This window comes from Euwallacea fornicatus, chromosome 6 (assembly GCF_040115645.1).
Source record: "Euwallacea fornicatus isolate EFF26 chromosome 6, ASM4011564v1, whole genome shotgun sequence".
In the NCBI taxonomy this organism is placed as follows: domain Eukaryota; kingdom Metazoa; phylum Arthropoda; class Insecta; order Coleoptera; family Curculionidae; genus Euwallacea; species Euwallacea fornicatus.
Genome location: NC_089546.1, coordinates 1 through 72089, shown reverse-complemented (window position 1 = coordinate 72089; position 72089 = coordinate 1). Strand labels below are relative to the sequence as shown.

Here is a 72089-nt window from a genome sequence, read left to right as displayed (position 1 = left end):
AGCCGTACAGATGTCCTGTCCCGAAACACAAAACGAGAAAAGAAATCTAATGGGGACATTCATATGCCGAATCCCACCAGGATGCCGCATAATGGTGAAATCCCAATCAGCTACCAATGAAATGAGGGTGATGAAGCTAACGTCGGAGACTGTGCTGCTTTCAGATGTAATAGCGGACGAAGCCACCCTATCTGTTCTGAATCTTAGCCTACACCTACCGAACTTAAAGCTCGACGATTTATACAAACTAAGAGAAAAGATTCTTCATATCAACCACCAACAACCTTTAACGTTCGGAAAAATAATCACATACCCAAGTTTATGGACAATACTTACAGTATCCGTCATAAGTAAAGCAACAAATAAAAATTATAGGTCCCTAGAAAATGGGCAGTCTTCTTAGAAATTATATACATGTCATATTATCCCAGAGGCCTACAGGCAGACGCTGTATCAGCAGCCTGGATCAAAGGGTGCCGCTTCGGCCATAAAACTGATAGCGGTGCGATAGAAGTACGAAAGACGATTAATTAGTTAGAAAACTTTTTCCGCGTGAGATCGACAGATTCGCTCGAACTTTCAACCTGTTACCATCACCGCAATAAAGCTCAACATCCAAGAATTTGAATCACTAAATCCCACCAACCAAAACCTACAACATCCATTATAGTAGAACATAACTTACATATATTTTGATTTTGCACTTGTAAATATACTAAATAATTTACAAAAAACTCAGTTGATTTTCCTTATCTGCCCGATAATTTTCTACATTCCTTTGAAGACATTCCAAAAGTAAAGCAACAAAATCGTATTTTCACTCTCTAATAGTGACAAGTGAATTTCTGAATCTGTATCCCGGTTATTTTTATTTAATTTAGCGGTACACAATGCCTTCTGGTCGCAGTTTGTCAGTAGATATCCGAAATTTGATTATTTCTAAGTGGCAGTCGGGAATGAAACAAATAACTATTGCAAACCAATTGCAACTGAATCGAAGCATTGTCTCTCGTACAATCAAACATTTTTCAAGTCGAGGAACTATTGTGAATAAACCAAAATCTGGACGGCCAAGAAAAACCAGCCAAAGATTGGACCAAAAAATTGAAAGTGCGTTCCGGGAAAATCCGTTTCGTTTTGCAATGGATATTTAAAAAAAGTTGGAGCTTGATGATGTTTCTGTTAATACTGTTCGAAGACGTCTAACAGAACGCAAACTATTTGGAAGAAAACCGGCCAAAAAACCATTTATTTCTGCGAAAAATAGACGACTCCGACTGAAATTCGCTGAAGAGCATATTAATTGGACAGTGGCAAAATGGAAAACTGCTTTTTTGTTTTGAAAGCAAGTTTAACTTGAATTCAAGTGATGGTATTTGCTGGGTACGTCGTCCTGTTAACAAGAAGTTTGATCCCAAATACACTCGTGGCACCATAAAACATGGAGGAGCAAATGTGATGGTGTGGGGATGTTTTTCGGGAACTGGAGTGGGTCCACTGATTAAAAATGATGGGATAATGGACCGATTTCAATATTTACGTATCATAAGAGACACAATGGTGCCATTCGCTGAAGAAAATTTGCCATTGTCGTGGGAATTTCAACACGACAACGACCCTAAGCACACTGCTAAGGTAATAAAACAATTTTTTGCAGACCGTAGTATTCATGTAATGAAATGGCCTGCCCAGAGCCCAGATTTAAACCCCATCGAGAAATATCTGGGAAATCATTGACCATAAAGTAAGACAGAAAAACCCATAAACATATCAAAATTCTGGCTAGCTCTTTGACGTCATTGTTTGAGTTTGGAATTCCATACCAGAATCAACCCTTATGACATTATTGGAATCTATGAGTCGTAGATGTGCTGAAGTGATAAAAAATAAAGGCTATGCTACAAAATATTAAATATAATCTAAATATAAATGCATTTAGTTATATGTTGCTCTACTTTTGAAACCTTTGTAAGAAATATTTTATAATTTAAACTAGAACTCTTACTTTTTTTTAATTTTGTTGATTATTATTATTTGTTAATAATATTCGTTCAACTTGGTAATAAAATTTTGAGAACCGTTTAACCTTTTTTAAGGATATCGATATAATTTAATTTGTTGCTTTACTTTTGACTGATACTGTATATACAGTCAGGGACAAAATTGTGGGTACGGCGCAAAAACAGAATTAAATTGTTTAAAAAGTAAAAAATGCACGTTATTTGGGATGAAGTAATTATGGTGGAGGAATTATTATGGACCGACAAAGAAGTTGTTTACTTTATTTCGCTATCCCAATTTGCCAATTTCACACAACTGATGAAACATCCAAATAATGCACGTGTGAGTGCGGTCTAAATTGTGGGTACGTTATCAGTTTATAGGCAAGCGTCGACGAATGCTGGTTTGAGACGGTAGTTGTAAGGTGTAATATTTATTTATTTACTTATCCCTTCATTTATCCAGTTATTTAGCAAAGACATGGTTCCGAGAAAAGAATTTAGTTTAGATATCAGACAAAGAGTTGTTGAAGACAGAGAAACTGGTCTAAGTTATGACGAAGTCGCGAAAAAATATGAAATATCGAAGAACGCAGTGGTCAGAATATGTAAAAAGTTTAAAGATACAAAAACACTTGAAAACAGACCAAGGCGTGGTAGAAAAAGGAAGACATCAGTAAGGGACGATATACGGATAGTACAAGAAATTAAAAAAAAAACCTGATCTGTCCGCGCGCGAAGTGCGGGAAACCGTTAATTTGAATGTATCACTTAAAACAATTCGAAGGAGAATTGTCGAAACGGAAAGAGGTAGCTTTTTGGCACGTAAGAAACCATTTATTAGCCAAAGAAACAAACAAAGAAGATTGCAATTTGCGCAAAAATATTTAGTAAAGCCAATGGCCTTCTGAAAGTCGGTAATTTGGACAGATGAAAGCAAATTTGAACTTTTTGGGCACAAAAAAAAGGAAAAGAGTATGGAGAAAAGCAGGCGAGGTATACAAAGAAGGCATGGTTCAAAGTACGGTGAAACATGGAGGAGGCAATATTTTAGTATGGGGATGTTTCAGTTATGGTGGCGTTGGTAATCTTGTAAAAATTGACGGCACGATGACAGGAGCCTCATGGGTAAACATCGTTGGAGATAATTTACAAGTTTCAGCGGAAAAAATGGGGTTTGGGGATTTCATTTTACAACAAGATAATGACCTCAAGCACACATCTAAAATTGCAAAAGAATATTTTGCAGAAGCAGAAATCCAATGTCTTGAGTGGCCTGCTCAAAGTCCGGATTTAAATCCAATAGAGAATTTGTGGTCATTACTCGATGAAAACAACACGAACAAACGTTGCAAACAAGATATCACTGTACAGGGTGTCCCATTTTCGTTGTAATCGTGGGATATCTCGGACATTAACAAAGATAAAGAGATGCGGTTTTCGCGAACCTGTGTCACTTTTTAGTGAAACTAATGATGACGTTAACAAAATTGACCCAGCTATCTTAGTTTTTGCACTACAGGGCGTTTTTGAAAATATTGTATTTTGGGACCCCCCCTATAGTTTGAATATGTGTTAAGTTATTGAAAATGTATAAACGGTGTCAGATAGAGATTTTTACTAAGAATCCAGTGGCATACTCAGATTTTATTTATAATTCTTAGTTTTCGAGATATGGACCAAACTTATGTTTTTTTTAATGGGACAACCTGTATATTTTTACTTATTTTGATTCCCCTAATTTTCCCCATTCCAAAGATGCTAAACTCGATATGGTTATTTCAAATAATAATGACAATAATTGACATTTTATTTGAACAAACCCTGTATAAAACAAAATAATTAGTGACAATTATAATTGTCAATAATTATATTAATAGTTAATATCTAATTAATAATATGAATTATAAAAGGGCTCAACGTATAATTTTATTTTTAGAACATGAATATATCACTAACACTAACAAATTTACCATTTTTCTTTAACTACGTAATAATGTAAATTAAAGCAAATGTTCAAACTGATTTCCGTTTTCATCTAAACATTTTTGACATAGTTTGGATATTCTGTTTAAGACGTTTAAAACTATTACCGGGTGTCTTTCTAAGTATTGGAAAGCTTCCTCAGTAGCAATGCGTAAACTAATCATATTTTCGTGTTGTCTTCGATAAATCCTGTTTTTTAAATATCCCCATAAAAATAAATCTAAAACTGAAAGATCAGGTGATCTGGGTGGCCAACGCACAGGTCCATGCATCCCTATCCATTTTTCAGGAAAGTATTCATCTAAAAATGCCTTTGTGCACCTTGAGTTGTGAGGCGGGGCTCCATCTTGCTGATAAAATATATCATGTCGTTGAGCTAAAGGGGTATCCTCTAACAACTTAGGTAATATGCCTTGTAATATTTCTACATATCGTGTTGCAGTCAGTGTTGTTTGAAAGATTTCATATTTGACCCTAGTTCCCAGTATGAAGCACGCTACACTAAATCCAAATTGTCCTTGCCGCTCTCGAGGTAGCATCACACGATTATTTATTATTTTAAAAATCAATTTCATCCTTATCACTACCAATTGCATCAAGAACTCGATGCAAGAGATTTTGCAAAACGCAGAGAATTTGCTGAATGGGGTGTAAACAAATACAATGAAAATAACAATTTTTTCAAAACGGTTTTGTTCACCGATGAGGCTACATTTCACAAAAATGGTATTATCAATCGTCACAATTTTCATTACTATGATAATGTAAATCCTCATCTAATAAGATCATTAGACAATCAGCATCGTTGGTCCCTCAATGTATGGGCGGGAATACTTGGAACACATTTAATTGGACCACATTTTTTCAATGAAAATCTGACGGGAATGGTGTATAGACATTTTTTAGAACATGAAATGCCAGATTTGTTGGAAACCATACCTTTAAACGTTTTTCGTTCCATATGGTTCCAACATGATGGAGCTCCTTCTCATTATAGTGGTATTGTGAGGACTTTCCTAAATCAACAGTATCCAAATAAATGGATTGGTCGAGGAGGAGCTGTATCTTGGCCCCCCAGGTCGCCCGATCTTACCCCACTAGATTTTTTTTTGTGGGGTTATGTCAAAAATATTGTTTATAGTACAACTCCAACAACAAGAGACAATATGAAAATCAGAATCCGCTATGTTTTTGACTCTATTAGAGCAAATAGAGATATTCTGGAAAATGTTTGTCATGGAAATGTTACTCGACTTCAAGCTTGCATTGATCAGAATGGAGGATATATTGAAAATTGTTTGTAATTAAGTGTTTATTAAAAGAAATTCTTTTATATTAAATAAAAATAGATAGTGCGGTTATTAATTTTGCTACCTTTTCTTAAATCTTATTTTTCGAAGAAAACCTGTACATTTAGGTATAGGAAAGTGTAACGATTTTTGATTAGTCATATGTTTATCTCTTATTTCGAGTAATAAAATATGGGGTGTTCTATTTAAATTAAGCAAGTTATTTCCTTTCAAAAAGAATGCAATTTTCATGTTATTTTTTGGACGCACTGTATGAGATATTTCAATTTTAATAATTCTGGCATAAAATACGTCTCATATCTAAGGTTTGGTATGAATTTCGATTTACTCCAGTTTAAATTTCCTTCAAAACAAAGTTTTTAAAATTGCATGATTTTTTTAAAAAAACTTAATTATTTCGAAATCCTTAAGATTTAGGACAAGTAAACCTTAATGAAACTTACATTTATTTTTCTCAAGAAATCTAAAACGATATTAATATATGGGGCGTCCTATTTAAAAAAACATAACTTTGATATTTTTCACTTATTTAGAACACCCTGTATAAAACGAAAACAATTTTAGAATGTACCCATAATCGAGTTCTATATAACGCAAAAAAAAGAAATTCAAAATATTACATTGTTTAGCCGTAATCTTCCGAGACCGCACTAAATGACCACCCTGTATATCTAGTGCTGGAATATTTAATATTCATAATACCAGACACTGCACACGTCAAAATAATCGTGTGATGCTACCTCGAGAGCGGCAAGGACAATTTGGATTTAGTGTAGCGTGCTTCATACTGGGAACTAGGGTCAAATATGAAATCTTTCAAACAACACTGACTGCAACACGATATGTAGAAATATTACAAGGCATATTACCTGAGTTGTTAGAGGATACCCCTTTAGCTCAACGACATGATATATTTTATCAGCAAGATGGAGCCCCGCCTCACAACTCAAGGTGCACAAAGGCGTTTTTAGATGAATACTTTCCTGAAAAATGGATAGGGACGCATGGACCTGTGCGTTGGCCACCCAGATCACCTGATCTTTCAGTTTTAGATTTCTTTTTATGGGGATATTTAAAAAACAGGATTTATCGAAGACAACACGAAAATATGATTAGTTTACGCATTGCTACTGAGGAAGCTTTCCAATACTTAGAAAGACACCCGGTAATAGTTTTAAACGCCTTAAACAGAATATCCAAACTATGTCAAAAATGTTTAGATGAAAACGGAAATCAGTTTGAACATTTGCTTTAATTTACATTATTACGCAGTTAAAGAAAAATGGTAAATTTGTTAGTGTTAGTGATATATTCATGTTCCAAAAATAAAATTATACGTTGAGCCCTTTTATAATTCATATTATTAATTAGATATTAACTATTAATGTAATTATTGACAATTATAATTGTCACTAATTATTTTGTTTTATACAGGGTTTGTTCAAATAAAATGTCAATTATTGTCATTATTATTTGAAATAACCATATCGAGTTTAGCATCTTTGGAATGGGGAAAATTAGGGGAATCAAAATAAGTAAAAATATACAGGTTGTCCCATTAAAAAAAACATAAGTTTGGTCCATATTTCGAAAACTAAGAATTATAAATAAAATGTGAGTATGCCACTGGATTCTTCGTAAAAATCTCTATCCGACACCGTTTATACATTTTCAATAACTTAACACATATTCAAACTATAGGGGGGGTCCCAAAATACAATATTTTCAAAAACGCCCTGTAGTGCAAAAACTAAGATAGCTGGATCAATTCTGTTAACGTCATCATTAGTTTCACTAAAAAGTGACACAGGTTCGCGAAAATCGCATCTCTTTATCTTTGTTAATGTCCGAGATATCCCACGATTACAACGAAAATGGGACACCCTGTACAACCAATTATTAGTAGCCTGGAACAACATCGACCAAATATTTATTGAAAAACTAATAGACAGTATTACCAGTCGGCTTCAAACTGTTGTGGATGCAAAAGGAGGATGGACCAAATATTAATTTTATTTAATTAATAAAGTTTTGTAACTTGCATATTAGAAATTAAACAATTAATTTACTGTACCCACAATTTTGCCCCTCCTATTCAGTCAATCTATAAAAAATTCTGTCCTGTAAAAGCAACTTGTGGCACTATATGTATATAGATATTTTATGCATTATAGTATTAGGTGTATACCTATGACTCCACGTTTTTATTTCTAGTTCCATTTTCTTTGAAAAAATATTTTTTTATTTAAGGAATTTAATTTCATTTTTTGCTCCGTATTACCAGCTTTCTATTTATATATAAGGTACGACCATAATACCTTTCCGGTTTTTTGAAAGATATCGTTTCGATAGCTATAGAAGATGTATGTGATGTCATATCGAGCAATATTATGTTGTGTTTGAAAGGTTATGTCATTAGCCAAAATACGACGCTCAGTTTGTTTAGTTTGGTTGAATAGTTCTCGAAATATAGCCATTCAAAAATGGAAGCAAACAACCGAGATATTCGTAGAATTTTGAAATTTTTTTTTCGTTCAACGCAAAAAGGCTGCACAAACGCACAAAGAGATCAATGATGTTATGGGAGATGGAACTGTATCACTTCGTACGGTGGAAGAATGGTTTAGACGATTTAAAGCAGGAAATTTCGACACCGACGACCATTACCACGGAGGAAGACCACTCACTACAAATGTCGACGGAATTCTTGAAAAAATTGCGGAAGATCGCCATATCTCAGTCAAAACGATGTCAGAAGAATTGAATGTACCACCCACAACGATCAAAAGACATTTGAAGGCCGCTGGATATACAAAAAAGTTGGATATTTGGGTGCCATATGAGTTATCGCGAAAAAACATTATAGACCGAATTTCCATCTGCGAATCGCTATTGAATCGGAACAAAATCGACCCTTTTCTGAAGCGTATGGTAACTGGCGATGAGAAATGGGTCTCGTACGACAATGTTAAGCGCAAAAAGTCGTGGTCGAAGCTTGGCGAAGCAGCCCAAACGGTGGCCAAGCCAGGATTAACGGCCAGGAAGGTTTTACTGTGTGTTTGGTGGGATTATCAAGGAATCATCCACTATGAGCTCCTCGAGTATGGCCAAACGCTCAATTCGGTACTGTATTGTCAGCAACTGGACCGCTTGAAACAAGTATTGGCTAAAAAGCGGCTTGCATTGATCAACAGAAGCAAAATCTTGTTCCATCAGGACAACGCAAGACCTCACACATCGCTTGCGACGTGGCAGAAGCTCCGGGAGCTTGGATGGGAGGTCCTGATGTATCCACTTTACAGTCCGGACCTGGCACCAAGTGATTACCACCTGTTCCTGTACATGGCGAATGCGTTTGGTGATAAAAAGTTGGCCTCCAGAGAGGTCTGCGAAGATTGGCTTTCCCAGTTTTTTGCCAATAGGGAAGTAGACTTCTACGAACGGGGTAAAATGAAGTTGGAATCTCGTTGGCAACAAGTTATCGAACAAAACGGCGCATATTTAACCTAAATCCGATGATTATAACTAATTTTATGAAGATTTGAATAAATAGCCTAAAACCGGAAGGGTATTATGGTCCTACCTAATATATGTACGTCAAGCGTATCTAAGGCCATGTCGAGAAATCGTTATTACAATATAAAAAAATTTATTCATTTTGCAGATAACTCAAATCTGAATAAAAATGATAAAATGTTTAAAATAAGACCTCTAACCCACTTTTTGTCCTGACAAACAATATACAAACAACACACTTAAACGACCGGAAAACCGCAAGTCTGTTTATGGACATCAATAAGGCTTTCGACAGTGTCTGGCACAACGGGCTTCTTTACAAACTGTACAAACTTCACACACCAAAATACTTACTAAATATTCTTAGAAACCTACTGGAGAACAGAAAACTGGAAGTACGAATTGACAACACCCTTTCTTTTTCCTTCTCCCCCGAGCAAGGACTTCCCCAGGGTTCGCCACTTTCCCCTTTTCTATACAATGTATACTGCCATGACATATACAACCACAACTTGCAAGACAAACACGCAATAAACGAAACAGCTTACATATTACAATACGCCGACGACACTGTACTCATTGCACATGATAAAACAACAAAAAAAACCGTGGAGAGACTACAGATTCTAATGGACAACACAATGACATGGTTCTACAAATGAAGACTGACACCAAACGCTACGAAGAACCAACTGCTACTCTCTAACCATAAAATTAAACACAACTCCCCAACATTACAGGCAGACAGACACACAGTAGAACCAACTGACGAAATTAAATACTTAGGGGTAACAATAGACAAAAAACTGAAATTCACCAAACACCTACGAAACATGAGGACAGAAATCACTCGACGAACAAAACATTTTCGAACACTGACATACAAAGATAGAGCCATAAGTATCAAAACGGCAACAAAAATATACAAATATACAGTGGTGGCCATAGAAATAGGACTACTACTGGTTCAATTTTAAATATGGAGAAAAGTTTGTTGAAAGTTATTCTATCTCGTTCGAAATAGGTTTCTAAATTTCTACAAGGTTGGTAATTATGTGTGTCAATAGAAACCAGGGGAATTACCTTATACTAGAATTGTACTTCCCCTGTTTCGTTCAAACAGTCAAAACTAAGGTGGTCATAATAATAGGACCAGTGTATTAAAAACTCGTAATTTTTTTATAAGGGGTACAAATAAGTTTCCGCCGTTTAACAAAGCATGGTCCCACCAGAAGGTTATGCTGAAATTGCTAGATGTAAATCTTACTATCGCAAGTTTGATCAACTAGTAACAACATAACCTAGAAGTATTAGTGGTTTCGTATCAGCATCACATTTTTTTTTCTTGCAAAAATGTCAAGTTTTGTGCCGAATAAGCGTCATTTGCGGGAACTTTTGATTTACTTCTTTAATTTGAAGAAATCTGCAGCTGAGGCGCATCGATTGCTTGTAGAAGCATATGGTGAGGCTGCTTTGAGTGAGAGAAGTTGTCGTGAGTGGTTTCACAAGTTTAAAAACGGTGAGTTTAACGTGGAAGACAAAGGACGCAGTGGAAGGCCGAAAACGTACGAAGATACGGAATTGGAAGTGTTATTGGAGGAAGATTCGTCTCAAACACAAAAAGAACTTGCACTTACATTAGAAGTGACGCAACAAGCAATTTCACATCGTTTAAAAATGTTGGGAATGATTCAAAAACAAGGGAATTGGGTTCCTTATGAACTGAAACCCAGAGACGTCGAACGCCGATTTTGCATGAGTGAAATGCTGCTTGCCAGGCATAAAACAAAGGGTTTTTTGCATCGTGTAGTCACTGGGGATGAAAAATGGATCCATTATGATAACCCAAAGAAGAAGAAATCATGGGGTCCACCTGGCCATGTTTCAATATCAGTAGCCAAATCAAATATTCATGGAAAAAAACTCATGTTGTGTATTTGGTGGGATCAACTTGGTGTTGTATATTATGAGTTGCTCAAATCGAACGAAACTATTACTGGAACTCTCTACCGAACACAATTAATGAGATTGAGCCGAGCACTCAAGGAAAAACGCGCTCATTACTACTCTAGACATGACAAGATTATTCTCCTACGTGATAATGCTCGTCCGCATGTTGCGGCACCGGTTAAAACCTATTTGGAAACACTTAATTGGGAAGTCCTACCCCACCCGCCATATTCACCAGACCTTGCCCCATCCGACTACCACTTGTTTCGATCAATGGCACACGGTCTGTCTGAGCAGCGCTTTACATCATATGAAGATACCAAAAATTGGGTCGATTCATGGATAGCTTCAAAAGATGAAGAGTTTTTTCGCCGTGGTATCCGAATGCTGCCAGAAAGATGGGAAAAAGTAGTGGCCGTTGATGGGCAATACTTTGAATAAAACGTAATATCCCGTTCTTTCACAATTAATTCCAATTTTTTTATAGAAAACGGCGGAAACTTATTTGTACCCCTAATAATAACTTTCATAATTCCTCATTCATTAGAATAGCAATTGATAATGTTTCGAAGTATTTTGATGCATTTTAATAATTAATATACAAACAGATGGGGCGTAAAAACCACTGTTCTTTAACTGAAAGAATTAGAATACAAACACTTAGAGATGAGGGCTATTCCCTGCGTCAAATTTCTCAAAAACTAGGAAGATCGAAAACGTTAATAATAAATGCTCTCAAACACGAAGAACAAGAAAATCGCGGTTGTAAGAGGAAAACAACCATTTTGACCGACCGCCGAATAAAGCGAGAATCCCAAAAAAACCCTTTTTTAAGTTCCAGAACTATCCGAAGACGATTGCAGGAAGTTCATTTACATGGCCGAGTGGCTCGAAAGGTACCGTTGTTATCAAAAACAAACAAATTAAAAAGAATAAAATGTGCGAAAAATCATCTTCGCTTTGAAAACGAAGATGATAACATAATATTGTGGAAAAATGTTCTCTTTTCGGATGAAACAAAAATTAATTTGTTTGGTTCGGATGGTCGACGGTACCTGAGGCGACCACCAAAACAGGAATTGCTTCCAAAACATATTCTAAAAACCCTTAAACATGGAGGTGGTAATATAAAATTATGGGGTTGCTTCTCTTGGTTCGGTGTTGGTCCTATTTATTGGATAAAAGGAATCCTGAATCAAGAGGAATACCTTAAAATAATGAAAAATGTTATGCTATCATATGCTTCGGAAGAAATGCCATTAATTTGGAAATATCAACAAGATAATGATCCGAAACATACGGCTAGGCGAGTGAAACAATTTTTTCAAAATAAAGCAATTTCTGTTGTGCCATGGCCTTCACAATCGCCGGATCTGAATCCCATCGAAAATCTTTGGGTACACCTTAAGGCTACTGTGAGGAGTCATCAGGTTAAAAATAAAGAAGAACTGTGGTGCGTAGTCCAACGGGAATGGGAAGCTATTTCTGTTGAACTCTGTCAGCGTTTAATAAGATCAATGCCTAAAAGATTAAAGGCAGTGATTGCCCAAAAGGGAGAAGCAACGAAATATTAAACATTAGGCCATATTCAATTGCTAATTTCGTTTTTTTTTTCCTTTTTTTTTTTTGATAATGTTTTACCGGTCCTATTTTTATGACCACATATTTATTTTGTTTTTATTGTTTTATTGAAGACTTTTTTTTTTCGTTAAATTATATTTTTGTACATTGTTTTCTTTATTATTAAATGTATTCTAGTTTTTTTTGTTCTAATTTTTTATCTTTTTACTGATAAAAATAAAAAGTTGAAATTTTTGAAGTGGTCCTATTTTTGTGGCCACCACTGTATATGCAGACCTCTATTAGATCACGGCCACGTACTGATGGCGAATGCAACAGAGGAAACAAAAAAATACATACAAACAACTGAACAAATGGCCTTAAGACTGATCACAAAAATAAGACATCCCGACAACCCCTTACATAACCCACCCACCCAAATGCTATACGAACGAACAAATAGGACGAAAATAACGGAAAGACTACTGCAACTTCGGAAAAAATGGAAGGACAAACCTCATAACTGGACAATACTCAACCCCCTCTGCTTGACATGGCAAACTAGACATTCCCGATTTCTTCATCCCTCCGAAACCCTACGCGTACATTACCAACAACCATGAACGGACTGCGGACGGACGACAAAGGCGAACGATCATTCCTCTCTCATCCTTATTAGACTTATGATAGCCTCGTGGTTTTTTTTTTGAAAAATTATACATGTCAATCGGGCAGAAAGGCCAAGGGGCCGATAGCCCATTCACCGGGTGAATAAAGATTGTTATTATTATTATTAACACCCCTATTGACTATGCTAAACAAAAATTTCCAACAATTCGGCATTTTTCTTTCACATCTCTATATCGGTGAAGCAATGGTGAAATACTTCGGACATCATTCCTCGAAGCAATTTATTAAGGGGAAGCCAGTAAGATTTGGCTACAAAGAGTGGATACTTTGTAGTTCTACGGGATATTACTACAATTTTGACGTTTATTGCGGTGCTAAAGCCTCCAACAACTCGAGAAATTAAAGGAAAAAATCCCTCCAATGCAGGCGAACTATGATAAAATATTAGAAACGCCTAGAACTCTATTCCAAGAGACTATCTCCAGAAAGTAGTGGAATCAATACCATCTAGATTAACCCTAGAAAACTGGACATTCGTAAAAGTTACGATGCTCCATTAATTTTTTTAAAGTTCGGGTATTCCCCGGTTCTGCTTCGCTATGCGCCGCTAGCTATTTGTCCCAATAGTAGTTATCTAGACGGTGGTGTGTGCATTTCTAATAGTTTTTAACGATTTATCACATATTTTTGAAGCCCGTCGTAAATTTCACGAATATCCAGTATATACGTTACTTTTCTTGAACATTATTTTGACATTGTACATTGAACAATTGGACTAGTGTTTACATTTTTGGGTGGTAAGCTACATTTTTGGTTCCTTAAAATTTTTAAATAATTATTTATATATTTTGTAAAGAACATGGCGCAAAAACCTCTGACTCAAAAAGAAATAGAGACTGAAATTCAGCGTATAATGGATGGTGAAGGGTGTGAATTTGATCCTTTGGAAGCCAGCGAAAGTGATGGGGGGGATGATAATATAGAATACGAATCAGAAAGTTCAGATGATGACCTTTTTACACCACAGCCTCGGGTCAACGCCAATCAGGCCAATATATTTGAAAATTCTTCAACTGCCAAACAACTATTAGAAGAAACTAGTAGCAAAGATATTGGTGAACAAGGTTTGTCAACTAAAGCAGGTCAGTTCAATTTACCTCAACATTGCCCATCTGCAAAAAGTACTGATTCGGAGAGGAATACGGAAAACAATCTTTTTTTACCTCGTTATATAATCAAACCCAAGATCAAATGTTTGAAAGGAAAAAATGGTCATAAATGGTCAGCGGAAATGCCTGCAAGACGTGGAAAAACTAAAGCGAGAAACATTATTCATTTTTTACCTGGTCCTAAAGGAGATGCCACAAATTGTTCAACTTTTGATGAATATTTCTTACATTTTTTTTCAAATGAAATATTAGATACCACACTTTTGCATACAAATGCCGAAATTACCAGACAGGCGCAAAAATATAAGAGCAATGCGAATGTATCCCAAACCACAAAAATTGAGATAAAAGCCCTTCTTGCAATTTTGATAAAGTCTGCAGCGAACAAAGATAATCATTTGTTTGCAAAATATATGTTTGATACCAAAATATCAGGAACATTTTACAGAGCCTGTATGAGCGGTGAGCGTTTTTCATTCCTAATAAATTGTCTTAGATTTGATGACAAAGAAACTAGACTGGAAAGAAAAAAAGCTGATTCATTTGCACCCATTCGTGAGATATGGGATATTTTCATTGCAAAGTGTAGAAACTCGTACATACCTTCTTCTTACCTAACTATTGACGAGCAGCTAGTTGGATTTCGCGGACGATGTCCGTTTAGGATGTATATTCCAAGTAAACCGTGCAAGTATGGCATCAAAATAATCATGGTGTGTGATTCTTCTTCAAAATATATGTTAGATGCCAGTCCCTATTTAGGAAAATCCACGAAAACAAACGGATTGCCATTGGCTACGTACTTTGTACAAGAGCTTACTAAATCTGTCCATGGTAGTAATAGGAACATTACCATGGATAATTGGTTTACATCTGTAAGTTTGGCTGACTGTTTATTGAAAGATCCATATAAACTTACGCTAATAGGGACTCTACGAAAAAACAAAACAGAAATTCCCAAAGAAATGTTGGATATTACGGACAGATATCCTAATACATCTATGTTTTGTCACGATCAAATGAAGACGATGGTATCGTATATGCCAAAAAGGAAAAAAATTGTTTTACTTTTATCCACTCTTCATGAAGGTGTTGAAATATCATCCATAGGAAAGCCTGCAATTATAATGAATTATAATGAAACAAAGGGTGGAGTAGACACATTCGACCAAATGTGTTCTAATATGATTTCTGGTCGCAAAACTCGAAGATGGCCGATGGTCATATTTTACGACATGATAAATATTGCATGCATAAATTCCTACATAATTTATTGCTCAAATTTAGTGAAACTAAACAAAAAGCCTTTGAGTAGATATCAATATATGATTGAACTAAGTCGTTGTCTCGCGGAAACATGGCTGAAAGAAAGACTAAATATCAAAACTTTGCGTAGTAATATTCGGCAAGATATTAATGATATTCTAAATATTTCTGTGGAAAATGAAACAACCGAGTATCAAAATAAGAAACGAAAAATTTGTTTCTACTGCCCCAGTAATAAAAGGCGTATGACCACTACATACTGTAACCAGTGCAAGGAAGCCATATGTGGGGAACATCGCGGAAATAATATATGTATTGCCTGTTCCAGAGTATGAAAATTTGCATGTGTAAAATCACTAACAAATCTATGTAAACATTTTTAGTAATATTGCCTATGTTCTTGTAATAAAACTTTTTCTAAATGTAGTTTTCTTAAAAGTCGTAAATTTTACGACACTCCAGTATTAACGTATGTTTATAATAGTCCAGTGTTCTAGGGTTAACAGCTGTAATAAAAAAAAACAAAGGATTCTCCACAAAATATTGACAATTTCAATTGTTATTGTGCATTTGTTTGCTATTTTTTGAATGTGTGCTTTTTGCTTGGCCAGCCAAAATTAATTCTTCTTTTTTTCAAAATGTAATGTTACTTATTTCAATTTTTTTTTTATGTTAATAAAGTTTTCAAGTTTTATATAATTCTATGCAAAACATTAATTTATAAAAAAACTGAAATTTGCTAAAACTTTGAAAAAACCAAGTGTGCTATTACCAAGACCACTACTGTATATGAGTACACCTACATATTTTCTTTAACTCTTTAAAAAATATATTTTTTTTTTATTTATAAGTGCTGAACATCCTTTGCATTATAAATACTAATTAAATGACAATTACTTTAAAAAAATGTTTTGGGCACAAATAGGTTAAATCAATTTTTTACTTCTAAAAATCAAGGCTTTTTCGAACGCGGAATTTTCCAACTTGTCAAAAGATGGCAAAAGGTCATCCACCAAGATAGCCACTACATCATTGATTAATATTTATTAATAATATAAGAATATTCATTTTGAAAAAACATAAAAAATACAACATTAATTATCGAACAACTCAATACATCGGTGTGTCAGCCTTTAGACCAAAGCATAATTAAAAATGTTAAATTCTTTTGTCGAGACTTAATTTTAAAATATGTTTTAACTAAAGTAGATGCTGCTTTATCTGCTTCAGAATTGGCTAAATCTATAAATATTCTGGAAGCTTTGTATTTTGTACATAGGGCTTGGAATAATGTGTCTCAAGCCACTATCAAAAACTGTTTTGCTAAATCTGAATTTAAGAAAAATTAAAGTTCTTTGCCTGCCTCTGAAGAAAAATATGAACAAGAATATTTCCTGCCTTTGACACATTTGGCGAGTCTCATAAAAAACTGCAAAGAAGTCTGTAGCACTGTGGGGCCATCAGAATACGTAAACATAAACGAAGCAATTTCTACAGAAGAACAATGCAACATTGATTACGAACTTTCAGAAGAGCGTGAGCAAGATATGCAAGAAAATGATGAGGAAGAAGTTATAATCACTGAAATTTCTTCAATAAAATCTTATAGTGAAGCCCTGAAAGTGATTGAAGACTTAAAAATATTTGCGCAGGACGATTTTGTGGCATTTCAAAAAGTTAAAAATTTTGAATCTTATTTTCAAAGTTGTTTACTGAAGGAAAAACAAAAAACAATGAAACAATCAAAGATTTTAGATTTTTTTAACTCTTAAGTAACCTGGTAAGCTAAATTCGAATTTTTTTTTTATTTAGGTTTTTAAAACCATAAAAAATATGCAGTATTATTTTTGATTTTCATTTCCACCCTTCCCACTAGCGGACAAAAAAGCTGGAACCAACAGTATCCGCTTATGAAAGATTTCACTGTATACAGTTATGGCAAAAAAATAAGAGCGTCATTTAAAAAATCTATTATAAGTAATAACATTTAAAATATTTATTCTAAAAATATACAACTCGTCTCAGAATGTTGTTGTTAACATCTACTATCTTATTTGCAATACTAGATTACAATACACTATCGGCCAAAAGTAAAAAAACAAATGCATTTTCCTTACAAATCCGAAATCAAATGGTACGAAATACTCTAAACGTTTTCAGTGGATTATTTTGTTGCTAAAGAATTTAGGATTGTATTTAAACAACCACCTGAGAAGTTTGTTATTTTTATGCGAATTTTTTGATATTGTCAGGAGGACAAAAGTAAAGAAACATTTTTTTATTATTTATAAAAATATGATATTCGAAGGACTTGAATCGCAAATTTATAGTAATTCAATAGTATTGAGTTAGTCAATATGCCGAAAGGTAAAAGTTTATCGGAAGAAGTTCGAAAATTAATAATTGAAAAATTTGAATCCGGGGAGAAACAAATAAACATCGCCAAGCAACTATGGTTAAATAGGTGCGTTGTTTCTAAAACTATTTCGTCATATCGCGAACGAAGAACCTTTAGAAATGTCCCGAAAAGTGGAAGGCCGCACAAAACTGATAAACAGACTGATAAGGTGATTAAGAGAATATCTACGAAGAATCCATTTTTGACGGCGCCACAAATAAAGCAAGAAATTCCGAACTTGAGTCTCTCGGTACGGTCTGTTAGACGAAGACTTAACGAACAAGGACTTTACGGGAGAAAATCAGCTAAGAAACCGTACATTTCGGCCAAAAGTAGAAGGTTTAGACTAGAATTTGCACGAGAACACCTGTCGTGGATCCCAACCCAGTGAAAAAATATCTTATTTTCGGACGAATCCAAATTTAATCTTCATAACTCAGATGGAATTCAATGGGTACGGCGTCCACAGCTCGAAAGGTTTCATCCAAAATACACCAGGGGCACCATTAAACATGGAGGCGGTGGAGTCATGTTTTGTGGTTATTTCTCTGGTCACGGGGTTGGTCCACTATGTGTTATTCATGGGATAATGGATCGATTTAAATATTTGGATATCTTACAAGAACAAATGTTTCCATTTGTCGAAGATAACATGTCATTAAGGTGGAGTTTCCAGCATGACAATGACCCCAAACATACCGCTAAAATAATTAAGGAGTGGTTTGTACGGGAAAAAGTCACTGTTATAAAGTGGCCTGCCCAAAGCCCCGATCTCAACCCTATTGAGAATATGTGGGATCATATTGACCGTCAAATTAGGGAGGATGATTATAGAGGATACAATTCAAAAGATGAGTTGATTGTTGCTGTAAGAAATGTATGGTGTAACATTCCCCAGCAATATATTGATAAATTGTTGGCTTCTATGCCAAAAAGATGTGCTGAAGTTATAAAACATAACGGTTACGCAACTCATTATTGATTGTTTTGTTAACTTTAATTTGAATAAAACTTATGTTTCTGTACTTTTGTCCGGCTTGAAATAATTTTTTTAATTTCATTTATTCCCGTACAGTTTTTTTTAAGATTTAGAGCGTACAAGGTTCAGTACTAAATTCTTAATCGGTTAAAATTTATTGAAAAGAAATTACTTGACTAGAAAATGTTTTACCAAATTTTCAAATGTTTCTTTACTTTTGGCCGATAATGTATATTACAAAACACAAAAAATTCAAGAATTTTATCGAAAATTCGAGTGGTCAAAAAAATAAGAGCGTTTAGGGATATTAGGATATTTGATGTAAATCATATCAGAAATACAAGTACAGTTACTCACAAAATTGACCGTACATACCGTAAAAGTTAATAAATCTGTTACAAATAAGTGTTTCTAATTTTTTTTTAATTGTTTTAACGAATATATATTTACAATAAACAGGTACGGAATGGAATATGCTACTAAGGAAATCACAAAGTACTTTCAGTTCACTAATAATAAGTAAGAAACAATAATCAGCCATAAATATAGACACAAAATTAACCGTACAAAACATGTGATTCATTTTTATAGCTTGTAAGAATTTACCAAAGCAAGTTTTTGCGCTCAATTCCATCGACGACTGATAAGTTTAGTCATATCTTATTCAGTTGCGTCTACTGCATTCATTTTGGCCGATATTGTAACTATGGCAAACAAAAGAACGGAAACTGATCTTACCACGCGTAAATTAGTAGTAAAACTTTATTCTACGGGAAGCACAATGAGAAAAATTGCTGAATTAATAGGCAAGACACATTCCACAGTGCAATGGATCATAAACAAGTATGGCTATGAGGGATTAATACAAAATAAGCCTGGAAGAGGACGGAAAAAAATATTGTCTGAAAAAGACGAAAGATTCATTTTACGTGAAATGAGGATTAATCCGAAGAAAAGTGTTCCAAAATTAACGAAAGAAGTGTCACAAAGAATAAACAAACCCGTGTCAATTGAAACAGTGCGGAGAGTTCTTAGAAAAAGTGGTTGCAACGGTAGAATAGCACGGAAGAAACCTTATATATCAAAAATTAATCGACAGAAGCGTCTTGAATTCGCAAAAAAATATGTTAATGAACCTGCTGATTTCTGGAATACCGTGATTTTCACTGACGAAACAAAATTAAACTTATTTGGATCAGATGGGAAGCAAATTGTTTGGCGAAAACCAAACACCGAGCTTCATAATAAACATCTTGTTAAAACAGTTAAGCATGGAGGAGGATCTTTAATGTTATGGGGTGCCATGGGAAGTAGTGGCACAGGGAACCTGCATGAAATTAAAGGAATAATGGATAAAAATGTTTATCTCAATATTTTAAAAACCAACTTGAGACCTGCCGAAAAATTGAACATGCCTAGACGTTTTTATTTTCAACAAGACAACGATCCCAAGCACACTGCTGGGATTGTAAAGCAATGGTTGATATATAATGTGCCAAAGTTATTGAATTCTCCGCCTCAAACGCCAGATCTCAACCCGATTGAGAATCTGTGGAGAATTTTAAAAAACGAGGTTCAAAATAACAACTGCAGTAATTTAAAAGAACTCAGAAAAGCTGTCTTTACTGCATGGCAAAATATTCCTGTAGATTTAACAACAAAATTGGTGCAATCTATGCCACATCGTTTGATGGCTGTAATTCAAGCTAAAGGGGGTGCTACAAAATATTAACTTTTTCAAATTTATTAAAATAAATTAGTAATATGTATACAGGGTGTCCCGAAATTAAAGCACCATATTTAAACAACGTAAATTAGGTCAAAAAATAACACCAAAACTTTAAATAAAACAATGTCGGAAAATGCTTCCTTAATGAGGTATGCCTCTTTAAAGACGTAACTCTGATGATGGTAATTTTGAAATATTTCCAAAACGGTGCAAGATAACTTTATGAAATTTGGTACGATTTTATACCTTATAAGCCTCAATTGACTGATGTGGCTGAATGGAAATTATTTCGTCAGAGGCGTGCTGCACGGGTAGTGTCGGGGTTAAAAAATGCTAGATTTTTTTTATGTGCCCCATTTTTTAGTTGCTGATGCAAAATTATGAAACCATATACGCTTCCAGAAAAAAAAGACACTCTTGGTTCACGATGCTAGGACGCTTCGTTTTCGAATAAAATGAATTTAAACATTACAATGCATGACAAATACAAATGATTTACTTTCTGTGAAAACTTAATAGTAGGCTACGAAATATTAAACAATGTTGACTGTCAATTTGATGTTTATATTTATTCTGTTGGGGAGTTTCTTTGTGTCATTATTAAGCTGTTAGTGAAAAATGGAGAAATTTTCAAGTAGGGAGCTTGCCGATATTCATTTTATTTATGGGTTCTGTAATGGTAATTCGCGAGCCGCCGTAGAAGAGTACAGAAGGAGGTACCCGAGAAGAAGAATACCTTTTCGATCTGTTTTTAGTCGAGTACATAGAAATTTAATCGAATGTGGTTCTTTTCAACGTTCTCGAGGCCAAGGAAGACCTACAGTAGATTACGATTTCGAGGATGTGCTTAATCGAATAGAAGAAAATCCTCAAATTTCTCTAAGAACGCTTGAAAACATTACAAACATACCAAAATCGATCGTAAATACAGTCGTTAAAATAACAACAGATAAACAGTTATTTCGAATATTAATTTTTAGATAGGAAGAATGACTCGGATGCAGGGATTGCATCCCTTTCACTATAAAAGGGTTCAAGACTTACGAGAGGAAGATTTTACAGTTAGGATGAATTTTTGCCAGTGGGTTTTGAATCACCAAAATGTTTTACATAATATCTTGTGGTCTGATGAGGCTAGTTTTACGAGAGACAAAGCATTTAACATCCATAACACACATTATTGGGAGTATGAAAATCCAAAAGTCGTAAGGAGAACACATTTTCAGCATAGGTTTTCTGTCAACATTTGGGCAGGTATCATAGGAAATAGATTAATAGGACCAGTTGTATTTCCAAACCGGTTAACAGCACAACACTATTTACATTTTCTTCAAAATGAGCTGGCAGGCCTATTAGAAGATATACCATTGCATACCCGATTGCAAATGTATTATCAACAAGATGGGGCACCAGCTCACTTTGGAAATAACGTGAAAAATTGGCTTGATGAAAAGTTTCCAGGCAGGTGGATAGGAAGAGGTAGTCCAATAACCTGGCCCCCTCGATCACCTGACCTTAATCCCCTGGATTATTTTTTTTGGGGCTTTATGTGTAGCATAATCTATGCCACAGAAATAAACACGAGGGAAGAACTGTTGGATAGAATCAACTTAGCTGCTAATCAAATAAAAGAAAATACGTTTCAAATTTCCCGTGCCTCCCAGAGCATAAAAAAACGATCTAGACTGTGTATCCAACAAAACGGAAACTTATTTGAAAACTTACTTTGAAAGTGCGTCATTTAAATTTCTTGTTCGTTTTTTATTATTGTTTAATCGTTTTGATGTGTTTAATAAAATATCGCTTTAAGCATCATTTGTATTTGTCATGCATTGTAATGTTTAAATTCATTTTATTCGAAAACGAAGCGTCCTAGCATCGTGAACCAAGAGTGTCTTTTTTTTCTGGAAGCGTATATGGTTTCATAATTTTGCATCAGCAACTAAAAAATGGGGCACATAAAAAAAATCTAGCATTTTTTAACCCCGACACTACCCGTGCAGCACGCCTCTGACGAAATAATTTCCATTCAGCCACATCAGTCAATTGAGGCTTATAAGGTATAAAATCGTACCAAATTTCATAAAGTTATCTTGCACCGTTTTGGAAATATTTCAAAATTACCATCATCAGAGTTACGTCTTTAAAGAGGCATACCTCATTAAGGAAGCATTTTCCGACATTGTTTTATTTAAAGTTTTGGTGTTATTTTTTGACCTAATTTACGTTGTTTAAATATGGTGCTTTAATTTCGGGACACCCTGTATATTTGTGTTTTGTACGGTCAATTTTGTGTCTTTATTTATGGTTGATTACTGTTTGTTTCTTATTATTAGTGAACTGAAAGTACTTTGTGATTTCCTTAGTAGCATTTTCCATTCCATACCTATTTATTGTAAATATATGTTCGTTAAAACAATTTAAAAAAATTAGAAACACTTATTTATAAGAGATTTATTAACTTTTACGGTATGTACGGTCAATTTTGTGAGTAACTGTATATTGGTCACTTAATGGTTTCGTGGGTAATTATACCGTAAACGGTTTTTACTCCGATCGTTATGAATTTTTAATATGTTATTCTAAAGGTCATTTTGAACAACTTTTCTAAAGGGACAAGGGCGCGCAAATGCCTCTTTCACACTTTTTTTTAGGTTGAACATTTTTCCAAATACAACTGTCTTACGGGATCGTGGAGCGAATAGGGGTACTGAGTGGGGTAAGGTAAGGTAAGATAAGGTAAGGTGAGGTAAGGTGAGGTAAGGTAAGGTAACACATTTCCATTTTTCATCCAAATAATCATTTTTGAATTTATCAATTCGACAACATTGCTTGATTCTCCCAGCATTCACGTCGTAACACATAAAAACATTTTGTTTCGATATTTGTTTTGATATTTTGGACTAGGTTGAAGGGAAAGATGGTTTGTAACGGTTGTGAATTATCGTTAAAAGATTTTATCGTAATGTTAAGTGATAGAAGGCAATTCGTGGATTTTTTAATAAATCATGGACTGTTAGTGAAATATAGGTATTGCAAAACTTGTAAAAATAGATTAGAAATTAACATAAATAGTTTATTGTTTACTTGTGGCCGAAAATACAAGAAAAGTAAAAAAGTTAAGAAGTGTGCCTTCAAAAATAATGCAAAAAGAGGAACGTGGTTTCAAATGTTGAAACTATCGTTGGAGAATATAATGTATTTCACTGTTTTGTGTTTACGATTAGGATTTCCTCGACAACAATTTATAATGAAAGAACTTAAATGCAATTCCAATACTGTTGTAAAGTGGTGATAATATTGCAGAGAAGTGCGTATTCAGTGGGTACTTAAAAATTCAGAAAAAATTGGTGGAGTTGGAACAATTATGGAAATAGATGAAGCAAAGTTTGGGAAGCGAAAATTCAATAGAGGACGCAAGATTCAAGGAAAATGTATCTTTGGTGGATTTGAGAGAGATACTAAGAGAGTTTTTCTAGTTCCAGTTGAAAATAGGACCTCACAAACTTTGCTTCAAATTATTAAAAAATGGATACATCCTGGAACCACTATTGTATCGGATTGTTGGACAGCATATGATGTTTTAAAAAATGAAGAATATCAGCACTTGCAAATTAATCACTCCCTTCAGTATGTTGATTATAATAATCCGCAAATTCACACTCAGAATGTAGAGCGTATATGGAGATATCCGTGGTGGAATTCCCAGATATGGAAGAAAAGAGCCCCATTTTGTTGGATATCTAGCAGAATTTTTGTTTAAACGGTGATTTCCTTTATTAAGCGACATTCATTATTTCTCTATTGAAATTGCAAAGTTACATCCACCTCAGTAAGGGAATTTATTTCATTTAGTTCAGGTTAGTTCGGATCACCTCAGTAAAGGAAATTAATTTCATTTAGTTTCAATTCTTATCAAGCAATATGTTTTTCATTTACTTATTTTGATCAGAATTTTTTTTTTTCAATTGCGATTGCAATTAAAATAAAATTGTAAAATTTTTGTGTATCTTTCTTGCGCAGGGGCCACGCTAGTATTTTAGTCGATTAAGTAAAGTGTCTTTCGGGATTCATGGAGTGAATTGGAGTACTGAGTGAGGTAATTATCAACAACGTTTCAGATCTTTAAAGCGATAACAAAATATTACATACCCATAGTGAAGCAGTTTACCCCACCCAGCACCCCTATTCGCTCCACGATCCCGTAAGACAGTTGTATTTGGAAAAATGTTCAACCTAAAAAAAAGTGTGAAAGAGGCATTTGCGCGCCCTTGTCCCTTTAGAAAAGTTGTTCAAAATGACCTTTAGAATGACATATTAAAAAACCAGAACGATCGTAGCGAAAACCGTTTACGGTACTGTTACCACACCAGTTAATATCCTGTTACAGAATTATTTACTCTGGTACGAGGGATTTATTTGTGTTATGATTGTAAACAAAACAGAAAAACCGAGAATAAAAGATGGCCGAAGATGCAATCCCTGGACCCGAATGTTTTAAGAATTCGTTAATTAAGATTCTTTGAAAATAAAAGACGCGGAGTATTTTATAGTGTGTAATATTGTGTAATATGGGTCGCAATCAACATTGCAGTAATGAAGAGCATCAGATAATTTTACAGTTGCGAGAACGAGGAAAAACTTACAAATTTATTTATGAAACTCTTAATAGATCTCCTTCTCTTGTGGCAAAAGTATTAAAAGAAAAAGATATGCAGTAAAAACCAGTGTCCCGAGGCCGGAAACGTAAATCTACAAGTAGGGAAAATGCTCGTTTAATACGTGAAGTGTCAAAAGATCTTTTTCTAACGTCTACAGGTGCCAAACAAAATTTCAACCTACCAATTAGTGCTAGAACTATTCGAAGACGAATGCAGCAGTTCGGTTATAGCGGTAGAATTGCGAGAAGTGTCCTATTTGAATAAAATACATCTTAAACGTCGCATTGAATTTACAAAAAATAATTTAAATCGTATGCATTGGAAAAACATTCTTTTTTCGGATGAAACCAAAATTAATTTGTTCGGAAATGATGGGAGAGTAACTATGAGACGTCGGATAAATGAACAATTAAACCCAAAAAACACAATTTACACTATTAAATATGGTGGAGGCAATATTAAAGTTTGGGGCTCGTTCTCGTATGAAGGAGTTGATTTATTTAATAAACAAAAACATGACAAAAGAAATTTACTTGGATATTTTGCAAAATGTTATGTTGTCTTATACCGAAGAAAATCTGCCATTGAAATGGATCTACCAACATGATAACGACCCTAAACATACCGCCAAAGTTGTTAAAGCGTGGTTGAATTCCCAAAATATTAACATTTTACCTTGGCCATTTCAGTCCCCGAACGTGAACCCGATTGAAAATTTGTGGAAAATTCTTAAAAAACGTGTAGCTTTAAAAAAAACAACGAACGTGAAACTTTTACGGAAAAATGTCCAAAAAATCTGGTATTCTATTCCAATAGAAGTTTGCCGCAAGTTGATAGACTCCATGCTTAAACGATGCGCTGCAGAATTATCCCAGAAAGGATATGCGACCTAATATTGAGTAAATATTATAATTACAGCATTTTTGATTAGTTTGTTGTTTTATATATTTTTTTCTAGAGAGAGCTATTTCTAAACGCTCTTATTTTTTTGAGCACTCGAATTTTCGATAAAATTCTTAAATTTCTTGTCTTGTAATATATTGTAATCTAGTATTGCAAATAAGATAGTAGATGTTAAGAACAATATTTTGAAATAAGTTGTATATTTTTAGAATAAATATTGTAAAAGTTATTACTTATAATAGATTTTTTAAATGACGCTCTTATTTTTTTGGCCATAACTGGTCAAATATGTTTACAATCATCTTACCTACCACCCTTTTTCGGATGTGTACCGGTAAACCAAACACCCTGTATATCATCACAACCTACAGAACCAGAACCAAATGAAAAAAGAAGCGTACATGTTACAATACCCCGATGATACCGTACTCATTGTACATGACAAAACTACCGAAAGACCAGTGAAAAAACTGCAGACTTTGACGAACACTATAATGACATGGTTCTACAAGTGAAGACCTAATACCTAACCCAACAAAAAATCAACTTGTACCGAATCACGGAATTTGTGATGCACTGTCCGCCCGAGAACCCGCACCAACAAGTGACACTCACACCAGTGGGGGTGCAGAGGTGGCGATGGCAGAATGGAGAATACAGGCCGGGGAAATACCAGTAAATTAGTAAAAGTGCAAAAATAAGAGTTTAGGTTTTTTCGTCGGGTTTGAATACCGGTCTTTTCCACGTACTTGCCTAGCAAAGTGATCATACATTACCCCATTAGTACCGACTGCGCGTTGCGTTACCCGTACATCCCCTCGGTATACGCAAACTCCTGTAAATCCAACAAATTAAACACAATTTACCAACAATACCTGCAGACAGTCATACAACTAAATCGGCAAGATATATTAAATATCTAGGAATAGCAATCGATTACCAACTGAAATTCACAAAACACGCACAAAACATGAAGACAGAAATTGAAAAAATAACTAGACATTTTAGGTCATTAACGTATAAAGACAAAGGAATTAGCACGAAGACAACTACCAAAATGTACAAATCCATCTGCAGACCACTACTAGATTGCGGACACATAAGAACAAACGTCATAGAAAAAACAAAACGGCACACATAAACAATAGAACAAATCGCGCTCAGCTTAATTTTTAAAATACGACACCCCGATAACCCATTACACAATCCATCCAATCAACTATTATGCCAACGCACAAACAAGACAAGAATAACAGAAAGAAATCTAGACATATAAAAGAAATGGAAAAACAACCCTTCAATGAGACAATATTAACTTCACTGTGCTTGACAAGACAGAACAGGCAATCACGGTTCCAATTTCCCAATAACACTCTGCTAGAGTGCTACTACAACCCACAACTGTAATGTATCTAGAACTGTTTTTGTTATATAATATGAAGCACTAAATAATGAAATATGTAACATGGGCAGAAATACCAAACAATGGTCGATAGCCTGTTTCCTTTAGGAAATAGATTATATATATAGACGATCTTTCATTATATTGAATAAAAGTTTATCTTAGATGCATTCATAATAAATATATATATATGGATCCTGTGTAGTTTCTCAACATGTTATTTTCTGTTAGGTTTCGATTTTGCAATAAATAGCAGCTTCAATTTGCAAAAATAAACACATTTTACATGGAAAATAAAAACTGTGGGTTGTCCAGTGTTATTAATCCTCAAAGCAGTTATGCATCACACATAATATTAATTTCGGCATCTAAGTAAATATTTAAAACTTGCTCATAGTACAACTTCCTGTCTTCATGACTATCAGGAATTGAAAGGTAATGAAAAAAATCATTACCAAAGTAAAAATAAAAAATTGGATTCATTTATCAACTCTCTAAATCCTCCAAATATGAGTGAAGATCATTTTTCTTAGTTTCCTTTAGCCATAGACTTTTCGCTAACTTCCAGTTAAAGATATTTCTTCGTTCACTCCTAGTGTCAACTTCTGCAAAGCTACTCAGTTCACCTCGCATTCAATTGACACTTTCGGAATGACACCAACGCCAATCTCCGTTTCCTCTAACTGATGATTTACAGATCTTCAACCCTGGGTTCCAGTACGTTTGAGTTATCATGTAGGCACTTATAAAATACCTAGGTATACTGATAATTTTTCTAGACATTTGCTAATTTACATAAAATAAAATACACTTCACCGGAAATACTTTAAAAATAGGAGGTTAATAAAACAACCAGCAAATTCTGCTTCTTTATTCGTAATTTATCAATACAAAATAAATATACTATTCATTTAATTGAGTATTGTAACTTACAACCTTGGGAAAATTCATTGCGTTTTTTGTATCAATCACTTTACTGGCTGAATGCTTCTTTTTCGTGAATTACTCGTCTAGAATATAGTACTAGAATAGCTCGTGCCTGAAAACAAAAAATTAATATTAAACCACGTTTGTAATTGTAATAAAACTCCAAAAATGAAACCAAAATTTTCATAGGAACTTATACATGTTAAAGCAACTTATGTTTTGCCTTGTGTTTATAACTTTAATTTCACTGAAATTTTTAGCCATGTACAACTTTATATATTCACTATTGGATAAAAGTAAAGAAACTTTATTTTTCAGTTGAAATTTTTTTATGTGTTAATATTTGAAAATAATGAATTAGGCCTTAAGGTAGCTTTGATAAACACGTTAATGTTGTGCAGAGATTAACTCTTGTTGATCAGTTTTCATAGAACCTTTAGGTATAAGTTATTTTTTAAAGGGACATAACTACAGAAAGATATAAAGAATTTTGTTCATAACAACTGGAATTCGTTTTTACATAAATTTATAAACACTTTTGATACTAGTTCAATTCAAACATGGTTCGTAGAAAACATTTATCTGTAGACATTCGACATAAAATAATTGATGCCTATCAAGAAGGTATTAAACAAGTCCATATCGCAAAAGTACTTAACATATATACAGGGTGTCCTCGAATTACGTGGCCAAAATAATACCGCAGATTGTTTGAGTGAAAATAAGTCGATTTAACTAAACTTCCCTCGGTCCAAAAGTTGATAATTATGGAGCTACAGGGTGTTAAAGTTGAAAAAAAAAATCACATTTTCTTTAATATCTTTCGATTTCTTTGAGTTAATTTCACGAAATTTCATATTTGAGGGTGTTTTAGGATACGAAATTCAAATTTATTAACGATTTAGTTGTTTCTTCTAGGGGGCACCACAAGCGACCATTAGGACACATTTAAATCTCTGTAACTTTTTCGTGCCACGGTGTATATTATTTTGGTATTTAAAAACCTTTTTCCCTACCTTTTATACTTAGAAAAGGTATACTTTATTGACGTCGCTAGAAGCAACGGTTTTGGAGAAAAACGCATAATTCTAATGCGCTGCATATTTGCATTAGCGCTTTTAAGTAAATAACTCAGTTGGCTATGTTTTTAATTGACATTTTAACACTTGAATTTGTTTCTCAAATGTCAGTTTTTTTATTTAGCCCTCAGTTTTTCTTGTCAGTTTCGCTTCTTGTTCCTGTAAATATCCATAAGTATGGCCAATAAATTCACTTATTCTGAAATGGTGGATATGCTGTTAGTTTATGGACTTTGCCGTTGTAATAGTCAAAAAAGTGTACGAGTTTACAAGGAAAAATATCCTTTCCGTAGAATTCCAAATCGGAAAACTTTTGTTAATATTGAAAGGCGTCTAATTTTAAGGTAATTCGCATGCATCATCAGGCTTAGATGCATTTTTCTCCAAAACCGTTGCTTCTAGCGACGTCAATAAAGTATACCTTTTCTAAGTATAAAAGGTAGGGAAAAAGGTTTTTAAATACCAAAATAATATACACCGTGGCACGAAAAAGTTACAGAGATTTAAATGTGTCCTAATGGTCGCTTGTGGCGCCCCCTAGAAGAAACAACTAAATCGTTAATAAATTTGAATTTCGTATCCTAAAACACCCTCAAATATGAAATTTCGTGAAATTAACTCAAAGAAATCGAAAGATATTAAAGAAAATGTGATTTTTTTTTTCAACTTTAACACCCTGTAGCTCCATAATTATCAACTTTTGGACCGAGGGAAGTTTAGTTAAATCGACTTATATTCACTCAAACAATCTGCGGTATTATTTTGGCCACGTAATTCGAGGACACCCTGTATATCGGTTATTTCAAAAACAATTTCTATTTTTAAATTGCAAAATACGTTAAAATCCATTAAAAAAAGTGGTCGTCCCAGAAAAATAATTAAGCGAATTAATGCATTAATCAAGAAAATTGCTCAGAAACATCCACGCAAATCTGCAAAACAAATTCTATGTGAACTTGGCGAAGCCCGGAGGAGTTACAAAACTGTTCAAAGACTTCAAGTAGCAAGTACGAAAACTGCAATGCACAACTACAGATCCTTTATTAGACAAGGGATGTATTATACGAATGAACGCGGCAGACAAATCGAACCGATACATACAAACGACCTAGCAAATTGTTTTAAGAACAATTAATAGAATGAAACATCTTAATAATCCCCTACATCGGCAGTTCTCAAACCTTTGCTTTTAAGTAATTTCACATCCCCCAATCCGTCAGAATTCAAATTACACTAGGCAACACCGCCTAGTCTATGGCGCCGGAGGTGCTATCTGAAAGTTCATGTCAGGTAACGAAACTTCCCGACTATATAGAAGTGCACTTGTGGTTGTTATTAGTTACTTCAATGTATGTAATTCTGTTACACAAGAAATTTTCAAGTCTGATGTCCCAATGCTAAGTATTATTGTTCGCATTAATAGAAAAAAAAATTAAAAGCCTAGAAAGAATCAAAACTCCAGAAGATTGAAACCCAGTTATTATATTTCAAAAGCAAAGGTGAACCCAAATTCTTTTAAGTTGGAATAAATAGCACATGACTTCTTTGTCATTAAAGAAGCAATAAGCGACTTTTTTCTTACAAATTCAAGCCAGTGATAAACATTAAAAATATTAGTAATATGAAAATCCATATCTAGAAAATCTCTTCTATTTTTGCAAGATTCCGGCAATGGTATACTCCGGGTTTTAGAATATTCGATAACGATCAAAATCATTGAAACCCCACTACCTTAAGCTAGGTTCAAACCTGCAACTAAATATTGACCTTATCAAGAATACATTTTTTCTAGAACTTTAAATGCGTCAGTTGTGGTGGTAGAGAGGGTGATGTTATGTAGCAAAGTAACAATTTATGCAAGCTTATGCAAAATCATTAAGTGGGGACTAAACACAACATAACTATAGTTTCCTAGACTTAATGAATAAAAATTATTATTGACACACAAAACTTAAAAATATACAGGGATATTCATGCTATACGGCGCGGAATATTGTGGCTAAAATACAAGGCTTTCAAAAAGTTTCACTTTTGGGCTATATAGGGATCTATTATGGCTATTTTTTAAAATTATTTTTATATTATACAGGGTGTCCGAAAAGCTCTAAAAGTATCAAAGTTGTGTTTTTTTAAATGGAACCATCTGTATATTATTGCATTTTTGGATTCTCCGATCAAAATAAATGTCTGTTTTAATAAGGTTTACTATTCCTAAAACTTAAGGTTTTTTAAATAATTTGAATTTTATCAAAATTTGACCTAATTTTCATGTTTTAAACGCTTAAGAAGTATTTAAGTTATGCAAGTGTAATTTACAGTGCAGTGTAACAATAGATCATATTTTATATCCCAATCATGATAAACTTGCCATTTTATACAGGGTGTGCAAAAATTAAAACTAATGAAATAAGAACTTTAAGTGACTATAACTTGATTAATTTAAATACAATGCTATATTTTTTAACTTACCAGGATATGTAATTTTTAATTACCTATTGAATGGTATTAGGGTGTTCATCACTAAGTCTTCGCGTTTTTACAGAATACGCTAAATCATTGTTCTTTGCGCCATTTGGTGTTATTTAGTTCAAAGTTCTAAATCACATATCAACTATAACATAAAACAGAAAAAAAAAATTTATCATAGATGTTCGAAATGTCTACTGTCCATTTCTAGGCACTTACAAATTCTTTTTTTAAAACTACTACTAACTCTGGAAAACATTTGCGGAGTAACAGTTTCAAACGCGTCTCTTATACGTGTTTTCATATCCTGTGAATTTGTCGGAGACGTATTGTAGACAATTCCTTTTATGTATCACCACAAAAAGAAATCTAGTGGAGTTAAGTCCGGGGATTTGGGGGGCCAATTTTGATATGCATTTCTTCCAATCCACCTATTTTTAAAGTTGGCATTTAAAAATTGCCGAACCTCGCGATGATAATGAGGCGGAGCTCCTTCCAATTGAAGCCATATGGTGGTTCTAATAGTTAAAGGGAATTTTTCTAATAATACTGGAAATTGGTGTAAAAGGAAATTTAGAAACATCACACCATTTAAAGGTCCTTCAAAAAAATACGGTCAAATTGAATATGGGCCCAGTATTCCACCCCACACATTAACGGACCATCTATTCTGATTTCTCATGACTGTATTCATGATGATTCGAATCAGAATAGTAATGAAAGTTTGGAAGAATTGGAATTTTTAACTAAATAACACCAAATGGCGCAAAGAACAATGATTTAGCGTATTCTGTAAAAACGCGAAGACTTAGTGATGAACACCCTAATACCATTCAATAGGTAATTAAAAATTACATATCCTGGTAAGTTAAAAAATATAGCATTGTATTTAAATTAATCAAGTTATAGTCACTTAAAGTTCTTATTTCATTAGTTTTAATTTTTGCACACCCTGTATAAAATGGCAAGTTTATCATGATTGGGATATAAAATATGATCTATTGTTACACTGCACTGTAAATTACACTTGCATAACTTAAATACTTCTTAAGCGTTTAAAACATGAAAATTAGGTCAAATTTTGATCAAATTCAAATTATTTAAAAAACCTTAAGTTTTAGGAATAGTAAACCTTATTAAAACAGACATTTATTTTGATCGGAGAATCCAAAAATGCAATAATATACAGATGGTTCCATTTAAAAAAACACAACTTTGATACTTTTAAAGCTTTTCGGACACCCTGTATAATATAAAAATAATTTAAAAAAATAGCCATAATAGATGCCTATACAGGGTGAGTCTTAAGTAATGGGACACAGAGCAACGATGGATTTATGACATCAAAATAATGCAATATAGCTAAATTTATGTTATACCAAAAGTTGATAATAACTGAGATACAGGGTGCCAAAGTTGAAAAATGAAATCAAATTTTCTTTAATATCTCTGGAACAATTCGGGCTAATTTCACGAAATTTCTTATATAGGGGTTTTTGGAGATGATCAATTCAAATTTATCGACGATTTCGGTGTATCTTCTAGAGGGCGCCACAATCGACAATTAGGAGTCATTTAAACCATTTAAACTTTTTTGTGCCACGGCGTATGTAATTTTGTCCTCATAAAATTTGTTCCCCTACCTTTTCTAGTTAAAAAAGTTATACCTCATTGGTGTCGCTAGGAGCGACGGTTTTCGAGAAATTCAATTAAATAACTTAAATTCCCATTTTTTCTACTTGTTGACATGTAACAACAAAATTTTTTTGTATTGTTAAAAAAGCACAAAGATTATATGAAAACAATTTAATACCGTAGTTGGTCTTTTATTGATATATTTATTTAAGCTCCAAACGAATATTTTAACAATAACTAAAAAAATTAGAAATTAAACATATCTTCCTGTGACAATAAATGTTCGACGTGTCCACCATTTACTTGGATACATTTTGCAATTCTTTTACAGAACGACCTCTTTATTTTAAATAGCAATTGTTCATTTCGAAATAATGTAGCTGCATTTTGAATTTTGTTTAATAATTTTTCAGGTGTATTTATTGTATTTTGGTAAACGGAAGATTTCATGTAACCCCATACACCAAAGTCCATAGGATTGAAGTCGGGACTCCGTGGGGGCCAGGGTATTTCAAATCCACGTCCTATACAACGATTGGCAAAACGTGTACTTAAGAAATCCCTTACTGGACGGGAAAAATGTGCGGGTGCGCCATCTTGCATAAAAAACATTACTTGCCTTAAATTCAGAAGCACATCATCAAGAAGGTTCCCTAGTTCATTTTGGAGGAACTCTAAGTACAGAGGACCATTCAATTTGGGTGGTAATACATAGGGTCCTACGAAATAGTTGTCAATAATCCCGCACCAAACATTTATTTTAAATTCGTGCTGAAAGTGGCGTTCAGTAGTTAGGTGAGGGTTTTCTGTGTCCCATGCATGTTTGTTACGGTGGTTAATTATACCTCGACGGGTAAAAGTTGCCTCATCTGTAAAGAGGACCTTATTTAAAAACAGTGGATCTTCATTCTGGCACATCCGAAAGAAGTTACAAAATTGCAATCTCGCTTGAAGATCGACTTCACATAAATTTTGAACCGGCGTAAAATGGTACGGGTACAGTTTCTCTTTATGAAAAATTCGCACTACTGATTTTTGACTTACTCCTGCACGTGCTACCATACGCCTTGTACTTATTTCTGGGTTATCAACAACGCCTTCTAGAATTTCTTCTTCTTGCTCTGATGTAATAATTTTCGGGCGTCCAACGGTGTTTTTTTTATGTTGAAATGAGCCGATCTCACCCAATCGATCGTAAATTCTTTTAAACGTTTTAAAATTTGGTTGTTGGCGATTTGGGTACATTTCGAAATAACGTTGACAAGCTTGACGCCCGTTATAATTTTCTTGAGCGTATACACACACCATATCTCTCATTTCAACATTAGAATAATTATTATATCTCGGCATTTTAATTAAATTGTAAATTTATTGAAACTTTAAACTTTTTTACTTTACAAACACAATGCAGTAAAACTGAATATTAGTTTGACATATGTTATCATTCATTTGTTATATCATAGACTACTAAGATAAAGTAACGTCGTAATTTTTTTAGTTATTATTAAAATATTCGTTTGGAGCTTAAATAAATATATCAATAAAAGACCAACTACGGTATTAAATTGTTTTCATATAATCTTTGTGCTTTTTTAACAATACAAAAAAATTTTGTTGTTACATGTCAACAAGTAGAAAAAATGGGAATTTAAGTTATTTAATTGAATTTCTCGAAAACCGTCGCTCCTAGCGACACCAATGAGGTATAACTTTTTTAACTAGAAAAGGTAGGGGAACAAATTTTATGAGGACAAAATGACATACGCCGTGGCACAAAAAAGTTTAAATGTTTTAAATGACTCCTAATTGTCGATTGTGGCGCCCTCTAGAAGATACACCGAAATCGTCGATAAATTTGAATTGATCATCTCCAAAAACCCCTATATAAGAAATTTCGTGAAATTAGCCCGAATTGTTCCAGAGATATTAAAGAAAATTTGATTTCATTTTTCAACTTTGGCACCCTGTATCTCAGTTATTATCAACTTTTGGTATAACATAAATTTACCTATATTGCATTATTTTGATGTCATAAATCCATCGTTGCTCTGTGTCCCATTACTTAAAACTCACCCTGTATAGTCCAAAAGTGAAACCTTTTAAAAGCCTCGTATTTTAGCCGCAATATTCCGCGCCGTATAGCGTGAATAACCCTGTATATGTACTGTTAGAAAAATCATTCAACATTAAGGAAAAGAGATGCAATATAAAATATTGAATTTTATATTGAAATATTGAATAACATATGGCTCTAAATTATCCCCCTTTTGTTAACTTTTTAACAAATTATTATTTTTTAATAGTTGTTTTCATCACCGGTAGCGCAAAATGGCCGATTTCTTTTATTTGAAACATGGGTCAAGTGACACCTCAAATTAAGGGTATTTCAAAACTACATTTAATCGTGTATTGCGATTTAAATTCCATCGATTATTTTTTGAGAAAAACAGGTATAAATTTGGTAAAAAATGCAATATAAATTAGAGTTAAATAGTATGTAACCAATGAAAAAACTTATTTGTTGATAGGAAATTAGTTTGTTTTCGATTTTACAGTCTTTTGGTAAAAAAAAGCAATAAAAACATAACTAAAAATAACCAAAGAAATTTTAAAAATCCAACATTTTTCACTACTAGTGACGTAAGAAACATTTAAAACAATAAACAAACTTCAAAAAATAGTATGTTCTATCCTATATAATGCTGTTTTTAAATTTTTAAACAATAACAATTTGCTAAAAAGTGAGGAAGGGGGTGAAAAATTTAGAACCATGCGGTTTATTGTCATGTTAGACACGCATCTTCGAGTTGATTGCAAAAATATAGGGTGAGTGTATATGGTGTTATATCTAACCATTGTCATTCAATGCAATAATTTATATTCAGATGTAAATTAATGTACAGCACAGGATGGCTCATTTTCGGTGGTTTTCGCAGGGATCATAGAAGTGTGCTGCAGATAGCGCAAAACAGATTACGTGATAATGCGCTACTTTTTTATGAAAGAAACAATGCTGTTGACAAAACTTCCATAACAAACTGCGTATTTGAATTACAAGGTGAATTTTAAAAATACCTTTTTTAACGTTTTTTTATATATTTTTTTTCTTTTGGCTTATAGAAATCGAGAAAATGCATTCCTATTGAGAATTTTCTGTCGAATCTAGAAGCGTACTCAGTTTCTTCTATATGTTATAGTTTTTTACTTATTGGTTAAAATTGGGTTTTTTGTTATGAAACATCCTATATATTTTTTCATGATAAAATTTTACTTTTAATTCTCTTTTAGAAAACATAATACTATAAGATTGTTTCTATATTTAGTTGGCGAAAGGAATATTTATTACTTGATAAATTATTTTTAGTAAGTAGAATATGAAAAACAGAACATTTTTTACCCTGAAAGTTAAGTTACATATACTTAATGGAAATTTAAGTTAAGTCATATCAAGTTTCTTACAATTTGATATGGAAGTTTTTGAAAGTTTTGAAAAATATGAAGCATTAATCAATCGTTCGGGTACAGTTCGAAAAATAATCCGGTGGCAACATTTGTTGCAATTTATTCCAATAAGAAAGAAAGTTACGATATTAGAAATCCATATTCTACCATATTTCTACACATTTGATATCAGATGAAGCTGTAGCTAGATGCATCTGGCAAATAACTATAAAGTAACAGGTTTTTACCATATTTATTATTGTAAAAAAAACTTGTGTTGCAATAATAAATACCAAACACATTTTTCCACATATTATTACGTAATTTGAGAAAATAATTGAAAACGTACCAAAAGCATGCATGGACACATGTGAATATAGTTGGTTTATGAGGTGTGAACATACACGTTTCATTAGAGGCTAAGCTTACTTTGAATATTTCTAAAAATCGATTATAACGATGAATTCGAGGCAATAACGGGTGATCCAAACTTGGCGCCTAGGGTCTATTATGGGCAAACGGAAGCTGATCAAATATCTAAACATGGGTTCTGAAATGAGATCCCTTAAAGTTCATTTTTAGTTGAAAACTAGGTTTTTCCAAATATGCGAAAATTGCGTCCGTGATGTCATCAACATTTTTTCTTAGAAACATACTTTTTTACGATGTTAATAAACTATATATTATTCTAAACAATTTTTGTAGGAATAATTTTTTTGTATCACTTTCTGTTCTAAATCTACAGTGTTTCATTTTATAAATTGAACTTTGGAGTTAATACAATTTATTTTGTTTAAAAGATTACGTTTTAATCAAAGCGGGTAAATATTAAACTTATGATATAATTACTTTTTAAGTTAAATTAAAAGAAATATCTAGTAAAATTTCTATTTGAACTGCAAATTTTTTTAATAATATATTTAAAAATGAAGAAAAAACAAAAACATTATATAACGTACAACACACTTCCGTATTAAAATCTTTCTATCTACCCCCTCCAACTTCTAAGCATTTGGCTAAATTTTTCTTAACCTTCTCTGAGGTTTTCAACAACGTGTCTCTGGATGTCTCCCCACATATTACTATAACTTTTTCTTTTAAATGATTTATATTTCAAAAGGGAGTTTTATACTTTCTTTTAATCCTCCCCAAATAAAAAAATCTAACGGGGTAAAGTTTGAGGATTTAGGAGACCATTGTATTGGTCCATTAATTCCTATCCACTTCTCTCCAAACGTATTATTCAAATATTCTTAAACAAATCTTGCCTTGTGCAGGAGAGTCCCGTCATGCTAAAACTAAATATTTTCACGAAGTTGTAGCGAAATATTTTCGAGAAGAGGCAATTCTTGCAGAAATCGCAAGTAGGTTTCACCATTAAGGATTCATTCATAAAAGTAAGGACCGACTATGTATCCAAAAATAATACCACACCACACATTTATCCCGAAGTGTCCTTGATTTATGATATGGATTAATATAATGTGGGTTTCCTCCTGTAGACTAGTAATGTTCATTTCTACAATTTAGTTTGCTATTGCTGACAAAGTAGCTTTCGTCTGTCCAAAGAATATATTGAAAAAGTCGGCGGCCATTAATCTCCATGTTTACCATTATTTGGCTTAAAAAATGAATTATTTTTTCCATCTGTAATTGATCCATAAATTCTATGGTAAATTGTGAAGCTTATAATCATGGTATCCATTTTTTTAAATTTATTGCGTAGATGTATACTTCAAATTTAGGTAGCAAACTACTTGCCTTATTAAATTTCTAGGATTTACCTCAAAATATTGCAAGATTTATGCCACCGTGTAATTATTACAAACAGGTTTGGTAATAGGGTTACCTTTTCTGGAAAAAAACACATATTGGTTTTGCCTAAAATGGCGTTTTAATTTTGAAAATATTTTTGCGTCATAATATCTGACACGGTATATTCGACCAGCTCCTGTGACATTTCGTTGTATTTCACCAAAAATCAGTAGCGTATTAACTTTTTCGTCATGTTTTGCCATTTTGAAAGAAAATATTATTTTACGTGAGTGATAAATTTAATGGTTTAAAAGTAATTTGAACTGCTGTTTTAACAAAGCTAACGCCAGTGTCAATTCATATGAAAAATCAATCGTTTATAATCAATATATTATTCATCAAGTGTACTATGATTATAAGCTGCACAATTTAGAATTTATGAATCAATTGCACATACAAGAGAAGAATAATGATTTCTTTTTTTTTGTTACTTTGCATATTATTTCGAAGTTCTAAATGTAGCTAGTACCTTTCAAAATAAGTGATTTTTTTTATAAAAGTCGATCTTTTTACTACAAATGCAAAATAATGAAATTTAGAAGTACGGTTAAGTTCATCAATGAACACACTATAGATTTGAAACAGAAAGTAATACGAAAAAAAATATGGATGACGACGGACACCATTTTCCTCCATTCAGAAAAAACAAGTTTTTAATTAAAAGTAAACCTTGAGTGACCTCATTTAAGAACCCTGTTTATATTTTTGATTCCCGCTTCCATTTGCCCATAATAGGCTCAGAGAGCCAAGTTTGGATCATCCTGTACATACCAAAGGACGCAATTCTTCAGCTCATTTATTAATTAAAAGTTCATATAAACATTGGTCTGCAAACGCTTCGTTACCTATCTACACAGTGTTGACATTTTAGAAAATTTTTCTTTTTTTTATAACTCCTGCAGTTTTTAAGATATTTAAATATGGAATATGGAATATACAGTGATAGTCAAAATAATAAGTGTAAAACGTTACTGGAAAATTATAATGATTTAATTTGGCATAATGGTATTAATCCATATATATGATATTTCCACTAATAATAATATCATATCTTGTCCTTTACAAGTTGAATATAATACCAGAAACCTATTTGTTTATTTTATCTTATCTGCTTAAAGGTACCTACACACGTACACTTCGCAGAAAGATTGTTGCCGGAGAAACCAGAGCCGGCCGGACGCTATAGATTACACACAACCAGTCAGACGGCAGGACAGGACCTGTCGTCGATACATGAAGAAAACTGAACATGTATAATCCCGTAATTCAGTTCTTGGACTGCCGGCATCAATTTTACTCCGAACCAAAATTTTTACCATAAATATATAGGGTACGTGTGGGTATTCCTTGCCTATGTTATAATTAGGACTATTAATCAATTATCTGAAAATATCATGGGGTTTTGTCTCTAAATTCCTTCTTGCTCAAGATAAGTGTGAGGAAATGGTAAAAAACTATTATGAATCCCCTCGCATTTCTTGTTTATGTTAAAATCATTCATTGGCATTATCTGAAAGTGTTTCTATCTTTTTCTTTTTTGCCTTTCTTTTAATAGTACAATTATTACAGCTGAACATTCTTCTTGCGACATTTTTATATAATAGGAACTGTCATCCTAAATCGATCGTGTATAGCAAATTCTATAATAGTAACAGTTCTGTATCGTAAACGGCATGGAATTGAAAGACATAATCCTTTAGTAAAACTGTTCGTGTGTATCAACTGACGATGGTGGCCGGCCATACCTATCAATCCAATCATGGACAGTCGGCTGACTGTACGTGTATTGGTACCTTAATATTTCTTGCAGACAGTGAACACTTTACTGGTCAAAAAAATAAGAGAGATTTTTTTTACTGCATTTTCAATTCTTGTGGTTAATCTTTGTATATTCACTCTTTAAACTATTCAAGCTTCAGTATACAGTGGATCAGAAAAATATTTGCACACCAATACTTTTTGAAATACATATTTAAAAATACGTAAGACTCATCTTGATTTCTAATATTTTATAGCATTATGCTGAAGTAGATTTAGCGCGATTTAACAAAATTTCTTGTCCCAATTGCATGTATACAATATTATAAAGGAAAAAGTGAATATTTTGCCTCAAATAAGTATTTGCACATCTTCATACTGGGTAATAAAATGGTTTTTGCAGAAGGGAATTTGTTTATTATCTACTTAAGCATGAACTATTTCCTTATAAAAATTGTATTATTAAACCTATTTGGTCAGTTTAAAATCATCAGTGCAAATATGAGTCCGAAAAAGGGTGAAATAGAGTTATCGAAACGTGTTAAGATAGTTGTTTTATATGAACGTGGTAAAAGCTAAAGAGCAATAGCAAATATTACTAATGTGGCATTCTCAACAGTGCGATATATCATTAAAAAATATTAACAGACGGGATACGTCAAAAACGAACCCCGTTCTGGAAGACCACAAATAATAAATGGACAATAAAAACGAATGATTATTAATGAAGCTCAAAAAAATACATTTATTAGTGCTCAAACTTTGGCGTCTGATGTTGCATCAACAACCGGAAAGACTGTCCATCCTCAAACTATCAGAAATATTCTTCATTTAGCAAATGTCTACGGCAGAGCAGCACGAAAAATACCATTTATTTCGGAGAACAATCGTCAAAAAAGCTTGGAGTTTGCTAAAGCGTATATTGATAAACCTTTAGAGTGGTGAAAAAACATAATTTTCTCTGATGAAAGTAAATTTTGCCTTTGTGAGTCTGATGGTAAACGTTTTGTATGGAGAAAACCTAATACAGAACTTCAAACGAAAAATTTGAAACAAACGGTCAAGCATGGTGGAGGAAACGTCTTAGTTTGGGGATGTGTGGCATACGATGAGGTAGGAAATCTTGCTTTTATTGAGGGTACAATGACAGCCACAAGTTACATCGACATTTTGCGGGATAATTTAATCCAAAGTGCTGTAAAATTAAACATGGAACGTTCTTTTTATTTCCAACAATGATCCGAAGCATTCGGCCAAGTTAACACAAGAGTGGTTATTGTACAATGTTTCCCATAGACTTTTAATTCCATCGCAGTCACCGGATGTTAACCTCATTGAGAATTTATGGAATACTTTGCAAATTCGGAAACGGCACATTTTCAACAAAGAAGATTTAAGAAATGCTTTACGCGAAGAATGGTCAAATATGGCACTAGATTACGTACACACTCTTATTAATTTCATGCCCAAAAGACTAAAAGCTATTATTGATGCAAAAAGGATGCATAAGAAATATTAGAAATTGTTTATTTTCACCTCAATTTAATTTAATCATTGTAATAACATACTGTGCAAATACTTTTTTGAGTTAAAATTTTGATGTTTCTTTTTTATTATCATTACGTTTCAACTTATAATAAAACTTTTTGTTATTAATGATTTGTTTCGCCTAAATGTACTCTATATTTTGCAAAAAATGCTAGTGTGCAAATAATTTTTGATCCACTGTAGTTTAGAACGTTAAAATTAGCCACGCAACGTATTGCACTCCAGAAGAAAAACGTTTAATACTACAATTACGAAGTCAAAACAAAACTTATAAGTTTATTTTTCAAGCACTTCAGTGATCGAAATGTGTTATAGCTAGGGTTTTAAAGAAACAAAACTTGAATGGTCCCACCAAAAACCAGAAGTCGTCTAAGGAAAACAAACAAAATTCTTGATACACTTATTGTACGTGAGGCGATAAAAGACTCATTTTCAACGTCGTTTGACATTAAACGAAAACTTAGCTTAGAAATCAGCACACGGACAATAAGGAAACGATTGAGAGAGATAAATCTTAATGAAAAAGTTGCAAGAAAAGTACCACATTTGAGTTAAAAAAACATACAGCAAAAATCACACTTTGCTCGATATAACTTAATTGAAAACCAGAACTGTAATTGGAAAAATATTCTGTTTACTGATGAAACAAAAACAAATTTGTTAGGATCAGAAGGGAAACGGTATGTTAGACGATATAAGAAGGAAGAACTGAATCTTCGATAAACACTGAAAACAATAAAACATAGCGGCTGAAATATTAAAATGTGGGGTTGTTTTTCCTATAATGGAGTGGGTCCATTATATTAGATTAAAGACACCATGACCAAAGAAATTTACTTAGAAATATTAGAAAAGATTATGTTTCCATATGCAGAAGTGAATATGTCTTTAAAATGGATCTATCAGCAAGATAACGACCGGAAATATACAGCTAAAGTAGTGAAACAGTGGTTTCTGGGCAACAAAATTGAAGTGTTGCCATGGCCCTCACTATTTCTGAATTTGGATCCCATAAAAAACCTTTGAAAATATTTAAAAAACAGGTTTGCTAAAAAAAACGTCAAACAAAAAAGTCTTGTGGGAAGAAACTAAGAAAATTTGGTATTCTATACCCATTGAAGTTTGTCAAAAATTAATAGACTCTATGTCAATGAGATGCACAACTGTCATTAAGCAAAAGGGATATTCTACTAAGTGTTTTACTTTTCTAAAAGTTGCTTTAAGAAATCATAGTTTTCATTAATTAGTGATAAAAAAAGATACACTTATTATTTTGTATGTATCACTATATAATTTGTGGCATGTCAAATGGTTTTCATAACAGAGTGATATTTTTTGAGGGGTCATGGCTCTTTTTCTGTCCTTAACTTTTTCGCGGTGCACTGCTTGTAGACTTTGCAATACAAAATTACTTTAATTTTGTTTAGAAACTTTTTGCTCTCTTACAGTTTTATCATATCTGCATCGATTATCGATAAAATTAAGTAGAAAACGATTTTCTGAACAGGTTATCAACACTTTCGGCAGTATAGACGTATACATTTTTTTTTTGTATGTATATTATAGTAATTGTACTGTAAATAGTAATAGAAGTACAATCATAATTTTCATTTTTTATTTATTAGTGGTGATATACCTATAATTTTGTGGATTGTCGGAAATGTACAAAATATTATTTTTGTTCGCATACTTGAATTTTTATTGCCGATTACGTTTACAATCACGTGTAAACTTTTTGAGTCATTATGTATTTTTTAATAAGTAATAAGCTTTTTCACATTATACTATTATATACAGGGTGACATTTTAAAAATTTGCAATGGCTATATCTCAGGAATGAAAAAATATCTAAAAAATTTCTGGGAACCTACCCATGTCTACCCCTTAACCCCAAACATCCTAACTTTTTAATGTTAATACTCTTTAAAAATGTTTTATGATCATATTAACTAACATCACATTTATTCGAGCACTTATAAAATTATTAAATAAAAAAGAAATAGAATGTTAGCATTTACCTTTTATTTAATTAAGTATCAAAAATGATTTCTGCTTTTTTCCAAACAAAAGTAGAGCCTTTTTTCAAATTCCTGACAAAAATAAAAGAAAATATCCCTTAATATAGCCTGGCATCCTTGAATAATTCTTTCTCGTAGTTCCTTAAGTGAGTCAGGCTGAGTTTTAAAGACTACAGATATTAAGCGACCCCATTAAAAAATCAAGTTGGGAGGCAAGTAACATCAAGTAGCAAAAAAATAATATCAGTGATCAGTTAAAAGAAAGAAATCAGTCTTCATAGAGACTGCAAACAGAGTAGTAAAGAATAAAATAAGGCATCATTCGTTTAATCCAGTCAGAAGTAATACATAGAGCATATAAATTAAATCTTTCAAATTTTAACTCTAGGTAAAACTTAAAATGAAGTCTTTCGTTATACCGTTGATTTATGCTGACTTCTTTATATTCATCTGTTTCATCATCAAAACAAAAAAGTACCTAAAACCCTAATAATGCTTAATATGGCATTATGACTGCCCATGGATTTCATTTTCTAGAATTGTATGTTTGACTTCAACTTAAATACTTTGAAAATTATAGGTATAAAAGTTTGTAGTGTAAAATTATCAAAATTACTGTTACCACGATAATATTGCTTTACAATCAAATATCACACATCAATATAACAAAACCTTATAATTTTATAATCAAAATAAAAAAACAACTAATACAAGAAGAACACATGGATGCACATTCTATCATAAACTTCAAAATGTCATAAAAAAGTGCTTCTGATTTTATGTAATCACCGTTTGAATAATCTTTTTAAAGTCTACAAGTATCAATATACAAAATGACTCTTTCTAGTTTTTAAAATACTAACTATATGGTAATTCAATAGGAAGGGCAGTCCAGTTCTTATCAAATGACTGTACAATTGTTTAGAACAAAAAAATATATCTAGCCTAAAAAAACAGGTAGCATGTCATTCACAAGAAATCTCAACTGCACAATTATTGGCTCTCTCGAATGAAATGATGGTATTTTTATTTTGATTGGATCCATAGATATTATTGTCACTTCTAACTGAACTGCCCAGAATTTATTAAAAACTCAAACATATCTGGAAAAATCAGAACATAAAAATCCTCAAAATGGAACAAAAAAAAAGATCTTAATGCTAAAGATGCATAATATAGTACTCATAGAAAAACAAGGAGATTTGCTAATCCTTTATATTGCACACTTCATTTATAAATATATTATTAATTTCCTTGTCAAATGATGCTTCATAAGTAGGATTATAGCAGTAGAGTAATAGAGATAGATGATTTAAACCACAAAGTATGAAAAATAAGGCATTTAAGCTTCGATAGTAAACATTAACCAATTTTAAAATTGCTTTAGACTAGAAATTTTTTTCAGATTACATAATACCACATAAGCAGTGTTCTAATAACAGTTGTAATTATTTGGACTAAAAGAGAGAGTAATAAGTCATTCAAAAGAAATCTCTACTGCACAATTGTGCTCTCTATCAAACAGAGCACCAATACTGATATTTTTATTTTGGTTAGATCCTTCGATATTATCAATGCTGACTGAATGTTTTGAGACATTTTAAAACCCAAACATGTTTGGGGAATTCCATGTATATATAGGGAAATTGTATATTGATAAAACAAATATGAAGATTTCAATGCTCAGAGTATATGACATACTGTAAAATACCTTATGTTACACTTATGGATTTATCCCTGTTATATTACTTTTCAGTGTTTTCTCATGGAAATCTAAAATCTATATTACATGATTAAAATATGTGTTTATTTAGGAACATTATCTCTTTATCCAATATTATAAAATCATTGAAATGTAGTTAACTTCGACTAAACATCAAGGTCCTGTTTAACTTCAAAGTATTCATAACATGTCTCAAATAAACTTGTGCTATCAACTGCACCCCCATGGTTTCCCTTTAATATAAGTAGTTGAAGACCTCACAGAGGGGAGCAGAATCATTATTACTATTGGAATCTTTATATTACACTCAATAAATAGAAAGTGGTCTCATATAGTTGAAACCCTATGACTGGTTGTAATTCTCGTTGTCGTGTTTTGAGAAGTTCAATACAAAATATTGTACTGTTGCTCACATTTCATTATTCTGCACTGGCACACTACAATAGTACTTATAGGAAAATTTTGAAATTTGCAAGGCACCATGTCACATACTGCACTCATTAATATATTATTTATTTCCGTTTCATGTGTTGCCAGGAAATTATAGTTACAGCAATAGGGTAATTCAGGTGAACAATTTTGAACAGAAAGTATGAAAAACCCCGACATCCCACTGGTGCCTGGATAGAAAAACTCTAACAATTTTAATGTCAGTTAAAATTAGGATTAGAAGCTTATTTCTTGTATCTGCAGCACGAATAGCATTTTAATAACAGTTTTAAGCAATTAGTAGCTGATTAATTTGTAAGTTACCTTGAAACTTTTCACATCAAGTGATTAGCAAAACTTAAGACGCCACCATTTTAACTCTTGCACCATGCCGGCCGTCGTTAGCGAAAAGATATGTGGCGGAGCTGATAGCGGAGCAACTGTCACCTGTCAGGCTTGTCAATGTGACGTACTCTAGGGTGACCCTTCGGTTCCCTAGGTACTCCAGAACCCGGGTAAAAAATCTCCCCCTAGCACTTCCGGCAGGTCATTCTAGAACATTCTGCCGGAAAGGGAAAAAGGAGCCCGGGTTAACCCGCACCTGCGCGGTGGTCCGTCCTTTGTTTTCCGGGGTAGAGTATCGGGAACAAAGGACCGGGGAAGGACCTCCCTCCCTAGCTTCTCGAGACGACGCAAGTTAGAATTAAGTTCGTGCAAGATATATTGTATTCCCCTTTTTTTCCTTTTTTTTTACAATCATATTTACAACTAATATTTACAATATATACACCTTACATATTTACACAAGTGCTTTATATGTTCTGCGAACTCCGCAAACTCTAGTCGGGAGGTGAAAGCACCACACGCCATCACCCCCCGACAGATACAAAAAGCAGAGCAGTAGTAGAAATGTATTCGATACGAATAACATCGTTACGCCGTATCGACCAACCCGGTTTATTACATATATATTATCGATTTCTTAACTTCTTTGTAATTTAGGTCCACTTTTAAAGATCAATTTTTAGTGGTGATAATTTCTTATGGTTATGCCTATCTTAAAGTTAAGATTTTCTATCAGCAGTTCAAAAATTGGTGCATTCTCTGATTGAACAAATGCGAATTGAAACAAAACATCTTCGCAACCTATCAATGAATTAAATTCAGGCAGAATAGTCATTGTTCTCCACATATGTTTATTTCATATTTTATTATCCAAACTCACTTCATCTTGTATTAGGGGTAGTTTGGAACAGTTTCGCATCTTCTAGGTTATTTTTGTAAGTACCTTTCCAAAACCGCCATAGTTTATGCACCTGAATCGATTTAATTCTCCGCCCCCAGATTTATTTTGACTGGAAAACCTTGATGGATCCATATACTCTATGTTGCACTATTCTGTTCTGTTCTGTTCTATGGGTCGTGTTGATCGACGATATTTACCTGATGTTCAGAGGTGGTTTAATGCGGTTTTCTGGATTGTTTGCTGTTAGTAATAAAAAAGACTATTATATTAAATAATTATTAAAATAAATATTATATTAAAAAAACTGCGTGAGTTGAAGTCCATAAGTGATGTTACCCGATACCATCCTCAAGATTTACGTGTGCAAGCAGAATTTCTTATTTTCGTACCTGCGACAATGATTAAAACCTTATAAGTGCTATACGAGACGTACCAAATTCTAGTATGGTGCATTTTTATCATTAATCTTTTTCAAAAAAAGCATTATCGTACAGTTTACGCTAAATGTTAAGTTTTGGCCAGAGTGTCAATTCAATATCCTTCACTGTATCAATAATGGAAAACATCTACGTTTTTTTAAGTTCGTCTACATATAACTCATTTCCAAATGAGTTATTGAAAATTACTTTAAATTTCATTGTTAATGTTGTATTAATAACAAGGAATAACACTCATGGGTCAAATTATCCAATATTTTCTAATTTTCATAATTTTTTGTTGAAAAGATCAAATCAGGTAATTTAACAGTTTGTACTAGTAACGCCAACTAATTTCAAAAATTTTCATATACAGTATGACCCATAAAGTTGACATCATATGAGTAATTCATTTACTTATGAATTTGGGTCAATTTTGATTTTGCCTTTAAATCGTGTTGCAGAAGTTATGGGAAATGGCATACAAATCGAAAAACAAATACCGGTCTATAACTTTCAAATTCCGATTATCTCACGCTATTAGCAACAGTAGCCCACAGCTAGTATATTATCCATTGGTATTTGAAGAGATGGGACGTCGAATGAAAATGTCCTCAAGATAGGAATTATATGCAGAGCATGTCGAATGGAAATACAATTATAAACCACGATTAAGAAACTCCGATTTAAAAAAATAATGTTTATTTCCAATAAAGACTAAGTTGTAATTAGGCTCGTTTATTACACATTTGCATTACCCTAACACTGCAAAAAATAAAATGCGGGTTCCTTGAGAAATGCTAGTTAGCAGATTTATAGTAACTGCTTCTTGAAATGAATCTTAGAATTAAATATGAAATTTGATTGCGTTGCATTTGTCTGAGAATGTAACCGTGTAGCGGTTTTTACTTGGCAAAATGAATTATGAAGTAATTTTTAAGGGTGTGACGAGCGGAAATGTTCTCAAATCATAAATTGAAAGAGAGAGATTCTTAGTGGAAACGAAATTGGTTTTACAATGCAAAATAGAGTTTTTAATTAGTTGTAAGACTGCGATAATTTGACATATTGTCAAGTCTGTGACCAGAAAATCTAAATTATTTATATTTATTTCTTTAATTGTTAATTGCTTATACTTATTTTAACTTAATTGCTTAACTCGTTAAAAAAAAATTAACAACCCGTAAATTTGGATTAATAAAATTTAGAAAAATTGGTAGTTTTTACAAAACAACGAAATGTTAAGAATTTAACAAGATTTTCAAAAGTAAACAAATTTTGAAAATGTATAAAAAGATTTTTTTTCCATCAACAAAATTTACGAAATTTCAAAAATCTACCAAATTTTTTAAAACTTTACAATTTTCAAATATTCACGAATCTCAGAAAATAATAATTAAATTTTTGAATTTCACATTTTCAAAATATACCAAAAGTTTTAAAATCAACGAAATTCTCAAAAATAGACAAAATTTTCAAAAATTCATATGTCTTAAAAATTCTCATTTTTTCATGTTTTTTAATTTTGTGTGACCGCGGTGTTGTTAGTTTCTTTATTTTTATTGCAATTAATGCCTCCTTATAAACTCTCTTTGCATACCAAATTTCACAGAAATATGTCAAAAGGTTTCGGAAATATTCATTAAGTAGTATTTTTTTTTCTAAGTCTTTGCAGCCTTGTATTTTCGTAACAGAACATTTTTGGAACATAATTTATATAAAAAACTACCGTTATTTTTTCATTTGGTTCCCACATTAAAATATTCGCACATTATTAAGAAACACCCTGTATATAAAAAAACATATAATTAAAATAAGTTAATATGACTATTTTAAAAGCATATATATTAATATTTTGTCTTAGATCTGCCACATTTAATAAACTAATTTTTTAAAATGAAATTATATCCGATTTTATGTCACAGCACAAATGATGTGAAACGTAAAATTAACGACAATAACAAATTCAAAAAATTAATATAGCATTACTAATTCATACTTAATCGGTCCTCCTTTGATATCAATGACTGCCTGTAGGTGTATAAGCATTGATTCTACTGTAATATCCCTTATAATATGCCCATGTACTTCATCATTTTTTAACCATATTACTAAAAGTACTATACAGGGTGTCCCACAAGTGTTTCATTATATTTCAGTGGGTAATAGTACATTGAAAAATAATATGACTCCCTATATAAACCATATTTCAATAATGCTTCATTAAGAAGATACAGGGTGTTAAACTTTACTTAAAAAATCTAACTTTTATTGATATATTCAAAACCGTTTGAGATATGTAAGTGAAATTTGGCATGTTTTGAGAGTTAATGTAGACGCATTTATTTATGCAAAAGGGCTATTTTTCGTTTCACCAGTGACGTGCGTACGGACACCTCTCAGCACATTAAAAAAAAAACATGGTGCGCCACTGCTTTTTATCAAAATAAAAATTATTTTTAGAAGTTTAATTTTATTTAGAAGAAAAATGCTCACTTGACTCTTTTTCGTCCGACGTATCGTTTGCCAGTAAAAAATTGAATACCGTCTATATGCACGATATTCTCTAAATGGTTTTAATAATATTAAGTTTGTTTTAAATATTATTTATTTACTATAACATTATAGAAATTGTTCAAATTGGTGGCCATTTTGTTCAATACATAATTGAGCTCGCCTGTTCATTGATACTCTGATACGTTGAAATATTCCAGGTGTGTTTTAAGTTTAACACCCTGTATCTTCTTAATGAAGCTTTATTGGAATATGGTTTATATAGGGAGTCATATTATTTTTCAATGTACTATTACCCACTGAAATATAATGAAACACTTGTGGGACACCCTGTATATTATGAAAACTTGCAGAAAAAAGCATCTTATTAATGTTACTAAAATAAAAAAAGAAGACTGTTACCATCCGTAAACTCGAAAAAGAAATCATCAATAGAAAAAGAAGTTGCTTTTTAGAAAAAAATCATAGAATTTATGTAAAGAAAACCCATAACGACATTGAAGAATAAAAAGAAATAAACATAAAAAAAGATGAAGGAAGACAACCAGATGCAAATAGGTATTATTTTTCTCACTTTTTAGAACAACTGTGGCCAGACGAAAAACCAGTTGCAGAATTAAAATTAGAGAATATTAAAAGCTGTATGCATCTAATTCCAGTAACAGTCTATTCATTTTGCACAAATCTTACCGATGACGAAACGATAAAAGAAGATATCGAAGTCGAAAATGTCATTCCTGACTTTGAATTGCAACCATCAGAAATATCTTAAATTTTGATTAAGCAACAAAGAACCAACTGTTTTTTTCCCTGAGATACATTTAATTTCATGTTTTTTTTTGTTGAAATATTAGTTTTGTTAATATAATTTATTAAAAAATTAATTTTATTTATATATTGAATGTTTTGATAATAAATAATTTTTGAAAAAAAATTTGATGGTTTTTCTTAAATAACTCAGAATGATAATAATGCTGATAGGATCTTTATTGCATAACGTGGTCTAATTAATTTTTTTATGAAAACACAATTCATAAAAATCCAGGAGGCTGTTAAATAACTTCTTATATACAATAACGTTTCATTTACTTACCTGAACAGATAGGGTACTAATGGTTCTTTCATTGGTTACTCACAGGATTGGGCGATACTTGTTTTTCCTCCGTTGGTTCTGGAAATATGGCTAATATATCAAAAATTTTTCAAATTTCGAAAGTTTTTCAAAAATATTGTATATTTTCAAATACTGAATTATTTACTAAAATTTTTAAAATTTATTTCATTTTTGAAAACTCAATTTACTTATGAAAATTATGTTGAATTTATTAAATTAAACACTGTTGATTTTTGAAATTTCATTTTTTTTTATATTTTAAATCTTTCATTAATTTTTTTAAAATGGAACTATTCAATAATTTTGTTAATTAAAAAAAAAAATTATCAATTGGAGAAACATTTTTAAAGTAAAAAAAAAAAGAGCAAATTGACATTTTGAAATCAATGCCTTGACAATATATCTACTTATCACACCCCTTCAATTAGCATCTCTCTTATTTAATGTCTGCCTTAATAATATTTCCATTCTTCTCACTTCTATCAAACACCAATGAATAGTATTTGGGTGGTAATTTATTTTTATTAATCCTATAGTGCTTGTGTCATTTTCTACACTTCTCTTGACTTTGAACAAGCCACTGCCAGCAACACAATAAGAGGTGTTATGGGGCCCCACACACATCTGTTCACAGGTTCTTGCATTTCTGCTTAGTAGTAGTTAGAAGCCTCAACTCTTAGATGTAATCTAGCCTTAAATCTAAAAAATCTATCATTGTTATCTCTAAAGTAAACTGGCAAAATTGAAATACTTTATATTTGATTGATAAAAAAAGAAAAAGGGCTATTGATAAAATATATCTTTACTTTAGAGGATTCATTGCCAAGTGGCTTTCAAAAGAACTCTTGTATCATTATGAGAATGATGAATAAGATGGGCTTATGCTCTGATGTCAATCTAATTATGGATAAAGTGGGCTGAAGCTCTAATATACTTGATATACAAAATTACTCAAATTCGTAGTGTTTAAGAAATTTTGGTGTAATTTAAATTCATTTACTTAACAAATAACCTTTTGTAATGAAAAACATAAAGTAAAGGTTTACAGAGTTAAAGGTGTTGTGAACATTAATAACTTAAACAAAATAATACTGAAATGGTCATTATGAGGACAATATTTGTCGAGTAGCAGGCAATAAAGTTTAATGTACTTGTGTGGGTATAAATCACTTGAAAGGAGACATCAGTCTAGAAATAGGTAAAAGTCAACCTTTTTTCATTTAAATTCATTGGCTGACCTCTTATTGGGATTACTAGTAAATTTAAGTAATGATTGCTACTTTTAGCAAGAAGAAAATAGTTTAGTTAAGTTTTCTGAATGTTCAAAAAACAAAATCATTATTTTCTCCTCAGGCACAAAAATTTTCTTAATAATATATTATCAGGTGCTACTGAATTTGATCACATATTGAATAAAACACTTTCAGATTTCTTTAAAAGGGAGGTAGTTAAATATTAAGTAGTTTTATGCATAACATTTAAAACTATTTTTTGGACTTCATAAAAAAAGTAAGAACTTACTGAGACTTGGAATTCATCCAATGATTCTGAGTCAAAGTTTAGGCGGCAGTATTAATGTTTCGTTCAAAAGCATATTTATTGCCTATCAATTAAAGTGGATGTTGAAAATGCTGCTAGATTGCCCTGTAGCATATCCACAAGTCCCATTAAAGGCTTGTAGGATGAGAACTGCAGTTGACTCTGACGCTGTTGGCACCGATGTATCCGTGGGGCCCGTTGCAGCTGCTATTGTGGTAGTAATTGATTCTTTGCTATATTAGTTCATTTTTTGCTGGTGTCAGTTACTGATATTTAATAATATAATTTTAAGCGGTAATGAATGCATACAATTTGGAGTCTTAAAAAAGAGAAATACAGAAAACCAGACAATTGAAGATTTGTCTGAACTAAGAACCAAAATTAGTTAGTTATAAGAAAAATAACCATCGGGCCGTATAAAAAAGGAAACGTTTAATTTCAATTTTAAACTGATTTTGACGTTTGACTCCACTGTGGCGGTGCCAGCTGAGCGTCAAGCTGTCAACTGTCAGACTATGACAGTTCAACGTGCACCAGAGCAACCAGTTGGTTCCCTGGGCGATTTAAACAGCCGGTGGGAAAACGGTCTCCAGAACTTCCGGCGGGACGTTCCAGAAGGTTTAGCCGGGAGTGTATAAAAGCAGGGTTACGCAACAACGCACCCTCTTACATCTGCGACGCTTCTTTTCTCTCGACACGGTGAAAACCTGGCTCACACAATCTCTGGTGAACAAACTCTAACTGCATACATTTAGACATAAGTTTATTGTGTAGTACGAAATATATATGTTCATAAAAACCGATAATCACTCTCAAGCAATCTCAAGTCGGGTAGTGAAAGTTCTACGCCCATAAGAACCCGATACCACGTTACTGAATTGGCAAGTGGCCATACAGTCGGGTTAGCGGTCGTAGTGTTTTCACGGTCCGACCTTAGATTATGTTCAGGATGTAGAGTAGTTTTTAGGTACTTGCAAATATGTATATATCGGTGAATGAAAATGTTTATGTTTATGTTTATGTTTAGTCTTTAGGGCCATTTTTTTTATATAAAAGAAGGTAAAGATACTGCAATCGGGATAACTTTTCGATTGCAGACGTAGTCACGGGAAAACCACAAAAAGGGCAAGAGTAGTGCCTGTTGAGCGATATGCAGGGGTTCCTTCCTTGGAGGTTGGAGATACCACTCGCGAATTATTATACAAGAGCGCTTACAGGCGAGCACTACTTGTAGTACTTATCGGTTCAAAGTACCGACGTTGCACTTCTAGTTACGAGAGTCCAGGATGGACTAGATACCTGTTTAGCTAGGTAAACACGTGGAATGTCCCGAAAACCATGAAATTAGGACAGCCCGTCAAATTATTGCACTATTTATTAACTGATTCGTAAATAGTTATTACTAAACTTAATTGAAGTAAACACGAGATTGATTGATTGCGTGGCCAAGTATTAGTACGAGTTGTGATTTTGTGGGGTATTCGAGGTGTTGAACCGTCAGCGACACTGGTCAGAGTAGTGACTATGACAACAAGAAGAAATGAATGATAAATCCTATCCTCTCCCAGCCCTTAAGTACTGGGAGATGATGGCCAACCGACATAGGCGTACTATTACTCGGGATGACTTTCCCTTGAAGAAGGCCCGTTATGCCCAGAACGACGGCCAATGAGCAAGTTATCCCGTGACCGGAATATTGCCGTCGTTCCGAACGAAACGTGACGGTCCCCCAATTTCGCCCACCGCCAAAGGTAACGATTGGGAATTCCGACACCCAAGAACCACGTCCGATGCACATTTATAACTTGATTACCTCGCAATATAGTTTCTTTGGAAGAACACAAAGCCGAGGAATTTTGACGAATAAATCATTTGTGTTAACTATGACGAGTCGTGACATCTGGGAAGCAAGCAAATACAAGATGTGCAGGGGCGTAGTTTTGGGGTTTACATCAACTACCAATGTATCAAGTTTTGGCCCCTCAAGTCCTAACAGTGCCGGTCAGAGAACAAGGGGAATCCGTGAATTTGTCGATATCTTATAATTAGTTATAGTCTAGTGCTTAGTGTTTTGTATTAGTTTAGTGACTAAATATTAATCGATCAAAGAATAATGGAAAAACTGAATAACCCGTGTGTTTCTCCGACATATATTTAAATAGTATACAATTAGCTAAACCCTGCTGTTTCAGTCATCAGGGCTTGCAAGTGAATTAATACCGACGCCTAAGTATGCGTCTAGCACTTGTAGAGTGAGGATGTATTTTATCGAGCTTTTGCGATAAGTGTGGTATTTTACTAAAGTTGTGTTTTTTCAGTGTTTAGCTGTTGTGTTTCCTGTAGGGTTTGTCCTGGACTGCAGTTTCTGGCATCGGGGATCTCGTGGGAACGCTGGGGCCCCCCATTTGGGGCTTATCTGCGAAATCTGAATCCAACCTGGACTAATCTTAGCCGCTTTGGGTGAATTGAGTCTTTTGAACGGCGGTCTGATATCTTGGACAATTGTTTTGGCAAGTACTAGTTCCTAATCTAGAGTTTGACATTCTGCGATGTGTAATTACTGACTAATTATCTGGTGAATTAACTTCTTAATCGACATTCCTAAGCACGACTTTGTATCTTGTGCGTAGGTCTTTATAGGTGCGCATCCCGTAACCGATACCTGAACCTTAACAAAAAATTGTTTAGGTCACGCTAGATCGGTGAAAAGCGTGCTTGTGGCGCGTACTCCCTATAATTGGAGTAATAGAGAGGTTGCGAAATTTTGTAATTTTCTATTCTTGGTTTTTGTTCGTTTTAGCTGTACGTAAACGTCATTTTCTGTATGTACATATATTTTACATTATAGTATACATTAATTGTAAGCAAGTTGGATAAGTTCTCGTACCCGGTTCGGGACTTTCAGGATGGCGGAGGCCCCCGGGCAAGGGGAGAAAGCAGTCTCGCAGACCGAGGGCGAGGGATATGTGAGGAAACTTACCCGAACCATATCGTGATACAGCAGGGAAAGCGACGACGTGGAGCTAAACACTGATTCGACGACGACGAGTCCTGCTCCTCCAAGAGATCGGTGATGGATTTTTGCTGGGACGAAGAATCTCAGACTTCCGTGGCTAAGAAGCGCAAGAGAGCGGAATCCTTGCGCTCCCCAAACGTTTTATTTGCCAGCAAGTATGACGATGTGGCTAATACTGAAAGACAAAAAACGTATGTCAAAAAATTGAAGGACACGATCAAGTCCATGCACAAAATTATCACTGATGTTTCGGTGCACGTTCCCAGGAATGTTAACACCAAAAAATAAATTAAAGATGGAATCGTCGCACTGAAAAAGAGAACAGAATTGATTAACGGTGCCAAGATGTGGAAATTGATCGAGACCATCGGTACGGGGGCGAGCATGAGGGATCAGAGCACGCAAACATCCCCCATGGAATTGGTACGTAAGGAGACCGTGACCGTTGGTACCCAGACATTGCATTTGATGGAGGAGGATAAGATTCGTATCCGCAAAATTAACGATATGCTAGACTCAGACGGGGATCTATCGCTTTTACACGAATTGGTCAACGAGAGCTGGCCCGTTCAATGCTATGCCAAAACAACGACGGAAAAAGGGAGTATCCTCGAACAAGAGAGAAGGGACCTAGTCGTCATTTGCGATGTCGGGAGCAAACTCAGTAATCTTATGCAAGAGCTCTGCGATACCAACGTCCAACTGGCTAAGTTGATGAATAAGGAGGGCATGACCCCTCAGAAAATGTATGTGCTCAGACAGCACGACTTGCTCACTTGCGAGGACGAACCTAAGAGAAGCAAAGACACAGATAGGATCACTTACCTGTGTAAGGTGAACCCGCAGGAAGAGGAAATGGACAAAACGAGGAATATCTTGGAGGTACTCACCAAGGGTCAAGGAAAAGTCCGTGGAATGCGGTAGAAAGAAGCTTACTTTTGCCACCACCAAGGCGGAAACCATAGTCGGAGTAAGGAAGATTCTCGAATTCCTGTACAGAGGCGAGGATGGGGACGACCTATGCATTTATGGGGTCCCCACCAGGAGGCAGAGGGTCGAGAGGCTTGTCGGGACCGATGCGAAAATGCGGGCCGACGAAGCTCACGACGACGAGGCCGCACCGGCCTGGAAACCTGCAGAAAGGAAAAAAAACTGTCGACATGGTCAGAATCAAGCTCGAGGAGGGGCAAAAGCAAAACTATGCCAAGATAGTCAAGGGCCTTAAAAAGGACATTGACGTTGACGTCATGGGGATCAAGGTAAAAAGCTTGCGCATGAGCAAGCATGGACACATACAAGTGGGATTTACGGGGGACGAGAGCGAAAAGGGACGTTTCCTCGACAGAATTAAAGAGTGCGTGAAGGAAATTGGCCAAGGAAAATTGATCGAACGCACCGCTACCGTGTTTCAAAAAGTTAAATTTACTCAGCAATAATATAGCTGAAAGTAATTTAAAACTTAATTAAAACTAACAATATAATCTAAACGATAAAAGTAAACTTAAGCGACACTGCCACTCTAAAACTTGGAAACCTATCTCTTTAAAGGGCCCTGCAAGTTAACTTTGCGGGTGTAGCGATAAAGCGTCGGATACACTGCAAACAGGTAGGCGAATTTACCACCCCAATGTCTGACTTATGTAACCATCCACATTACGTTTATTTGTGGTCATCTGTATTTTATCCTATCTTATCTAGCTTATTATACTGAGCAAAGATGACGAGCATCGTAGATAACTGGTGTCCATTAGGACCCAGTAAGAAGGAATAAGGTAAAACTGCCTTTGGTTTTCACATTTCCCATAGACTGTATAATCGTTCCATATTTTTAATATTTTAGGGTGATCTCATTCTTTGTTTGAGTACTACCTTTGACATTATGCACAACACTTCATCTGCAAAGATAGTTTGGGTAAGCTGTACGTGAATTTATTCCGATTTATTGACAGTACCTATGTGAAAGTGTATTCTTTACCCGAGTGTCATGACATGCTTTTGATTTATGGGGAGTCGTTACGAAATTCCGAACGAATTAAGCGCATTTACGTCTATCGTTATTAAGAAAGAAAACTTCCAGTCCGAGAGACATTTGCGCAAATTTTCTAAACGCTTCTAGATACCCGTAATACACTGACTTTAAAAAAAACCGCAACACCAAGAAGAACGCATTGTATGTGTTTGAAATTTTGGTATGATTTTAGGCTTATAAAGAGAAAAAAATGATAAAAATGTCAAATTCGTATTTTAATGAGATATGAAGTTTCTTTACTTTTTTATCTGTGACGATCGTTTTTTTGCAATTTTTTTTTACAGGTGGATAGCGATAAAGGTATTGTTAGTACCATATTGAATGTGTGGTAGTGCAAAATGCCTCGTGTACGCCAAAATGCAGTTTATCGGCAGTTAACTCCCTTTGAAAGGGGAAGAATTGTTGGTATGCATGAGGCAGGTTTACCTTTCCGCGAAATTACACGTATATTGAATCGAAACGCATCAACAGTGCTAAAAGCTTGGAGAGATTGGTCTAACGAAGGGTCAGTAAATCGTCATCGTGATAGTGGCTGTCCAAGAATGACGAACTAACGCGAAGACCGATGCCTTCGTCGTTCAGCGATAGGCTCCTAAATCCCTAAATCGAAGGGTCTCCCTTAGTACAATATATCGCAGAATTCGAAGTTTTGGACTAAATTCATATTGTAGGATATAGTGATGACTCCCCCCATATCATCTCAAAATGCTCAGTGGTAAATAGAGGTCGTGAATCACGTGCGCGTGAGGAATTAACTGCTCAGTTGTGATGGATTTTAACGTATTTATTTTAACAAGTAACGAAGATAACAACTAAGACAGTGATAACAAAAAATCCTCGAGGGATATCAAGTGCGCCCGTTTTGATCACTTGCCAAGGGTGTTCTGGTATCTTGCAGTATAACACCATTGCCTCTCTCCCTGATCCTTAGTCATCTGCACCCCATGTGCAGCACAGATGTTTCCTAGCCGTTGTCCACTTGTAAAAGGTGCACGCGGACCCATATGTCTCCTTTCCAACAAAGGGTATTCCTTCCCTTGGCCGTGATTTACAACGGGAGATGGGCAATGATTTACATCATGCAAGAAGTCCGAACACATATCGTCCTATGCGTCGGCTTCCATTATCACGAAATCACAGGATGACCCGACTGGAGTGGTGTCGTCTGAGAGTGCAATGGGTGGATAAATGGAGAAGAATCGTGTTCAGTGATGAGAGCCGATTTTGTTTATGGCGATCTGATGGACGGTGACGTGTTAGAAGGCGCAGAGGAGAGCGATTAAATTTGGACTTTTTGGAAAGGCGTCATTCTGGTTTAACACCAGGTATCATGGTTTGGGGTGCCATCCAGTATGGTAGTCGGTCTCCTCTTGTTTTCATTTATAATAGATTAAATGCTCAGAGGTACATTAATAGTGTCTTAGAACCGGTTCTTGTACCATACATGCACGATCATCTTGGAAGCACATTTCAACACGATAATGCGCGACCACATGTAGCCAACGATACTTTGAGGTACTTGGAAGCTGAAAATTTGGATACTTTGCCTTGGCCAGCTCGTTCTTCAGATTTGTCCCTAATAGAGCATGTATGGGATATAATGGGTTGGAGACTTTAACGTTTAGCTCGCCCTCCAGAGACCATAGATGAACTCCGCGAGCAAGTGCAGATTTTCTGGGATATAATACCACAGGAAGATATTGACAATTTAATTTTAAGAATGCCACGTCGCTTACAGGAATGTATTAATTTAAGAGGAGATACCACCTATTATTAAATAATTATAAATTTTTTTCACTTATTTACAATAATAATATTCTTTTGATATTTTGATCGTTTTTATCTATTACCCGACTCAACGTAATTCCAGAATTTCAAACGTGTACGATGTGTTCTTCTTGGTGTTGCGGTTTTTTTGAAAGTCAGTGTATAATTCCTATAAATCAAAGACAATATAGATAACGGGAAGTCGGTTCTGAAGTCGAAGAACAAATTTTAAACTTTGTTGAAAAGGATTTAATAGGGAGTACCCGGAGTATTGCTCGCCGCGTTGGTTTTTCTAATTAGACTGTTCAAAGAACGCTAAAGGACTAATTGCTCTATCCTTTTCAGAAAGAAAGGGTTCAAGAAATTTTACTTAATAATGTTACACCAAGACACATGAGACGTGCAGTTGTCGAGCACATATATCATAATTTTAAAAAGAAATGGTCTTAATCATTGACATGTCAGATCTCCGAATCTTGATGCGTTGGATTTTTTCTTTTGGAGTTTCATGAAAAATTTGGTTTACGTTGCTGAAATAAGGGATGAAAGTTAGTTACAACAACGTAATTTCGCTGCAGTCAATCATATTCGGAACATGTCAGGAATATTTTATCGTGTACGGAAAAATTAGTTAGAACATTGTTCTGCATACATGGACTCAAATGGTGGATATTTCGAACACTTAATGTAGTAAAAACAATAACGAAGTTGCGTTTTTAATTGGGATGCAAGTGGTGTAACACGCATAAAGTTATATACAGTGTAATCCATTTATAATCAACTCGCATGTAATGAACTGATTTTCAAGTCCCAAATTAACCATATATAAAATTATAAGTAAAACCCTCGGACAAGATGGACTTGTTTGTAATAGACTCTCGCTTATAGCGAACCAAAATTATTTGTTTTGTCTATCATAACCGAGGTTTATTCGGGAGTTCCCCGGTACGACCATTTCTGATGCATGTGTAAGCAAAATTTTATTCCAGCTCATCTTTTACAGTTGGTCTGCATATGTTATCTGGTACACCTTATTTGTTTTTAACATAAAAAAATGGCTAAAAGTGTAAAACGGGTATTTACGTTACACGAAAAACTGACAATTATAAATGATATTGAAAAAGGATTGTCTGAATCATTTGTGTGTTCAAAAATGGGATTAAAAAAGTCCACAGTGTCAAATATTTGGAAAAATCGTGACAAAATTAAAAATTATTGGAAAACTAATGACCAAAAGAAAAAAATGCATTTGCCTTTACACTCCCGGGTTGACGAAATATTATTTAAGTGGTTTCAACAAAAAAGAGCAAATAATTTCCCAATAAGTGGACCAATGTTAAAAATGAAGGCAAAGGAATTTGGAAAAATGATTGGTGATGACTTCAAATGCAGCTCTGGATGGCTTGATCGTTTTAAAAAAAGGCATAACATTGTGTTTGGAAAAATATGTGGTGAGTCGGCCTCAGTAGATAAAAACATTACAGATGAGTGACTGGTTCGTGTTTGGCCTTTGATAATTAATGATTATACAGAAGAAAACATATTTAATGCTGTCGAAACAGGGATTTTTTATAAAATGTTTTTTTTTTAATTTATTAAAACGCTTCTTTCAGAAGCATTTTAAGGGAATTACAATCTGATCAGAGAATGATTAATGAGTAATTTTGTTCTAATATTAATGTGCCTTAGCTACATTTAGGGGTTACTAATTAGTAGTCCTTAGGTTCTAATATGAAATTGACGCGTGAAGATTCACTTTGTTTTTACTATTTACACACTAAACTAGCTCGAAGGGTTTGATCCTCTTGAGTCGTCTGGTCAGGTTAGTGTTGTCTAGGAGTTGGATAGCTTCCACGTTGACGTGTTGCGGAAGTCGTTGTTCATGTCTTCTCGCAACTTTATTGACGGTTTCGCTGACGGTGTCCACACCCAGGTCTTTGTGAAGGTCACTATTTCTAAAGTACCAAGGTGCGTTGATAATACACCTTAGCACTTTATTTTGAAATCGTTGGATTATGTCCACGTTGTTTTTTCTTGCACATCCCCAGAGTTGGATTCCATACGACCATACAGGCTTCAAAACTTGATTGTACAGTAGTACTTTGTTGTATACTGATAAAGAAGAGTTTCTTCCTACAGGCCAATACATTTTTCCAAATTTAATATTGAGTTCTTCCCTTTTCTTTTTGATGTGGGCTTTCCATCGTAGTTTAGCATCTAACGTCATACCTAAATATTTTGCAATGTTAGCATATGGTATTTGTATATCATCAATATAAATCGGAATATAATTGTGTCTTTTGTTTGTAAAATTAATGTGAACAGACTTCGTGCCGTTCAATTTAATCCGCCATTGTCTGGTCCAGGTGGCGATTTTATTCACTGTTGCTTGCAAGCTTGTTGCCGCGTCTTCGTAATTTTCGCCCACCTCCATAAGGGCAGTATCATCAGCAAAAGTTGCTATGGTGTCAAGTTCCAATGTAGGTATATCAGAGGTATACAACAGGTATAGCATTGGTCCCAACACACTTCCCTGTGGGCCTTAATCTCTTTTAGGTCAGAGTAAGAATCTTCTTGTTTTATTCTAAATGCCCTATCAGAAATATATGATTTTAGTAATAGAGCGAATGGTTTGGGTAGGAACTTGGTTAGTTTGTAAATAAGTCCTTCATGCCATACTTTATCGAAAGCTTGCGCCACATCAAGGAAGATGGTAGAGCAAACTTTTTTGTTTTCTAATGATTTTTCTATCACATTAATGATTTTATGAACTTGATCAATGGTAGAGTGTTTTTCTCTGAATCCAAATTGATGGGAAGGTATTAAGTTTTTCTCTTCAATTATAGGTTTCAGTCGCTTCAACAGTATTTTCTCAAAAACCTTTGAGATTACGGGTAGTAACGAAATTGGCCTGTACGATGAGGTTTCCGTTGGCGGTTTTCCAGGTTTGGGAATCATAATAACTTCAGCTACCTTCCATACTCTAGGTACGTAATTCAGCCGAAATGATGCATTAATAAGGTGACATAATTTTATAATTGCCTTACGTGGGAGTTGTTTCAGGATTTCTCCGGTAATTAGGTCAAATCCAGGCACTTTCTTGGGATTGATATTTTCTTTGATTTCTTGCTCGATTTCTTTTGGGCTGGTATGCTTGATACAGCCTTCAAGTACTACACATTGTGTCCAGTCAAGAGTGTTGTCTCCTTCATTCGATTGAAAGGTATTTTGGAGGTGTTCAGCGTACCTGTCTGCCTTTTGTTTGTTACTTTTTGCCCAGGTGCCATCGGGGTTCCTAATTGATGATTGTTGCACTATGGGTCGTTTTAACTTTGCTGTAACTTTCCACACTGAATATTCGGTTTTTGCATCATTCGATAATTCACTTAGAAAGTTGCTAAGTTGGTCACTTTTAAAATTTTGAATTACTCTTTTCAGATGTTGATTTGCATTATTTAGTCTGGTTTTATCAGCCGGGCATCTAGATCGATGCCAGGTTTTTCTAAGTTTTCTTTTTTCAGAGACTAATGTGCGAATCTCTTTTGGATATGTTGTGCCATACGGACGATAAGTAATACTGGGAGTATTATTCCAGGCAGCTTGTTGAATTGAGATGACAAAATTTTCTGCTTCATTTTCTAGTTCAGGTTAGTAACTCATTTTTCAATGAAACTGACAAGTTTATGTCATTTTCCGGTTAAAGTTTGAAGCTCTGCCAGTCAGTTACTTTATTAGTTAACCGAGGAGATGCTTTTTTTTGTATAATACTGTCATTCAGCTTGAGTAGAATTGGCGAGTGATCTGAATTCATGTCGTAAGTTTCCTCTACATGCATACAGTTGAAGGACACATTTCGCGTAATAAAGAAGTCAATCAAATCAGGAGTTTTGTTTGGGTCAGTCGGCCAATAAGTAGGTTTATCAGTCGACAATGGTTTACAATTAAGCTGATTTATTGCTTGCAGCAATTCTTTTCCCTTTGTGGTGGAAATCCTGGATCCCCACTGAATATGTTTGGCATTGAAATCTCCTCCAATGATAAATCTAAAGCCATAGTTACGTAGAAAATGTAAATATTGTTCTTTTTTTAAGGCATGTCTAGGAGGACAGTAGACTGCGCAGACAATAATTTCATACGTTTTAGTTTTCACTTTTACAGAAGTGGCTTGAAATTTTTCTGTTTGATATTTGAAGTCTTCTCCGTGTTGAATGGTCTTAATTATAACGGCACTACCCCCTCGGGGTCCATTATCTGGATGTGTCGTGTGATACAAATCATATCCTTGAAATTTAATGAATGACTCAGAAGTGAGGTGAGTCTCAGAAATAAAACATATATCTATATTTTCTATATTTAATATTAGTTGAAGCTTTTGTTTGTGTTGTAATAGTCCATTAGAGTTCCATTCCATGATCCTAAGATTGCTGCTGTTTTTAGCCATTACGATTTTTGAGGATAGCTCCTTTGTTGCTGTGTTCAAGTCTACTGAGACGATTATCCAAATTTTCTAGCCTCTCCAATATTTGTTGGAGACAACTTTGTACAGGGTCTGTGTTTTGTACGACTGTTTTCGGATGGGCTTTGCTTTCTCCTGAAACCATTTGACTATATGTAGTACTTCCTACTTCATTGCTTTGTCGTATTGCCGGTGGTACAACTGTTTGCCTCTGAGGTTTTGGAGGCAGTTGTTTATGAGGATTTGTCCTTTGTGTTTGTTTATCTTTCAATTTTTGCATTTCCTTTGCAATCGTGCATCCTTGGTAATTTGCTGGATAAGTTCCACCACAGTGTATACATTTTGGTTGAGCGTCTTTGGGCTTGTCACAATTAATTATCAAGTGCTTACCAGTGCATCTGACACATCGAGGTTCCATGGAGCAGTACTTTTGTGTGTGGCCATAGACTTGGCATTTTTTGCACTGCGGTACTAGTCTGGATTTTCTTAAGGGTAGGATTTCAACCCTTACTCCTAAGATATCGGTTATACCATAAATTTTGTCCACATTTTCATCATGTCTGAATGAAAGCATGAACATGTTTAGCGGTTGTTTCGTTTTATATTTTAGTTTCGCGGTCACCTCAAGTAGTTTGTAGCCTCACTTTCTGAAGTCCCGAGCAATGTCATCCGTCTCTACGGAGTGATGAAGTTTATTAGCCATAACTCTAATTGACCTATTTTGCTTGTTTTCGTAGGAATGCCAAGAAAAATCCTTTTCGCTCAACACTGCGGAAAGTGCTTTAAAATCTTTCTCGTCGTTTGCGTTGATTTTGATAGTTTTGTCATTAACGACTTTAATTTGGGAATTTGCATACTGATTTACAATTGCATGTAAGTCGGAAAAGTTATTAATGTTTTCAACGATGATTGGGGGAGGCCTGTGTACTTTTTGGTTTGGAGGATTAACCGGGTTCTTTTGTTTCAATGTTGGCGGAGTCGCGGAAGTATTCCGCTTCCGCTTTTTTCGGTTTTTCTCCCGAATCCATTCTGTTTCATTTGCAAGTTCCTCTTCGTCGGTATAGAATTCTTCTCTTATTTCCATCTCCTTAGCTGGTGCAGGTAAAATTTTTCGTTTCCAGCTCCATGTATTTAACCATAGGTTCATCATACATTTGTTGCATATCATTTAACTTAGCTTCCAGTTGTTGTGCACGTGCTTTGGCCTCGTCATTTTCCATTGTCAGCGTCAAATGCTTTTGCGAACTGACGTTGTTCTGCAACTGCAATACTGGTTTCTTCAGCATTTTGCTGAATTAGCGATAACGCACGACACTGACGCGCCGCCGTATCCACTCGCCCGATGGTATTCGCTTGTTTACTCTAAATGAACAAATAAATAAACAAATTGCCGGCCTGTAAATACGTGTTCATCGAACGACGATCGAACTCGTACTCTTTTATAAAATGTTGCCAAATAAAACACATAAGTTAAAGATGAAAGATGTAGTGGAGGAAAAATGTCTAAAGAACGCATCACAGCCATGATTTGTGCTAATGCTTCTGGAACTGAGAAACGAAAATTACTCATTATAGGTAAGTGAAAAATGTTAACATTTTTATTTTGAGTTGTACTAAGAATTAGATTTTCGGTATTTCAGGAAAATTTCAAAATCCTAGGTGTTTTAAAAACATTAATAGTCTTCCTATTGATTATTATGGCAACGACAAGGCATGGATGACGTCATCAATTTTTACAGATTATTTTAAAAAATGGGACCAAGAACTTCTTAAAGAGAAAAGAAAAATATTATTGTTAGTTGATAACTGTCCAGCCCATCCGGACGTTAAACTGTATAACATAAAGCTTATTTTTTTCCACCCAATGTGACGTCAATTTTACAGCCCATGGACTAGGGTGTAATTTTGAATTTAAAGCAAATTTACAGAAAACAAATGTTGATGAAACTCTTGGAGACTCAGGGTAATACTAACATTAAAAGTGTTACTATTTTAGATGCTATAAATTTAATAAACCTAGCGTGGGATGAAGTTTGTACGCAAACTATCAGTAATTGTTTTCGCCATTCCGGCTTATCAAAAACAATATCTTCTAATATGGAATTTGATCCAGAGGATTATATTCCATTGGCTCAATTAATAAGAGAAAACAGATTTATGAACTCAGTGAATTTTGATGATTTTGAAATGTTTTATTTATTTATTTATTTTATTTTATTTATATAAATTTTATATTAAAACTGGTCCAACAGACCAACCATTAATTTATCTCTAATGAATCTTAGACCTACTATTAATACAAAAATTCACCCACTGGTGTCCTTTTGTTAAGGTTATCGGGCTGGGTAGCCTCTACAGTTATTAATTATTGTAACTAAAACAACACTTAAATGAGCTCAAAAGGTTTTGTCCTTTTTAATCGTCGAAGTTTGCCATTGTTTTTCAGTAGCTGGATTGCTTCTATGTTAATGTGTTGATGCAGCCCTGCCTCATGTTTTGTGGCAAGACGTCCGATTTCTTCTCTGACACCTGGGACACCTAGATCGCGATGGATGTCCGTGTTGCGGGCGTACCACGGGGCATTTACGATATTCCGCAGTACTTTGTTTTGAAACTTTTGTATCACTTCAACGTTCATATCTTTGGTATACCCCAAGAGTTGGATACCATAATGCCAGATCGGTTTAAGGATCTGATTATAAATCAATACTTTATTGTATATTGACAATTGAGAGTTTCTTCCCAGTAGTCAATACAATTTTCTATATTTAAGGCCAAGTTCCTGTCATTTTTTTTTACATGCTTCTTCCATCTCAGCTTGACATCCAAGGTCATACCGAGATATTTAGCACTATTCTCAACGGAGATTAATTTGTTATTAATGGATATTGGTATACTATGCACTATCCTCTTGTTTGTAAAATTAACTTGAACGCACCTCGTTTCGTTGATCTTCATTTTCCAATTTTTGGTCCAATTGTATATAAGATTACTTGCTTCTTGGAGTTTTTCAGTAGCACTAATAGAGGTTTCGTCGACTGTTAGTATGGCTGTATCATCGGCAAACGTGGCAATGGTAGAATAATTCGGTTGCGGAAGATCACTCGTGTAAAGCAGGCATAGCACTGGTCCCAGCACGGAACCCTGTGGAACACCCGCATTTACGTTTTTTATTTCAGAATATTCATCCTCGTGCCTAATTCGAAATGTTCTGTCAAATATATATGACTCCAATAAATCTACATAACATCTTGGTAACAGTAACTTGTTTAATTTATAGATTAGGCTTTCATGCCACACTCTATCGAACGCCTGAGCAACGTCGACAAAAAGTGTTGTGCAAATTTGCCTTTCTTCCAGAGCTTTTTCTATGATGTCAGTGATTCTGTGGACTTCGTCTATTGTAGAGTGTTTTTATCTAAACCCAAATTGGTGGTCCGGAATAAGGTTTTTATTTTCAATCAGAGGTTTAATCCTATTTAAGATCAGTTTTTCAAATAATTTAGAGATTATCGGCAATAAGGAGATGGGCCTCTAAGATGTGACTTCATTAGGTGGCTTGCCTGGTTTGGGAATTATAATTACTTCTGTCATTTTCCACGAAGTGGGGAAATGTTTCAATCTGATAGCCGCATTGTAAAGGTGTGTTAATTTAATAATACCTTTCCTAGGTAATTGTTTTAGGATTTCTCCCGTAATTAAATCAAATCCTGGTGCTTTCTTGGTGTTTAAATTTGTTTTAATTTCCGTAGAAATTTCATTCGGAGTAATGTGACTAAACGGCTCATTATCTTGATTAATTATTTTTTCCCTGGACTTCAACATCAGACGGTATGTCATTTGGTTGAAATGTGTCCTCTAAATGTAAGGCAAATGCCTCAGCTTTTTGTTTGTTGTCGCGTGCCCATAATCCGTAATTTTTTTTTTTATGGAAGGAGCATGAGTAGTGGGCCTCAGCAATCTTTTAGTAGCTCTCCATAATGAATAATCTGTTTCGCTATCAGCCGTTAGGTCGTTTAGATACGAATTAATTGAGGCTTTTTTAATTTTTAAAATTTCTCTTTTCAGGGATTGAGCTTTGTTATTAAGAATATTTTTATCTGCGGGATCTCTGGTTAGCTGCCATTTTCTTCTGGCTTTCCGTTTTTTTCGAATAAGCTGTCTTATCTCGGCAGGGTAATTGTTCCCTTTTGTTTTATACATTATTTCATTAGTGTTATTCCAAGCTGTTTGTTGTAATAGAGTTGTAAAATGCTCAACGTCTATTTCCAGTTGATCAATCGTTTTGAATTGCACTTTTAGATTAATGTTGCGTTCTAATTCACATTTAAAAGTTTCCCCCAATCTGTGCTTCTATTGACTAAGGTAGTCCTTATCTCCTTTTTAATGATAGTCTCACTCATAGTGAGTACTACAGCTGAGTGGTCCGAATTGAGTTCGAAGCTTCGTGGACATTTACAAAATTTGTTGATTTTTTCCATGATATGAAAAAGTTTAGTAGATCAGGTATTTTGTTTGTATCTGTAGGCCAATATGTGGGTTTTCCTGTTGAGTGAATGTTGCATCCTAACTCCTTTATGGCAATCCTTAGTTCTTTGCCTTTTGTGGTATCCAGTCTAGAGCCAAATTCCGTATGCTTGGCATTAAAATCACCCCCTACAATAAATCTATCACCCAGGTGTTGTAGGATGTTCTTATAATCTTGAGTTTTTAGATTATATCTGGGAGGAAGATAAATTGCTCCAATCAAAAGATTTTGTTTTGTTGATTTAATACCTACAACCGTTAGTTGGATTAGATTAGACTGAATGTGTTGCTCTTTATAATGATTAATGCTTTCTCTACTGATCACGGCACTACCACCTCTAGCTTGATTTTGCGGATGTATAGTGTGATATATTTTATAGCCTCTAATTTTAATGTACGATTGATTTGTTAGACGCGTTTCAGATATAAGACAGACATCAACGTTTTGCATATTTAGATATAATCGTAGTTCTTTAATTTTATTTAGAAGGCCATTGGCATTCCATGTTGTAATCCTTAGATTTTTTAAGTACATAATTTTGTTGTTCTGGGAACTGCCCCGTTCACTTTACCCTCCACACTGGTGAGGCGATTAAAGATAATTTTTATTTCAGACCTCATATTCTGCAACATTTGCATCATGGACTAAGAGTCACTTGTGGGTTATTTGGGCAGCTGTTGGTGCTGTTGTACACCCTACTGCTGTTGAAGACGAGCATTATTAGAAGTTGCATTGCTGCCAACAGCTTCAGAATAGGCATAATTGGTAATAATTTTTTTAGAAGTAAAAGTTTTCAGTTGTGGTCACTTACTGACAAGTATTCTACGCTTTTGTAGTTCTATTGCAACCTCACATCCTCTATAACTTGAGGGATGGCTCATGTTTCAGTTAGCACATTTGGGCTTTGCGTCCCTTGGCAAAGTGCAGTGTCAGGGCCAACGGTAATTGCTCATAAGTCTACATATTGGTGGACTTGGCCACTTCCCACCTGTTCTATGTTATATGCGTGGGTTGTCAACTTTTATCTAGTTTATGAGACTTGAGGGCTGTATGGACGCCACCGCGAAGGCCTGTAAGCAGATTTCGTACATGGCCCGGGGCGTGAGAAATCTTTGCAACATTGGCTAGGCCTCATGAAAATCACTAATTCTGGATGATGGTTACAAAAACCTTTTAAGGTTTTGTATTTCCATCATTTTGTATAAAACAGATACACCGGACCGTGGGAATCGGTCTACGGCAGTTCTGATTGGCGAGTAAGCAGGCGGAGAGAGGCTGAAAATTATGAACTTGGTCGCCACCACCGCCGAAACCAAAAGCCTCAAGAATTTTTACAATCAGTTTTTTTCCGAATTCTCTTTGTCAACCACACGCAGATAACCTCACTCCATTTTTTCGTTATATTCTTCAGTTTTTATAAGCCAGTGCGGTTCTAAGCAATATCCAGCTAACAAAATAAAGTGTATATATTATCAAATTACTAGGCCTTTGTTTTATGAACCTTTGCTTCAGGGTATAAACGGGTAGTTGTATTCCGGGGCAAAACATGCAGTCTAAAGTAAAATGGTGGCAGCACAACGGACACAGACTGGCCTGTTATGACAGTATTTTGCTGTGTGATTAAACTTTTGACAAGTCTTACATAGAGGGATTAGGTTATTTACACGGAGTGCTTCTCCTTTGACTTTCATATTTAGTACATAGTGTATGTCAAATATTTTCCTGATGTCTTCCTTGGCATCGAATGTCAGCATGAAGAGGGGCAGTTTAGTAATCACGCGTTTTCCATCTACAATGGTGCGCTTTTCTTTATTAACAACATCCAGGATATTGAGACCCGCGTTTTGTAAGTCCATTTTAATATCTTTGACGTCACAAGTTGGATGTAAATGACGTACCATTACTCTTATTGGCCTGGTGTGTTTGTTTTCGTAGGTGTGCCACGCCATATTTTTATCATTTAGAAATTTGGTTAAGTTTCTGTAGTCATTGGCATTTTCTACATTAATTTTAAATTGTGTAGCACTCACCATGTTTACTTTGAAGGTGTTGATCTGAGTACCAATGCAATTAGTCAACTGTGGGTAGTTAACAGCTTCAACAACTATTGAAGGTGATTTTCTTTCTGCTCTAGTTCTTTAGTAGTAGGCTCTTGCAAATAGGCCGTTGGGTTCTCTTTAACTGGGGATTCACGAAACTTACGGTTTTTGCTACGTTGCAGCAACCATGCTGTTTCCTTGTTAATAATTTCTTCCTCGTTTGATTTAGTCGGTTCTTCGTATGGCGATTGAGGTTCATATTTTAACAGACGCAAATTTAATTTATTGATTAGGTCATCCTTTTCGCCCAGAGAAGCCTGCATATTATTAATTGTGTCCTTTTAGTTAATAATCTCCAACTGAAGTTGAGTTAGAGCTTCAGGATGGAAGCCAACCGTATGCATATTAGAGGCGTCTACCACATTCTGCGGATTGGCCATGTTGCTATCGTCTAATTTTGCTGATGGTCTTCGATTCAGCATAGGAGATCTCAAAATTTTTTTGTTGTTTTCGATTACATTGTCCATTTCCATGACCCTATGGATACGTTTTGGCCCTAAACACTGTTATTTCAACTCTCGCTTAGATAGTATGAACACTATACCAGAATAAATTCTTTTGCAGCGCACTTATTGTCACAAGTAACCAGACTATTTACGAACTCGGAGTTTGTTTATTAAATACGGTTAAATATTTCTATTGAATTTCGTTTATCACCAGAGGCACGTGCAGCACGTTCAACCGATCGACAACGACTCTTAAACAAAGTGTCAAATTAATCAGCTCGACGAGATCTTTAAGCCAACATAACACATTATGATTGCATCATGTTGAATTTCCAAGAAAAATAGTACATTATGTGCTCAAACACACAAATTGTGTGACTTTTCTAACTTTGAAGCTCTATAACTACGGAGAATAAACTTCAAATTTCTTAAGCAAACACTCAAATCAATCAACTCGACGAGATATTCAAGCCGACATAACACATCATGATTGCATCTTGTTCAATCTCGAAGAAAAATAGTACCGTATGTACTAAAACACACAACTTTTGTTACTTTTTAAAATTTGGAACTCGTCAACTTTGGCAATGAAGGGCCAAGTTTTTTAAACAAAGTGTCAAA

The 72089-nt window shown here is 34.2% G+C and overlaps 1 protein-coding gene and 2 long non-coding RNA genes across 7 annotated transcripts; 1 reads left to right on the top strand and 2 right to left on the bottom strand.

Annotated features, from left to right (window-relative positions):
• Window positions 1-28316: 28316 nt before the first annotated feature.
• LOC136339731 (uncharacterized) lies at window positions 28317-47006 on the bottom strand. Its single transcript, XR_010732198.1, has 2 exons — window positions 46623-47006; window positions 28317-28498 (listed from the first exon to the last, which is right to left on the bottom strand). It is a non-coding gene; the product is annotated as an uncharacterized lncRNA (long non-coding RNA).
• A 152-nt stretch (window positions 47007-47158) lies between these two features.
• On the bottom strand, window positions 47159-53602 carry LOC136339732 (uncharacterized). 2 transcript variants are annotated; one of them, XR_010732200.1, is made up of 4 exons: window positions 53110-53602; window positions 52005-52287; window positions 51568-51645; window positions 47159-47784 (listed from the first exon to the last, which is right to left on the bottom strand). It is a non-coding gene; the product is annotated as an uncharacterized lncRNA (long non-coding RNA). The 2 variants fall into 2 exon arrangements; XR_010732199.1 differs by having other exon boundaries at window positions 47161-47784; window positions 52040-52287; window positions 53110-53601.
• A 639-nt stretch (window positions 53603-54241) lies between these two features.
• On the top strand, window positions 54242-70365 carry LOC136339745 (uncharacterized). Of its 4 annotated transcripts, none has more exons than XM_066283192.1 (4): window positions 54242-54438; window positions 55471-57915; window positions 57984-58055; window positions 69537-70365. In XM_066283192.1, the coding sequence occupies exon 2, from the start codon at window positions 56489-56491 to the stop codon at window positions 57065-57067; it is 579 nt and encodes a 192-aa protein (XP_066139289.1). In that variant the 5' UTR covers window positions 54242-54438; window positions 55471-56488; the 3' UTR covers window positions 57068-57915; window positions 57984-58055; window positions 69537-70365. The 4 variants fall into 4 exon arrangements, 3 of the variants coding, with proteins under 3 accessions (XP_066139289.1, XP_066139290.1, XP_066139291.1); XM_066283193.1 differs by lacking the exon at window positions 54242-54438 and adding an exon at window positions 55342-55417; XM_066283194.1 differs by lacking the exon at window positions 54242-54438 and having other exon boundaries at window positions 55373-57915; window positions 69537-69688; window positions 69760-70365.
• Window positions 70366-72089: the final 1724 nt, after the last annotated feature.

Coding starts and splice junctions, on each gene's coding strand:
- LOC136339745 (XM_066283192.1), top strand. CDS start 56,489: ATGTGGAAATTGATCGAGACCATCGGTACGGGGGCGAGCATGAGGGAT.